General features: G+C 35.3%; 2 protein-coding genes across 2 annotated transcripts; one reads left to right on the top strand and one right to left on the bottom strand.

Annotated features, from left to right (window-relative positions):
* The first annotated feature begins 19,987 nt into the window (after positions 1 to 19,987).
* Positions 19,988 to 27,075, top strand: LOC120080462 (solute carrier family 25 member 44). The gene is made up of 6 exons (XM_039035116.1): positions 19,988 to 20,504; positions 22,408 to 22,789; positions 22,878 to 23,074; positions 23,710 to 23,854; positions 26,474 to 26,624; positions 26,718 to 27,075. Exons 1-6 carry the CDS (start codon positions 20,446 to 20,448, stop codon positions 26,747 to 26,749), a joined length of 966 nt encoding a protein of 321 aa, XP_038891044.1. The 5' UTR covers positions 19,988 to 20,445; the 3' UTR covers positions 26,750 to 27,075.
* A 6,385-nt stretch (positions 27,076 to 33,460) lies between these two features.
* LOC120079072 lies at positions 33,461 to 65,676 on the bottom strand. Its single transcript, XM_039033264.1, has 9 exons — positions 65,623 to 65,676; positions 65,237 to 65,362; positions 38,669 to 38,834; positions 38,464 to 38,590; positions 38,323 to 38,375; positions 38,115 to 38,178; positions 37,911 to 37,953; positions 37,794 to 37,841; positions 33,461 to 33,913 (listed from the first exon to the last, which is right to left on the bottom strand). Exons 1-9 carry the CDS (start codon positions 65,674 to 65,676, stop codon positions 33,701 to 33,703), a joined length of 894 nt encoding a protein of 297 aa, XP_038889192.1. The 3' UTR covers positions 33,461 to 33,700.
* Between the last annotated feature and the right edge of the window lie 6,413 nt (positions 65,677 to 72,089).

Genomic DNA, 72,089 nt, shown 5'->3' with positions numbered 1-72,089 from the left:
AGGACGAGTGCGAAGAGTTCGTGCTGTGTTGCGGCCTTGTAGATCAAGCATTCGAGGTTGCTATTGTTCGAGCATTCATGTGCAACGGAGCGTGGAGACATTTCTGCATTTATTTGTACAGTTTTTCCCTTTGTGCATTTGAGTTTTTCATGCTGTAATTTTTGTATGAATTGTAGAACCGCTTGTTTGAAGTCGACTATAAATGTATTGTTCATTCATGATTATGATTTGGAATTATCTTTCTTCCGTTGCTTATGAAAATATCGAATCTGATTTCCTTCAATTGATATCAGAGCCAGATTCTCTGATATTCCAAATTCAAGATCTGAATTGAACGCATTTTTCAGTCGCGGTGGGTTTCTGCATTTGTGGTTAACCGTTTTCCGCATTTGTGGATGAATTGGTGAACATTTCAGGTTTGAATTGCCTTTTTGTTAAAGCTTTCGGTATTACAAAGTGTTAATTGTAAGGGCCCCTATGTTTTTGGGCAAAGTTAACATCACAATCGAGTCTGTAATTCAAAAAGTTTGAGTTCATCGAGTCATTCGTGATGAACCTTTGGCGCATGGCGATGCGGTTCTCAACGAAGAAGAAGACCAAGCGTTGGTCGGATCGTGTAGCCTCAGGTAAACGATCGTTGGGATTTAACTAAGCAATCGTTTAGATTTTTTTTCTAGACGATCGTATAGTATATTCTAAACGATCGTTAAGCTAATGCTAAGCGATAAGGTAAATCGTTTACCATATCGCATGGCATTGGTTGCGCCATCACGTAGGCGCTAGAGGTAGACGATCGTAGTGGGAGCATGCGATGCTCGTCGTTTAGTAGAAGGCGCGTGCTAGACGATCGTGTAGTTAGCAAGCTTCATCGCCTAGTTACTACCTACGCGATTGCACGTATGTGATACAGAGGCACTAACTAAGAGATCGCTTAGGCCATGGTGCTTTGCGGCATCGTAGTCGCTTAGATGATCGCGAAAGGCGGGCATTGTGCGGAGCACACTAAGCGATCGTACTTCAGGCTTCATCGCTTAGTAAAGGTACACAATCGTGTAGTAATAGCTAAACGATCATTTGGATTTTTCTAGACGATTGTATAGTAAATTCTAATCGATCGTTTAGCTCTGTGAGCGTTGGTAAGCAATAGAGCAAAGAGTTTGTTTTGTCGTGTAGAACATCGCAGGGTGCTTAGTACACGAAGGTTGGTTGGAGAAACGATGCTTTCCCCAAGCGATTCAAGACCCGGTTCGCCTGTTTGAACCGGAGACTCCTTGTCTTTGTAATAGTTAGCTTTCCTTTTGTGTTTTTAAGGCAATTTCACTCGGTTCATCAACTTTTATTGCTTATACATGTGATGTATGGTACTTATATGCCAAAGTGTTTGTCATATAGTTAAAACCCACCTTAGGTTGTGCAATTATTCATGCATCATGTATTATAAATGTTATAATCGATCATGAAGAAATTACTTGAAAGCATGCACATGCATCATGAAATATAAGAGTTATATTTTGCATGCAATAAGCATTATCATGCATCATCCTTTTATTATAAATGTTATAGTTTAAGGGTGAATGGAAGCATGTTTGCTTGTTTCATTGTCGTTTTGTATAAGTTTTATATAAAAGAAGTAGCAATGAATGGATAATGCATTGAGCATGATACTTAGGTTGTTTATAAGTGTTATGATTGCCTTGCATGCGTTAGCTTTGCATTATGGTGGTTGTTCCCGTTTATAAGTGTTATAAAGGAAATTAGACCTAAAATCAATAATTCAAAGTTGCATGCGGACCTAATGTGAACTCAAGTTTTTAAAATTGGATTGAGATAGACCTAAGTTCAAGTGGTTCTAAAGAGTTTAACTAGATTAATCTTTTAAAATCGATTTAATAGGATTAAACTGGTTGAAATAAAAGATTAAATTTTTTGTAAACCTATCTATAAGAGCCTTTTGTCTAAGGCGGGTTCTGGCTAGGCTGGGGTTCTTAAGTTGACAGAAACGTAACACCCCTACCTGGGAACCTACCTGGAAAGGTGAATTAGATTCAACAAGCATGCGACGATTTGGTCAAAGATTTCATTAAGAGTTTAATGGATGATGATCGAAAGTTATTTCACTATCCAAGGTAAAAGTTACTCTTGGGCAAACCTAAAAGTCACTTAGTTAAAATCCTTAGCCATGTTTTTTCTAAGTAAGCAAAACCCTAGATTATAAAATACTCAGTGGGAGGAAGAGATGTATCAGATATGTCTATGATTCCATTCATGTTTCTCCCTATATATTCACACCGTGAGATTCATGCTTAGCCTCGTGGTGCCCAGGATGCATCCCCCTTCGGATGGTGTTTGCATGAGTCAATATCAAGGTGAACGGAGAGAATGTTTATAGTAAGTGGGTGAAGGTTGTGTGTCAACACGTCCTATGGTTTCTGTCATTGGTTCACACCGTGAGATCATTCTGTACGCCCTCGTGTCACCTTCGGAGCGTCCCTCTTCGGATGGGTTTTGTGCAGTTGATCGATATTAAGGTGAACTCCAAAATGGATAGGGTCGCTTTAGGTTTTCCCTAATAGAATTTTTTCCCTTCTAGCCTTAAAGGATTGCACCTTTCCATCTACACCTCTCTTTCGCTTAAAGATCCGCTTACACCCAATAGGTCTTACCCCATCAGGTGGATCAACAAGCTCCTAGATGTTATTGAAGTACATAGACTCTATTTACTGGTTCAGGCCTTAACCCATTCATCTCTGTCAACATTCTCTATTGCTTTCTTAAAAGACAACGGATCCTCGACCCCATCATTTGTAATGATGGTATGGGCTTCAGTCAAACCCATGTAGCGATCCGATGGGTTCATAACCCTCTCACTACGTTGAGGCAGTCTCAACTCTTGAGCTGGTTGACTAGACGTTCCGACCTCAACAACTTTTGTTGATATGTCGGCCTGTTCAACAATTCTTGTTGAACCCTCAGCAATTTCAGTCTCACTTAAGGTCTCATGTAAAACGAGCTTACTTCGTGGCTTGTGATCCCTCATGTGGTCTTCTTCCAAGAAGATAGCATTAGTGGAAACAAACACTTTGTTCTCAATTGGATCATAGAAGTATCCTCCTCTCGTTTCCTTGGTTAATTTACCTACAAAGAGGAAAACCTTCGAATGTGGTTCCAACTTCTTTAGGTTAGTCGCTAGCACATGTGCCGGACAGCCCCAAATCTTGAAATGGCGTAAACTACCTTTACGGCCTCTCCATAACTCAAAAGGTGTTTCAGAAACACTTTTCGAGGGAACGTTGTTCAGGATATAACATGCAGTCTGCATTACATAACCCCAAAACGAGACTGGAAGATGAGCATAACTCATCATAAACCGAACCATGTCCAACTAGGTTATGTTTCTCCTTTTTGATACATCATTCTGCTGAGGTGTACCCGGGGTCAAGAGTTGGGACGCAATCCCATGTTCTATCATATAATTCTGGAATTTGAGGTCCATATACTCTCCACCACGATCAGATTGTAGTGTTTTTATCTTTTTACTTAACAAATTTTCAACTTCAACCTTATACTTCTTGAACTTGTCAAGGGTTTCCGACTTACGTTGCATTAGGAAGAGATACCCAAACCTTGAATAATCATCTATAGAAGAGATGAAATATTCATACCCATCTCGAGCTCTAACTTTCATCAGACCACAGATGTTTGAATGTACAAGCTCCAAGGCTTCTTTGGCTCTACAACCTTTTCCAGTAAAAGGTCGTTTGGTCATCTTGCCTACGAGGCATGATTCACATATCGACAAAGAGTTTTCTTCTAAACTCTTTAGAAGTCTACTTTGCACCAACTTCTCAATCCTATTGAGGTTGATGTGACCTAACCTAAGATCCCAAATATGGGTGTTTTTCTTTGGAGAAACCTTTGATCTTTTAGCTGTTGTTGTCGTACTGAACATTTCAGTGTTAAACAAGGCTTTTATGACTAATGACCTTAGTACATATAAGTTATTTTTCAATGAACTATAGCCAATCTCCATTCTATTCTTGAAAATAAACACTTTATTCTCAGAAAACGAGATGGTGTAGCCTTGTTCAATGAGACAAAAACCGAGATTAAGTTCCTCTTAATATGAGGAACTACAAAAACATTATCTAGTAACAGATAATGTTTCTTGTCAACAAATAACTTCAGTCTGCCTACAACAATAACTGAAACAACCTTATCAGTATCGACTCGAAAAGTCATCTCTTCCTGTGGCAACGTTTTCCAAGAACTGAATCCTTGGTAAGAGGAACTGATATGATTGGTAGCACTTGAATTGAGGATCCAGGCAAAATCATCATTCTCTACCAGACATGTCTCCAAGACCAATAAATCATATTTACTGTCTTGTCTCCTCTTTTGGAGAGTAGTGGGATGGAGGTCGTTTGCCACTAAATTTGTTTCACACGATTCTTTCCACTGTAAGTAATCAGTCATTTTTAAAAGCTTTAAATGGAAATACTAACGAGTTACTAAAAAGAAAAACACATTGACCTACATTAGGTTTTAAGCAAATACCCGTTGTAAAACAAAACAACATCCAATAAGGTTTTAGCAAAACTAACATGAACCCCGTATGACATCTAGTTTCCTAATGAAGCTTCAAAGGTTTAAGACAAAAACCGCTTAAGGGAGGTCAGTTATCCCTCCCCTAAATTGAGAAGTTCTCAACTAGTCATTAATTCAAAATAACTCTTGCTCCTATAACGACTAGCTATCATTGATGAGGCCAAGAGATCATTAACTTACTTAACAATCTCCTGTAAGTGTGACCCGCCATTTTAAGCCCTAGAGGTCCATCCCAAAAGGCCAAGAAAACATTTTTTTCTTTTATCTCACGGTTACCATAAAACCATCAACAACCTCTCACTCAATTGGTTACTAGAGAAAAAGAGATAATTATCCAATAATTAATATTATTATAAATATATATGATAACCAACTTACCATATTATATTTATAACCTATAGTTTTAATATTTCATCTCATGAAACATATAAACCATAGCTCTTTTTCTATTTTATGCTACTTAATGTAAATCACATTTACATTAATCCTTCATTTGATGTATCTGGATATGAGTAAATGCCAAAATAAAATAATTCTTATTTTATTCATAACAATGTGTACAAATTACAAACTACGAGACTTTGGGAGAATTAGGACACTAATCCCAACACATATAGCCTATAGTTTTATATTGCATAAAATCCAACATAACGTATAGATTTTATTTTTTCTCAACAATACATGACATTTAATATAAATCACATTTATATTAAGTTCACTTATATGAATCTCATCCATATAATTTTTATTTGTATCATATCCAAATATTTAATTCCTCTCAATATAAATCATATTTATATTAAATTTAATTACATGAATCTCATTCATATAATTAGTATTGAATCATATTCAAATTTCTCTCATATTACCTTAAATTATAATGTATCAAATACATTATTTTATATCACATATATATCAAATTTAATTAATTTTATCATATATAATTAATTCCCTCAATTAATTTAAACACTTCAAATTAACCCATCTCAACCAAATCCCTGTTGAGCTACAGAAGGACCTTATGGACCTGTAGATTGAAGCTCCAATGACACTCGGATAATTAATTAAACTCTTTAGTTAAATTATCTAACATCTATTAATTATCGGTCACTCCATTAAAGACCGACAATTACATTCATGGCACTACAAATAAATTTCTATGACAATTGGATATAACCAATTTACAGCGCGATGACCCTTCACAAATTCCTCATAAGTACAGCGGAGCAAAAATACCGGTTTGCTCTTGTAGTTACATCTAACTCCTTAAGTATCACTAATTCCTCTAATGAACAATAAGTCATAGTCCAATCAGCCCTTAAGAGAGCAATTTATCTATTTGTCCTGCATCGAGGAAGGTGTGAATTCTGTCTTGTGTAGCTATGCTCCCAGCTCCCCAGTCAAACAAATCCCCAAAATGGTAGGCTTGTTGAGTTGACAATCTGGCCACTTTCACTCATACAAATCAAAGGACTGCCTTTATGGGCAGGAGTTCACAACTAACTCAGGATTCAAGTCATATTACCTATGGTCGTTCTAGTGAAATGTAAGTCTCTATTTTTAATGGCGTTATATAAAGAGTCTAGTCATTTTGTGTTCCGATCTTATACAAACTCTTTGTATAAGATATCCCTGCTCACATGTCTCCACATGAATAATCAGGATCAGATCATTTGTAGCACTTTACAACACTTGTAACACCTACAAAGCGAGCCGTATCCATATTATCATCAGGATAAGGTACCCAGCCTTATCCATCTACTACAGACCGTTTAGGTTATTATTTAAACAAGATCCACTTGTTTATCTATACATACTTGTTTAAATTAAATAACCTCGGACCTTAGTTTATTAGATTGAGTATATGTTTATAAAATAACACTTATTTTATTAACAAAAATATATTTATACAAAGCTTACAAATTACAAGATTACAAGGAGATTTAGGACACCAATTTCAACACTCATGTAATAGTCAAGGATCTTTTAGTTTATTGGATTTATTTCTAAAACAAAATAAGCAATTCATATATTCAATACAACTTTATTGAATCAAACTTCAATAACAACTTTATTGATTTACAGAATGAGTTTATTGTTTACAAACCAAGAGTTTTAGGACATAAAACCCAACACCTCCCACTTGAACTAAAACTTCAGTGGTAACGTACATATGAATATATAATGCTGAGTTTTGAGTTTTACGGAGAAATACAATTAACTAGGGCATCACATACCCATGGTTTTTCGTTTAGGTATCACATACCCAAACTTAGGTATCACATATCCATTGGTTTTTCTCCCACTTGCCCTAGGGTATACAACCCGTAGTTCTAGTCTCACTAGGTGATCATCAAATACTTTAGCCGAGAGGATCTCTGTAAACATATTAGTATACATCGGACTTCGATTCAAAACAATATAGGGAATGCATCTTATTTCCACAACTTCTTGTTTCTCCATACTGTCACCAAGACTTGATAACTTGAGTTTCCACTAAACCTAAATAATGGCTAGGTTGTCATACATTCCTCCCACTACATCGAGGTACTCTCAATTCTTTAAGTAAGATGCAATTGACCTATCCAAACAACTTTTGTTGCAGTTTCAACTTTAATCAATAACTCTTTATTGATATACATTTTGCTTTTTATGGAAACTAAATAATACATGGTGATCTCGTATACTTTTCTAGGAAAACTTTAGCATTTGTCAACACACATACTTGATTTTCTTTTACATGAAAAGTATACTACTTTTGGATTGCCTACAAATAAGCATGCCTTTTGAACGGTATTCCGATACTTGTGCCGATCTATTTAAGATTTCTTAACTATGTAAACATCTTTTACATATCATTAAAAAACTTTTATGAGCTCTCCACAACTTATATGTTGTTTAAGAAAAAGCCTTAAAACTGGAATGATGTTCAAAAAATTTAAGGCAACTAGGTGTAGAGAGTTTTTCACTGGATTTCATGTTCTATCAAAATAGCCTTAGAAATCTCAAACTCTCTATATTCTTTACTTTGATCCAATCGAAGTATTTTTGGATTCTATTTACCTAATAAGTTTTATACACCTTGAACTATTCAAGTGTTCTAAACTTATTACTTAGGTTAAATAACTATTTGCCTTTATTGATTTCTAGTCGTTTTTAAATATCTAAATATTTGCAAATGTTTTTCACTTGGTTGGTACTAATAGAAGTTGCTATAGGGTAGAACATATACAACTTTTGCTAATGAACATTTCATTTATAACAAAAGGTTTATACAATATGTTCTTTATAAAAGATAAAATAACTTTCATTTCAATTATAAAAGTAAACAAGTTTATCTTTCAATAGCAACTGTATCTCCCACTGATTGTTCTAAGAAATTCTCCTCTGTTCAAAACTTGGAGTTTATAAGGAACTAGTTCCCTTGTCTTGCTTTCTCTGCTCTTTTCTCGCAAGATACTATGGGTAGTTCTATTTCCAGTGCCCTTCTTCACCGCAGTGGAAACATTTTCTTTTATCTACAGCTTGTGCCTTGCCTTTTTGCCAGTAGGTTTCTTTTTCCATTTTCCTTTGTTTTTCTTTACTAGAATACTCTTATTCTTTGAAGAAGAAGAATTGTCAAGCCTTTTAGAGGAAAATCCTCTTTTTTTTTTTCTGCAGTAGTAACATTTACCTCTGGTTCTAGTCCTTTTGCTCTCATCATGGTTTGGTAAGCATGTAGCTCATTTAGAAGTGTAGTCATACTCTATTTTATTCATCAGTGTGTTTGTACAAAACTGCAAGAAACTCTTTCAAGAAATTCAAGAATAAAACCAACTTGACTTTTCTCATCAATGACAACACCATTTACTCCTGCCACGTTGAAATGGAACATCATCCAGGACATGTTCTCTTACAGAGGCCTCTTCTTTCATACGGCAGTTGTAAACATATTTGATTGCATCATGCCTCAGGGAGAAGGACGGTTGTCCAAACATTTCATGCAGCGATTTCATAATCTGCCTTGCAGTACTCATGCTGTCATGTTTTGGCCAATACATCAGATATGCTGGCAAGAATATAGGCACGAGCTTTCTCGTTAGCCTGATCCATCTGTCGTATGTATCCCGAACATTTCGGTTTGCATTTGAGCTAGGAATGGGAGAACATTTGATGGCGGGCAGAAATGCACGTCATTATAGGCCTTTTATTTAGAATTTTGAGGGCTGTTAAATAGAAGATGCGGCGATTATACTTATAATTCATGAGAAAATAAGCTTGCGTCTATCGATATTAAGAATCTCAGCTAACCCACTATTATGCGTTATTATTCGTTCAATTGTTTATTTTTGTAGCAACCGCAGAAAGCAATCGCATTCGCAAAAGCCAGGCTATCGCAAAGATGATCGCATGTGGGGAATCTCTCCATCGGAGAAGCAAACGCATACGTTTGACGCATGGATGTTGCAGCTATTAACTGCATGCGTCCATCGCATAAAAGTTGTGGCTGTCGAGTGAATGCGATCATCGCAGGGAGATTGCGGCTACAGATAATTACCATAATAGAAGGGTGATCGCAAGATTGATGGAATGCAAGCATGAACGCATACACTGGGATTATCAAAAAGATGATGTTGACATTTCACCTACTACGCTGTTAGTAGACGAGATTCAGAAAATGACCATAATACCGCGAGTGTCAAATTCAGAGTAGGTCCATTAATGCTATCGGCGATCAAGCTTTATAAATAGAGGCTGTTGAGCAGAACTTCAAATGATTCAGGGTTTATTACCTGAGGGCAGGTCCTCGTGATCCAGGGTTTTCCATCCAAGGTTCTCTACTTTCAGGTGGATCCTTGTGATCCAGATCAAAGTGTGAGAAGATAGTCTTGAGAGTTCTTTATCCCTTCAACCATTCTGAGTTACAATCGGAGCCTTCACCGGAGTTAGAGTTCAAGAGATTCTACTCCACCGCCCATCCATGGCACCACCGGTAGCCTTGACACACATCTGATGGAAGCAAGATATAGCTTCCATCTGGCCCCCCATATCTCTTCTATCCTTGTAATTTATTACATTTGGCTTAAGGAATTAATACATTTTGTGATCAATTTATTTCTATATTTTCCTTCGATTTCATCTCCATCTTCATTTACAAGCATCCTTTACTTTCATTGCATCACTAAGTAATACTGCTAGAGTATCGCATACTTAATCATGAGGCATAGGGATATGAAGCATATAGCAAACCACCGGGAGGTATGCGTTGCGCGAGTGTTGTAAGAAAATCTTATTTGCTTAGTGTGAAGCTGTAGCAACGCTTGTTTATAAGCAGATGCAATGCTTGTCTATGAGTAGAATCAGCAGCAACTAACTACCCGGGAGGGTAAGTAGTTGGTCGCATTAAGCAATGTAAACAAGTGTTCACTAGAGATAGGAATAATCTTATGTCAACAAGGTTTATGTGATTACCTTATCTTATATATGCGTCCATCACCCCTTTAGAGCTACTCGAGAGAGAGACTAAAGAAAGAACCTAAGACTTAAAAGAGCTAGGTTAAAAGAACTTAAGACTTGAGAGAGCTAGATTAGAATCTAGGCTTGAGAAAGCTGGATTAGAATCACATAAGCAAGAATGGAAACTTAGGGTGTATAGCATGATCGCATAGCTTGAGAGAGTCTTTGTCAAGCGTGTGTATAGCATGATCGCATAGCTTACACTTGCTGGGGTTACCCTTGCAGTCAAGGTTAGTGTTGCAGTGAAGACATCCTCGCCTTTTCATCTATTTTTCCATACATTTTACTACACGTTAATAGTTGTCGTGTCTCTACCTCTCAGTCATACTTCCATCGCTTAATCTATTAGTTAGGAGTAGCAGTAGTGCATAGCCCATAACTATTATCATTCTTTTATTTATTCACTGTAAACACGTTACCGCATACCATTTAGCAACAAGTCCCTGAGTTCGACCTTGGATCACTCAAGAAACTTGCGATCTCGTTATACTTGCCGAGAGCACAGGAAAACTTGTGACAGGAATGCATGGTCATTGCATATGAGATTAATGCATACTTTCCATTCCAACACATGACCACTGACGCATGAGAACAAACACATAACCACTGATGTCATCAACATTCCTCTGTTAAAACGAACCTCGGGTCATCTATCACTAGTATTGTATTTAAGTTTGATTTTCACGTAGCATAGTTATTCCCGATAAGTTTATCAAAAGCCAATAGTTATACTCAAGAACTTGTCGTTATGAAAATATAAACAAATTTTATTAGTGAATTACTTTTAAACCCAATAACGTTTTAGTAAAGTAATAATGTACCCAAAATTTATTATTTTTGTAACGATACTATAGTGACTCAGAATAAGTGCTACTGAGGGGCAGTCAAATACTCCTTCACTAAAGCAAGACATTCTTGACTAAATACTATCTCCAGAATAACTCATGTTCTAATAGTCATTTAGCTACCATTTTTTTGTCAGAACTTACTAACACTTTAGTAATTTTGTAAATATAACCCTCCATTATCAAACCTCAGAGGTCGACACCAACGATGCTACTGAATTGGAAAGTCAAGGTTGGAAAACGACCTAAGAAATCCTATCCATTTTTGGAGTTTGAGTTGTTCTGAATCCTATGTTACAACCCTCCAAGGGGATAGCCGTCGTTAAACGACTAGCAAGGCCGACATAAAGACGACAAACAGGCGCAACATAAGAATCTCGAGAGTTGAAATTAATATATCGTATATTTGATTTTACATTGAACAACTTCCCTTCATTCACCTTGATCTTGATCCCATTGATAACTTGTAGAAATACAAGTTATTTTTGTTCTTAAGTTGGAACAACTAAGGTTTTTAATGATAAACTCTCCTCATTTTTAGTAGAAACGCATGGATTTATTCAAACATCAGCAAACTTATGCAAAAGAAGTTTTATTATTAAATATCGCGGCACTAACGCACTGTATTGCAAGATTTAAACACAAGAATTAACATTAACGCATTAGACAAATGCTGCAGAAAAAGCTCTAACGCATGAGCCATGCGTCGGAGGGAGTTCAACGCAGAGAAGATTCATTGCTTCAGGCTGATTGTATCACATCACCACTTGCAAGTATGGGCACTTACAGCAGGCGGCGTCTGAAAAGCTTCCAAGCAGCAGGGGGCGTCTGAAAAACTTCCGAGAGTCAGGCGGTTGACCAGGGCATGGACTTTAATGGTCCCCATTCACCAAGTGGACATGACCAAAGCCTATAAATAGATGGAGTCCCTCCAAAGTTAAAGAGTTCGAAAAATCATCAAGATCCTTACTCTCTGTAAATTGTAGTTATAGTCTTTGTTCTGTAGAAGCTGTGCTGTGGTGTGAGACGATCAAAAGGGTTGAGAACCACCACCACCGTCGGTCAGGGAGCGGAGGAAGCTACTCTTGAGAAAGATACTCTGTCCACTGCCTATACAAGTGATTGTACACAACGAGATTGAGCCAAAGAACTACAAGAGATTGTATTCTTTGGCTTGACTCAGTTTCACTCTTATTTATCGCTTTCATTCCATTCAATTGAATATTGTGTTTGTAAAGACTCCTTGGTTCTTTATAAAATTCATATATTTGATCCTTCATACTTACTATTGTTTATCTCTTGTTTATGTTGAACACATTAATACTTTATGCATAATTTTATTCTAACGCTTAAGCCAACTTGACAACTTGGTAAAAGCATCTTTCACGTAGATTGTTCGAAAGAATAACTAAGCTGCATCAAATAGAACGCCTAGTACAGCTAGAGATAGACTTACTGGTGTTTTTTGCATTCTGTGGCAAAGGGTTATTCCCAAGTTGAAAGAGTTGACTATGAGGAAACTTTATCATTTGTTGTTATGCTGAAGTCTATCAGGATTCTCCTATCCATAGCCACATTTTATGATTATGAAATATGGTAAATGGACGTCAAGACTGCCTTTCTTAATGGTAATCTTAAGGTGACCATCTATGTGACTCAACCAGAAGGGTTCATAGTTCTAGATCAAGAGCAAAGAGTTTGTAAGCTTAATAGGTCCATTTATGGGCTAAAACAAGCATCTAGATCTTGGAACATCAGATTTGACACTGCTATCAAGTCTTTTGGCTTTGACCAGAATGTTGATGAGCCTTGTGTTTACAAGAAGATCATCAACAACTCAGTAGCTTTCCTGGTACTGTATGTGGATTATATCCTACTCATTGGGAATGATGTAGGGTAACTGACTGACATTAAGGAGTGGCTAGTTGCCCAATTCCAAATGAAAGATTTGGGTGAGGCACAGTATGTTCTAGGGATCCAGATTATTCGGGATTGCAAGAACAAACGGTTAGCTCTGTCTTAGGCATCGTACATTGATCAAATGTTGATCAGGTACAGGATGCAGGATTCCAAGAGGGGTTTGTTATCCTTCAGGCATGGAATCATTCTGTCTGAGGATCAATGTCCTAAGACACCTCAAGAAGTTGAGGAGATGAGACGGATTCCCTATGCTTCTGCTGTAGGAAGCTTGATGTATTCAATGTTGTGTACCAGACCTGACATTTTTGCTATGCAGTAGAGATTGTCAGTCGGTATCAGTCCAATCCAGGATTTGATCATTGGACGGCGGTCAAGATGATCCTTAAGGATCTTCGGAGAACGAAGGACTACATGATTGTGTATGGAGATAAGGATTTGATCCTTACAGGATACACGAACTCTGACTTTCAGACCAATAGAGATTCTCGAAATTGACATCGGGGTCAGTGTTTACTCTGAATGGAGGGGCTATAGTCTAGCGAAGCATCAAACAAGGATGCATCGCGGACTCCACTATAGAAGCCGAATACGTAGTGACTTGTGAAGCAGCTAAGAAGGCTGTTTAGCTGAGGAAGTTCCTTTCAGATTTGGAAGTTGTTCCAAATATCGATTTGTCAATCACACGGTATTATGATAATAGCGGGGCTGTGACAATTCGAAGGAGCCTCGGAGTCATCGTCGGGGTAAGCACATAGAACAGAAATATCACCTAATCAGGGAGATTATACATCACGGTGATGTGATAGTTACGAAGATCGTATTGGAGTACAACATTGTTGATCCCTTTACAAAGGCCCTCACGGCTAAAGTGTTCGAGGGTCATCTGAAGAGTTTGGGTCTGCGGGATAGCCGGTATCTTGTCTAGGGCAAGTGGGAGATGATACTGGGGTATGCCCTAGTTTATTGTATATTGTACATTTTTATATTCTATTGTACATTATTCTCCCGCGTCATTAGGACAAATGGGAGATTGTTGGGATTGATGTCCTAATTCTCCCAGAGTCTCGTTGTTTTGTAAAGATACACATTGTTCAATGAATAAGTGTTATTTAATTCTGACATTTACTCATATCCAATAAACAAAGCTTCTTTGTTATCTTATGTGAAAGCATGTATATGTGATATACAAGTGGATCATGACTTAAGTGATAACCTAAATAGGTCTGTAATATAAGGATTAAGGTGGGATACCTGATCCTGGTGACATTAAGAATACGGCCCGCTTTGTAGACGTTTGCAAGTGTTGTAAACTCCTACAGATGTAGATCCTGACCATTCATGTGGAGACGTGCCAGCGGGGGTGTCCTATACAAAAAGTTTGTATAAGACCTGGACCACGAGATGACTAGACTCTGTATATAACTACGTTGATACTAGAGACTTGCATCTCATCTAAATGACCATATGTGATACGACCTCAATCCTGAGTGTTTTGGAAACTCCTGCCTTTGAGGGCGGTCTTTTAATTAGTATGGGTGAGAGTGGCCAGATTGCCAACTCAACATGCCTACCTTTTTGGGGACTTGTCTGATCTGGGAGTTGGGAATTCAATCCACAAGATGGAATCCACTCCTTTCTCGAAGCAGGGATAAATAGAGAGATTGCTCTCTTAAGGGCTGATTTCGGGGCTTGAACATAGTGGCCACAACTTCTCTTTGGAAGAGAAGACTCAGTCATAGTAGGACTATGACTTATGTTCATTAGAGGGATCAGTGATACTTAAGAAGATAGATGTAACTACAGGGGCATAACGGTTATTGGCCCAACTGTACTTAAGAGCGATCTGCGAAGGGTTGCCGCACTGCTGATTGGTTAAGATGGACACATAATATATCTGTGGTAAGGAGAGTTTAGCCGTTGATCTTTAGTGGAGTGTCTGGAAGTTAACGAATGATGGATCCCGTGACTAAAGAGTTTAGTCAGTTATTCACGTACCATTGGAGCTTTGAGCTACAGGTTCATGAGGTCTCCTTGATAGCTCAATGGATTCAGTTAAGGATCAGTTCTTGGTGTTGATTTGAAATGTTCAAATTGACAAGAGGTACTTTGATTATATATGATATAATCGGTATGATGTATAAGATATATCTAGTGGAGAATTGATGTAAATGAGATTTACATTAAGTACCATAGAATAGAAAAAAAACTATGGTTTATATGTTTCATGAGATGAAATATTGAAACTATAGGTTATAAATATAGTATGATAAGTTAGTTATCATTTATATTTATAATAATATTAATTATTGGATAATTAATTCTTTTTCTCTAATAACCAAGTGAGTGGGTGATTATTGAATTCATGGTAACTGTGAGTTTAAAAGAAAAATGCTTTTCCTATTTTCAAAAAGATGATTTACAAACGCTGAAAAGTTTTCATAAAAAGTTTTTTGAGCTTTCTCTCTCGCGTAAAGAAACTCACGGTAGTCGTCAAGTAAATACGGATTTACTAAATGATGGTTGGACGAGCTAAACGATAGTGCAGTGACGAGTTAAATGATCGTGCAATATTTACCAAACGATCGCATAGTTTTGCTAGACGATCGTTTGCCCTAAGTAAACAATTGTGTAGTGTTTGTAGGCGAGACCGAGCTAAACGATGAATTAAACGATCAAATAGCTTTTGCTAGATGATGACTTAGCTTTATCTAAATGATTGGGCATCAACCTATACGATAGGTCTCAGCCATCTCCCACTTGCCCAGTCTTGTACACGATCAGTGTTTCCTCCTTTTTCTGCCTCATACCAAGTCCGAACAGAGTCCACCCTCTGGATTCTCACACCAAGAATACAAAGGTAGCCTTGTTGGTGGTGTCATACTCAACTAGACACCATCGAGGTTTTCTGGAGGTCGTTCGTGTTGTTGTTGAGGAGTTCGTAGTCAAGGCGATCATAGGATGAGTGCGAAGAGTTCGTGATGTGCTACGGTCGTGTAGATCGAGCATTCGAGGTTGCTATTGTTCGAGCGTTCGTGTGCAACGGAACGTGGAGACACTTCTGCATTTATTCGTATAGTTTTTCCCTTTGTGCATTTGAGTTTTTCATGCTGTAATTTTTGTATGAATTGTAGAACCGCTTGTTTGAAGTCGACTGTAAATGTATTGTTCATTCATGATTGTGATTTGGAATTATCTTTCTTCTACTGCTCATGGAAATCTCGAATCTGATTTCCTTCAACCGATGCTGATTGGGCCTCTAACATCGATGATAGAATATCAGTTATTGGTTATAATATTTTTCTCGGTACTAATTTAGTCTCATAGTCCTCCAAGAAATAAACCGTCGTTGCACGATCCAGTACCAAGTCTGAATATCGTGCCTTAGCACATACTTCTACTAAGATAAAGTAGGTTCAACAACTATTAGTAACAGTTGGTGTCATTTCATTTGTCAAACCCGTCGTTTAATGTGATAACACTAATGTTAGTGCACTAGCTACAACCCTATCTTCCATGCTCGCACGAAACACATCGAAATTGATGCACATTTTGTACGTGATTAAGTTCTCCAAGGGGCTCTTGAAGTTCAATACATTCCCTCAACTGATCAACTTGTTAACTGCCTTACTAAGCTCTTGTCTCACTCTCAATTTATCTATCTAAGGTCCTAACTCAGGGTGTCTATTCTACCCTCTCGCTTGAGGGGGGATGTAAAGGAATTATCCAACGTGGATAAGTTAGCAGCTGAAGTAGTGTCAATAAGGAAATAATTTCATTTACAAATATTCACTTGAGGTATTATTTCTTGGTTGGCCCAGTTACCTATTTGCTTTGGGCCTTGTATATCGTACCTACCATTCCTTTATTATTCTTTGTTCTTTACCTTCATTGGGTTTAAAGCTGATATTATATATATATATTATATATATATATATATATATATATATATATATTATTATATATATATATTATTATATATATAATATATAATATATATTGTAATAGAAACTACAAAAGGTAATGAGAAAGTATGAATGATATTAAATATAGCTAATGACAAGTTTTTTCCCCTCCTTTAGTAATTGTCTTGTCTTATCATCAGTGGCACCTTTCTTTTTCTGTGATTTTCTGCAATCTTTCTAGGGATAGCTGAAAATCACATTCTAAACATCTCCCAAGAAATCTCGACGTTAAAAACGACTTTGGACTAAAAAGGAAGATCCCTGAATGACTGGGCATGATTTGGTAAATTAAGATTTTTTTATGAGATTGCATCATCCAAATTAATGTGAGCGCATCAAGACAAATTTTTATAAGACAGTAAAAAGACCTTAGTAAAAACCTATAAAATCAATTAAAAATAGGAAAATCTAACTTTAGAGAGTTCAAAGACATGTGCTTGCTCATTTTACCCAATTTAGGTTATCTTGGGTCAAAATATCACAAAAAGTGTCTGTTTATTAGAGAAAATTAATAAAATAAAAGGTAAAAACATGCACTTTTTGACATCTATCAATAGGGATAAGTAGAAAAATAACCATGAAATTAAAATAAAGCAATAAAACTAGAAACACAAGAATTAACTAAGAAAAACTCCAAACTGAAGAAAAATACCACGAACTAGAAAAATTCCACTATATGAAAATTATTACAATCACACATAAATCACTCCCCAATACCAATTGCAAAATCACTCTCTCTAAGTTTTTGACTACTCGCATCCTTTTCTCAACTCTCAAACTAGAGTATAGGAAAGAAAATTTAAATAGAGTAAGCACATTTAAGCTTAAAGTTTTTCTAATTAGGACAAATTGAAATCAAAGACATAGGCTCCTATTATAGTGTCCAGAGTCAATGACTTTCTTAAACTTTTCCAATGTGAGACAACTACACTTCTAATATTTTGCCAAAACCCAACACCTAAAATCATAAGGATGTGGGTTCTCATCTGTTCCCCCATATAATCCAACCACCTCAATAATGTCGCAACTAGACCTCCTTCCTTCCACCTCCAGTCATGCCCACCCTCACCTATATCCTCACCTTTTTCCTCTTCCGCCTTCCCTTTGCAAGATACAACCCTTTCTCCTGCCCTATAGTTTTCAACTTTGAATTGGTTGTTCTGTGGGTGCTATTGAGAGCAATAACCCCCTTTAGTTGCCGCTTCTTCGGACATCCTTTACATTTTTTTTTCAATCATCTTTGATGTTGGGGTTTCTCTGAAATTTATGTTCTGTGATTGTTTTCTATTTGACTAAATATGGAGCTAGGGAGCGATTAGAGCAATGAAGTAGAAAATTGAGAGATAATCAAGGAAAAATAGATGGAGAGAGTACTAATGAGCTCAAGACTCATAGGAACATCTTAAAAAATATAATGTTATTTTTTAGAGAGAACCTTGCACACTCTTCAAGACTCAGAGGAACATCCTAAAAAACATAAAGTTATTTCTAGGAGAGGACCTTGAACACTTTTCATTTTAGCATTTCTTTTTTTTTCTTTCTATTGTATTTTATAAGAAAGGCTATCGATGCAATTAAAAATTATATTTGTTGTAATGGCACAATCGATAGCACAACATGGTGTGCAGTCGCGACTGATGGAAGACACGATAGGATGTATGAACACGAGTGGGCCTGAGCAACGAAAGGCAGACAAGGGTGGAAGTCATGGGGTGCATGTAGGTATAGGTGCACACCTAGTTGAGTGTGACAACTGTAGGGTGTGAGCGCGAAAGAGCCAACGAGCTCAGATCGAACACATAATGATTTATACATTGAACGATGACCAATGGGTGATAACTAGGGCCTGTTTGGTAGACATTTGATTTTTTTGGTAATTTGTTTTTGTAAATTAAGCTTATAAACATCACTTTCCTAGCATCGCCCTACCCTATTACCTTCCCTAATAATGGATGTTAACTAAAATTGTGTGTGCACGCGCATGTTAATTATTAATTTTCAAGGGCTTCTATTGCTGCCGCTTTTTTCATCACTCTCTGTCCCTCGTCATCCTCTTTCAACTTTCAAATCTCAAGACCAGTCATGGCAACATCAGATGTCTCGCTCTGACTCGTCTTCCTTTATTCCATGTTTCTCTTTCTCTCAGCTCTCAGACCTCACTACCAACCACCTTAGCTATGATCTGCCTCCCCGACTCATCTCTTTGATTAGTTTTGATCTCTCTCTCTAACTCATCTCCCTCGTTTTTGTCTATTTAATCAATTCTGATCTCCCCCTCTTATTCTCTTCTCATGACCTCTCACTTCCCCTCTCTCGGATCTTAGACAACTAAACTGATATTCGAACTAAATATATTCAATTTGGTTTCATATACACAATTTTTAAAATTTTGGTTCAATTTGGTGACCCTAAATTAAATCAAACCTGAACACCTCTACTTAGTATTGATAGTACTTTAGTTTGTTCTATTGTAAGTGTCAACTAATCCACCAATTTATCGCTATACCATAAAAAAAATTATTTGATTTCTATTCTTGTTACCACAACGACTATTAAGTATCTAGTAATTTATGCCATTGTCCCTTATAAAGTGTTGAGATTTAGCCAAATGATTATTCAAAAGGTAAGTTTGAATTTCTACCTTTCTTTTTTTCGAAAGATATATACTTTTATGCTAATAAAAATATCCTCACGTTAGGAATATGAATTTCCAATCTTCAAACAAGAATAAACTACTAGGGGCGTTTGGGGGCAAGAAGTTGGTTATTATAGTCATAGATTATTATAATTGAGTTATAATAGTTTGTGTTTGGGATGTAGATTATTTTAGTTTGTGTTATAATAGTATGTGTTTAAAGTGTAAACTATTTTAGTTCGAGGAGGAAATAGTAAATACTATAGCAAAGAATAAAAAAATGATGAATATTGAATAGTAAAAACTGTAGCAAATTGAGGGTCTTGAAATTGTGTTGATTGTAATTAATTGGAAAATACAAAATAGTATTTACTGTAGCAAAATGTGGTTATTATAGTGTTTTTACAAACTATTATAACTTAGAATTATAATAACTCCATGCTCAAAAGGCTCCCATAATGTTTCAAGGGGAAGTACATGTATATGTATGGATATATATGTGTATATGTATGTATATGTGAGATGAAGTAAGAACGTGAAGAGAAAGACAAAGCGCCGCGTGATTTGGGAGCAGCCAACTGCAACTGCAACCAAAGGCCGAATTTGTATACAAAAGGCCGCCTTTCTTCAGTGCCAACCGGGGGCAGGCGCTTTCTATTTGACGAACAAAGAGGAACAACGAAGAATTTCGATTAAGAGAGAGAAAACCCAAAACAGCCCCTTCCCCACCAAATTGTTTTCTCTCCAAGCAATCAATTTGAAAGAAAACCAACAACAGCTCTGCGAATCCTGAAGAACTCGCTGACCCACTTCCGTTTTCAAATCGTTTTTCGCTTTTCTCGACAAGATTCACCTCGTCGGAACGCCACCCATCGTTCTCGGCGACATCAATTGGTTTCCCCACTTATTGGAAGTTGGAATCATCAATGCGTTCTTGATTTGCTTTGCCCACCTTGTTTGTTCGATTCATATAAGGGAGGCCATGAATGCGAATAGTTCGCGATTTCAATCGTTTGGTCAAACTGAGATTAACTGGGACAAGTATTTTCATCTTCCCTTTTCTTTCCTCTGCTTTTCTGGGAAATTTTCCACTTCTTTCGATTCGTTTCATTTCATGTCTCTTTTGTATTTGCCTATCATATCTGCACTTTGATTTGTTGAATGATAAATATTGCTGACTCTCTCTAGTATTAATTGACCGTTCTGGCTATGTTGTTTGTTCTCTCCCTATGCATGACTTTGATGCATGCGTAGATCGGGGAGTTATTGGGCGCTCTATTTTGGTTATTGATGATATACAAGAGAAGAAATATCGAGGGAAGATAGAAGTTTGTAACTGTGTTGTATTTAATGTGTGTGTGTGAGAGAGAGAGAGAGATCCACCATTAGGACTTGGGGGAAAAAAATCTCTGAAATACTTGAAGAATTAACCTGGGGTTTAAAATAGGACTTGAAATTTGGGATGGTTCTGGCTTTGACATACTCATGGCAGTTTGATGCTTTACCCTGGTTTGTGAAAATGATGGAGAATAGGTTTGGGTAATTGTTAGAAACAGCACAGGAAGTTTTTTACCTTTCACAAATAAGACTCTATTTGGCCAAGTTTTAATTGGTCGTCCGGGCGCCATCTCGAAACCAAAACAATTTCTTGAACTTCTTTTTATGGCACATTTAACCATGCTTTCTTGGTGGCAATCATGACCAGGATGAAGAGCAGAAAGAACAAAAAAACTTGAATGAGTGCGAGCAAGTGTGATGTTTTTTTTTTCTCCTCGTTTACTTTTTCGGTGCTCACTTTCTTTTGGTGGAGAGTTGGACCTGGTACTCATTAGATGAATGTTTCATGAGAACAGAGATCACAATATTCTCCAGGTAATTCCTGATGGTTTCCACTAAGCTGATGGGGAAATATGAAATTGCCTTCACTTTTCTTTGGAGGATGACAAAAATGCAGTATTTGTTTGTCCAAAATACATGCCATCAGTGCAGTACTTGGAAGCCTAAAAGGCACTATTCTCTTCCTCCGAAGTGGAAGAGGGAGGGTGATCGAAAACCTAATAAATGGCAGCCCTTGCAAGTGAGTGAGCCAAATTGTTACAAGTTCTTTAGCATTTGACAAAGGAGACAGCCCCCACGAGGAAAGGAAATGGTGGTTTAATCATGACAAGTTAAAAATTTTGTTTTGGTCTCGCTGTCAATTCCTAGCCAAGATAGCACCAGGATTACCCATTAAAACAATTGGCACAAAGAGTGTCATCTGTGAAAAACTTTATGTGCTATTTCTGACAATTACCCATGCATAGGTTTCACTCATATTCTCTGTAGTCATTACTAATCTACTAGATGATATTTTAAAGCCTCTGGTGGTCGCTCATGCTTTTGAAACTAGGTCCTTTTCTTTTAAAGTATACACTGACTTGTTATCGAAAATTGAGATTTTTAGTATTCTAGTTGCAATATTTGTGCCTTTCTTTCTCAACATTCGGTGCATTATAATTTACATATATTCTTTGACCTAAATTCTCTATGGAATTGGCTGGATACTTGTGTTTATGCATTAGCACATAATTGTAAGGTTTTGCAAATAAGTATATTACTTATGAGCTAAGAAGCATAGACACTTTAGTTTGGCTAGTGTGTCTGTGTCGGACGCTTAAACACTTGTTAGACACATATCGGATACTTTTTGATGCAATAGATGTGTTTGACACTAGTTGTACACAGTCAAAGTAGGGCAAACATTTGTTGGACATGCATCAAACACTTGTTAAGTATTCTAATTAGACACATAGAGGGAAAAAAAATATAAATTTTGAGTGCAAAATACATCAAACTCTGTCTCGCATACCCGTAGCTGTGCTTTTTAGTTTTTGAGCTTGTCCAAACTAGAAGTTGAAATATCTAGTATGATACTTTTATTTATCAGTCCTGCCACATCCTGCAGGCTCGATAAAGCAAAATTTTATGGCATAGGAGCTGGTCTCTTTACTGGGATTACAGTTGCACTGTACCCTGTTTCTGTTGTAAAAACGAGGATGCAAGTTGCTGTTAAGGATTCGACCGAGAAAAATGCCATGTCTGTTATTAAAGGCTTACTGAAGAATGATGGGGTTCCTGGTCTTTACAGAGGGTTTGGTACAGTAATCACTGGTGCAATTCCTGCAAGGATCATCTTTCTTACTGCTTTGGAGACGACCAAAGTGGGAGCCTATAAACTGGTTGAGCCATTTAAATTTTCTGAACCTACACAGGCTGCTTTGGCAAATGGGTTAGCTGGCATGACTGCATCACTTTTTTCTCAAGCTGTGTTCGTTCCAATTGATGTGGTATGTAGGCTTGGTTTAGTTTTTGATAAAATTTTGTTTTTGTTTATCTATTGTTCACTTAAAAGCTTGAATATTTCATGTCACACAGATTAGTCAAAAGCTAATGGTTCAAGGATACTCGGGAAATACAAGATATAATGGGGGTTTAGATGTTGCTCGTAAACTGATAAAGTCTAATGGGATCCGGGGATTGTATAAAGGTTTTGGGTTATCTGTTATGACCTACTCTCCATCTAGTGCTGTATGGTGGGCAAGTTATGGTGCAAGTCAACGCGTCATCTGGAGGTGAGACATGGTAATTTCCCTTCATTTGTGTTTAAGCGTTGAGTTTGGGTCATTGCATAACATGCACTTCAACTAGTAAACGTTAGAATTTTCATCTTCACTTTCTTTGGTCCTGAATGAAAGATTTTTTTTCTTCTCTTTTGGACAAGAAACAATGAATGAAAGAAATTATTTATCTCTTGATGGTAAATAGTAATATTTCTGTCACTGAAGTACATTCCGGATAGATACTGCGATATTATTTTTGTCTCACGTTAATTTACATTGTCCTTTACTATATACCTTGGTTGTAGTTTGCTTCTTGATTACTGTGTTTTGAACTATTCTCCTTCCGGTAGTTTAGGCACTGTAAAGTGCATCCCTGTATGGATTTGTTCAGCTTTATATATAAGTGCACAAGCACGGCTATACTGGCAAAAGGATGCAATATGGAAATGCTACTCGTATGATAGGAATTTATCGGATAAGGTTTTTTTGTTTCCATTTATATCTTAGAGGTATTAATATTTAGATTGCAGAGGGTCCAACTGGACAATTGTTATTTGAACAAATACATAATGTGGCGGTTTTTTCTGTTTAAATTGGTTTCTCTTTTTTGATGTTGGAATTATTATATTTGTGTTGTGGTATTGAAGGTTCTTAGGTCAAAACTCTGCTTCTGAGAAATTTGCTCCTAGCCATACCCAACTTATTTCAGTTCAAGCTGCGGGTGGAATAATTGCAGGTGCAACAGCTTCCTGCATTACCACACCATTGGACACCATAAAGACTCGCTTACAGGTACTTACTGGTCAGCTCAATCGATGTCAAACCATTCTTCTCATTGACTCACTATACATTTGTCATTAGCTTTTATTTGATACTATTGAAATAGAAGAAAAGAAGACGACACAAGGAGTTTACGTGGAAAACCCTAATTCAGGGAAGAAAAACCACGGTAGAAAAGGACTTATTATTTAATGTCATATTTACAATAGACCCAACCTCAAATATAAATAGAATGAGGTGAAATCCTAATTTAGCAAATATAGCAAAAATTACAAAAATGCCCTCAGGGCTAATTCAACGTATTTCAACAGATACCGAATATTATATTCTGTTTCTACTGTCAGCTCAGTTGTGCTATCAAACCATAATTGAAAATTCTGCAGATGCTCTTTGTTACATTATTTAAAATTCTCTGTTGTCCTTTTTTTTTATTGCGTCGAGAATGCTGCTCCAAAGGCAGGACCTTATGAGAGAGAGCCTCTATTTCCTGTCTGAAATTTTGACATCTTGAAATTTTGTTGAAACCTTGAGCTTTAACACTGCCATGTTGGCTGGTTTTTGATCTGCCGAACAAAATGTTAGAAACCTATCTTGAACACATCCTAGAAGAGTGGAGAAGGTCCTTTTACACTTTCCGTTTCGTGATAAATGAGAAATCCTTTGATAGACCATTGTTTCTTACCCTTGGAGTACTTGGAACTTGGAAGGTTCTTAAAATAGTGTAGGAAGGTCTTCGGATTGACATGTGGAGTTCGAACATATTTTATTACCTTCCTTTTGGGCGTTTATGACTGAGCTTTTTTGTAATTAATCAATGTTTTTTATGCTTAACAACCCGAGGTCCCCAAAAATTTCGGGGGTTTCTTGTGGCACATATTGTTCTACCCTTTTTATTATTATTATTATTATTATTATTATTTATTAATGGAAACAAGCCTCTTCTTTGAATTAACACATATTCTACTTTCATTCACTTATTCAAAATCGTTTCAAAGTTGTTTGGATTATTGCCTCCTCTTGGTTTTCTAAGCTCATTGCTGCCTTCTCCATTTAAGTTTTATGTTTAATTAGGAATGCTTTTGTTTTTCCAGCCTAGTTATTATGTCTTTTGTCTTGCTTTTGAATTTTTCTCCGCTTTGTTTGTTTCTTTGTATTTTTTAGCATTTATTTCAATGAAAAACATATTTTCCTTTAAAAAAAAACAGTTAAAGAAAAAAAAATCACCTGTACCAAATCAAAGCTGCTCTTAGTTTGGGTATTCAGGACAAGCAGTGCTACAACTACCAAACGTACTCTTGTTTGAAAACCACCTTTTCTTTCCACTACAAATTTTTTTTTGCCACAACTCCCCAGTTTCATGTGAAAAACCTCTATACCCATTCAGCCAAAGAGCTTCATTATTCCCTTCTGATGTTCCTAATCCCAAGTGAACCAAGAGTCCTGAGGATAAGGGTTAGAATAATCTTTCTCAAAGAGTTCCAAGTTTGATGATCCAGGGATAAAAGTTTCTTTTTTCACCAATGTAACTAACTTCTCTTCTCATTTCTCGAAAGTAGCTGTCTTTTAACACTTTGATCATTTGACACTGCCACTGAAACTACTTGTCCAACTTAAAACTCTTTGCCCTATTGGCTAAACCATTCCTTAAAAATTATGAAATAGCCATTTCTGTATTTTGTAAACTTTCCTCAATTCATTAGTCTAGGAAAGTCAAGTCCCCATTATTATTTGACTATCTCAAAAGCAAATTGTACATGGCACCCACCTGATTGTTAGTTCAGTCTAATAGTCTCATGGGAGCAGTGATATTTAAAATAGGATATTGTAAAATTTTATTACTTTATATAGGTAAGGTGTTTTAGGTATTTGATGAAGATCCATCATTAAGTAAACTTTTATAGTTTTATATATATCTTAGAATGGGAGGATTGGTGGGTTTGTTGATGATTAGCCATGGTCGTGTATTTCTTTCACTATATGAAAGAAGCTGTACTCAAGTTTGGCAAACTGTTGCATACCTTTTTCGTGTTGTACATGTAGATCGGCCTATGGAGAAACTTGAAATTATCCTGCAAAGGTCTGAATGTCAGCATTTAGCTTTGGCCTTGCCTTCAATCCAAAACCATTTGGCTTTGACAAAGGCAAAGTCCCCTTGGGGCTAGGGAATTATAGATGCAAAAACTTCCCTAATTGTCAAAGACAATACCTTTTATATATGATTTTGTGAAGGCTGATAGAGTAATGATTATTCTAAAGTCTCTAAAATCTCAAGGTAAGCACCTATTTAAGTTATTTGAGTATCTTGACCACAAAATATTATAAAAATTGGCCGTTATGTAAGATTAGTCGAAATACACATAAGTTAGCATGATGAGATGACCGCATATATATTTTATTAATAAAACATCAAATAGCCATAAATTTAGAACTTAAGTTCTGAAACCTTTTGTTTTATAAAATAAAATAAAAGATTCTAAGTAAATATCGGAAGGTCTTATCTGGTCTTAGTACTGCCTTAACTTCATCCATGTCATGACTTTCTGACTCAGACTCTGTCACTTGTGTCTGACCCTAGTTGTTGCTGGTACTACATTAGAGTTCTATATTTTGATGAGTTGTGGTTGTTCATAGGTGATGGGTGATAAAGGGAAGACGGCAAGACAAATTGTCGAAAGCTTAATTGCTGAGGATGGATGGAAAGGTTTTTATAGGGGGCTGGGTCCTCGGTTCTTCAGCATGTCGGCCTGGGGAACCTCGATGATATTGGCTTACGAGTACTTGAGTATGGACTTCTCACAATACTATCCTGCATTCTATTCGTATTTTGTGAATATTTTTCCCTTCTCATTTGATGTTGTTGTTGTTCAAAATTTAGAGCGCTTGTGTGCAAAAGATGAACAGACTTGAGCTCATCAAAGATTTTAGAACCAAAGCAGCTTAGTCAACTTTTTTTTTGCCCACACAACAAGGCCAGATTCGGTTGCAGATAGATATTGGTGTTGAAGCATTTGTGTATTGACTACAGAGCAGAATTTCATTCATCCTAAAACCACATTCATTTTTTGGGAGAATTCGAATAGCTCCTTAATTTTTGAGACAGACATGTTTAGTATTTCATCACAATAAACTCAGATCATCAAAATAGAGAATGTAAGCTTAGTATTCTCACGTTGTATTTAAACTAACATATATTATTCTTGATGAATCATTTCAGTACACAACATTGAGTCTAATTTTTTTTACTAGCCTTTTAAGATTTATTAATTTTTGTAGACTTCCAAAACTTGTTCTCTAACCACAGTTGTCTTAAATCAGGCTACTTAAATCTCCCAGCTTAATTTTCCAAGCTTAACATTCTAGGTTTAAGATTCTAAACCTACCTACCAAACGTCCTCTTAATTATTATATGTGATTTAATATTTAAACCCAATTGAAAGACTATCAAACTGCTAAAATGAAATCAGATATAAGAATCAAAATAATAACCTAAAACACTCAACAACATAAGAACTATGTGTTAAAAATCCAAGTTTGCAATCCTTTTTTCTTCCAAAAAAAATCTGAAAGGTAGAAGCTCATAAAGGAATAAGTAACTGTGCATTTAAAATCCGTCTTTCCGATCCTAATCCCTTTCTAGCCAACATTAACTCATGAGAGAATAAATTGAAACTATTTCATTGATTGAATGGAATTATCAAATAGGTACAAAAAAGACCCATTAAAGGATTACAAAAGATGTTTTCAATTTACAACAAAGGAAACCAAAACTATAGGCTCGTTTGGATTAACTAGAGAAAAAAGTGTTTTTCAAATAATATAGTATCATTTAAACTATTTTGAGAAAAGTTATTGAAAATACAATTTAAAAGTGTTTCAAAAACTATTTTGATGGGTTGTCAAACACTTCAATTCTTTCTAAAATGGCTTATTTTCATAATTAAACACTTGAAAAGTTAAACCGAACATACCTTGTAAACTATTAGTATACATTTTGACACCAACATAAGAGCATGAAAATTGAGATCTCTAAGACTTCTTTGAAGGATCTATCTTTGCTATGAAAAGTCTCTGCATTTCTTTCTTCTCAAATCTTCTACAAAACCACAAGCATCTTAGTAGATTTGAAGGAGTGGTGAATCAATAACATTCTAATCCAGTCCCAAGTCCCTTGGAGGAGCTCTAGACCAACCCAGGTAGAAAACAAAGCATAATCTTCTCATCTTCAAAACAAAGAAAAACGACTCTAGTTGATTCCGGCTAAAATGTTGTAGCTGGTTTCTCCTTTGAATTCAATTCTTCCTCCCATCTGCATCCAAATAAAGTAACTCACCACAAATCAGAAATGATATCTCTCCATCTTCAAAGGTTTTAATGAGGCGAAATGATAGATTCATTCAACCAACTGGTGCGTCATCAATACTATATTCTATAATCCATGAATTTTCCATGACAAGATAGCATACCCGTGAAGAAAATAGTTGAATAAATCTCCCTCAGGTAAGGGCAAAAGATTAATGTTCATAATCCTCTTATTTTCTAGCTTCTCCAGTTATTTTTTGGGATGGGAGCGAACCTCCCATCTTTAAGATGGAAGGATATGCCAATTATTATTGAGCTAAACTCACGTTAGCTAACCATTTTGAATAGAATTTCAGTTAAGGAAAATTCAAATTTATATTTTAAATTTTGGAGATTGTATCGGTTTAGATCACTAATAATTGTATCGATTTAAACCTAACTTACACCATCTATTATATTCCGTTTGAAAAAAATCTTGTGTCAAACTTATGATTATATTTTATTAAACCTCTAAATTTTCATAAATAAATTAATTTAGATTCTTAGACAACATTATTTTCAAAATAATGTTATTTTCAAATATAGTAAGATGAACCAAAATATTTACAAACATAACAAAATATTAAAGTCTATCAGTATAAATACAAATTTTTCCTTATTTTTGTAATTACATTTAATTACAGGTTTAGTTATATCACATTTAATTAAGTTTTAGTTATATCTAAAACTTGATTCTGAGTAGAACTTTTAGTTATATCTCAAACTCAAAAAATTATATAATTTTCCTATATTAATTTATTGAAAATATATGACGAATTTAGGAATATCCCAATATACTATTTACTTAAAATCCTCTAAAACTCATTTTTTATTGGGCTAGTTTTCGTTTTGTGAAATTAATTGACCATGATCTAACTATATTTGGCTCAACAGATCCCAAAATGAAAATGTCATCAACAAAATAATATATGAAAAAGATTTTTAGAGGGTGTTTGGAGCGCTAAATTGAATTAATGAATATGTTCGAGTTGGAAAATCTATATTTAAGGTGTAGAGTTGTGAAGATAAAGTTTCTCGATAAATATGCAAAAGAAAGACAATAGAAAGATAAAATTTATTGATGAACTTACAAACTCTTCAAGAGTAAACATTATTGAAGTTAGTGGAGTTCGAATTATTTAATACCGTATGAGATTCCTATCCAATGAATTATAGAGGTGCCCAAATCACTTAAAATCCAATTCCTGCATTGAAATGCAACACAAACTGTAGTATGATCTGATGCCATAGAGCTTGACAATTCAAGGGAAACTATCAATAAAAGAATTGTCTACTTCTAAATTTAACCTTATTTTACATGGACTCCTCACATCTACTTGAAAGAATGTAAGGTGTAGGTAAGGTCGTTGAAAAAAGACTTCCCCAAATGAATAACAATCAAGGCTAGAAAGATACTAGACACAAGTACTAAAACTTCCAACATTCTATTTTATGCACCAAATATCATTCATGTTTTCATTAAATAGGCAAACAAACAACATAAAAAGACTTTTATAGGGTGTAATGAAAGAGTTTAAAGGTCCCTTTCTCGAGCATATATCACAATCTCATTTTCTTTCCAATCTAGTATATTACTCCATTCAAGTAAGAACCATGATCGAATACCATAAAAAGCAAACACTCAAAATATCATCATTGGTTACCATTGATTCCACTTCTACCAAACGAGAAAATCTCCATTATGTAACTACATGTGTTCGTTCGTGAGGGTCTTCAAGGCAACTCTGAATAATTTGTATTGTTTTGTCTTAGGACTGAAACTAAATCTGAAGTCGTGAATAACTTCGAAGAACTCATTAGTCATTGGATTAGACATGTCTTCTCATACAGAGTTAAAAGTGGATTTGTAAAGAAACACGCCATTGCACGAATTGAGAATTGAGATAAACAACCAATCATCATCAGATCAAGTGTGACAATACGACAGAAGTCATTGGATAGACTGGATCTTAGGATTGCATAGATCAATTGATTCAGAACGAATGCAATTGGAAGTTTATTAGACGTAGAGAGAGAAAACGTTTGGAATAAACAAGGAAAAGAAAAGAAGAGGTAATCTAAAAGTAGATATTCCAAATTTGACAAACAAGCTTGCAGGTGGGGAAATGTGACATGGGAAGTTTGGAGAAGACTATATCAACAATAAACAAATTTTAAATTTGAACTAAATACTTAAAAACAACAGTTAACTACAAGAATACATACCAATTCTGAAAAAGATGTACATACAGGCAAAATAAAAGGATTGTTGATGAACACAATGATGCTAACAATGTGATCAACATAGAGATAAGTAGAGAAAGAAATAACACACAATATGTTAATCTGGTTCGGTATAACTTTACCTACATCTAGGAGGCTCAGGACCTAACTGAAAAGGAGATAATAATATTAAAAGGTTTACAAAAATGTCCACTTGTCTGATAAAACTACTAAACTTGATATCACCTATCTCAAGATCTTCTAACAACTCAGGCTCCCCCTGAGTCAGAAGCTTTTAGCTTATTTGATCTTGTACGTTTAGGCTCCCCCAAATTTAATGCTTCTTTTCAAGAATCATACACAATCTATTAAAAATGGACAGTGTTTCTTTCTTCTTCTTTCTACAACAGCCGCACACAAAGTTACAATATCTATCGACCAAAAACCTACCTTCAATCTATTTTTAAAACTTCTTTTATAACAACATCTAAAAGGATGAGATAGACAAGGTAACCAACATCAATACAAAAAAGGTAAGCATACGAAACATTCCAAAAGCAAAACCAAACAGTCTAACCTAAAGTTGATCGGAAGAGATCTATCATTCAAATAAAAGAAAATTTACGTGCCAATAAAATAATAACAAATTTATTACAAAAGTTTTATAAACAAAATAATAAAATAAAATAAATACAAATACAAGTTCAATAAAATTTAATAATATTTCATTAAGAAAATCTAAAATATGCATATATACATTTTTAAATGATTAAATTATCAATATTCAATGGGCCGACCCAAACCCAATCTAAGCTTGACCCAAACTTTGATCCAAAGAGTAAGTACAAGGGTTGGGTCATGGGCTTGGCTATTAAACATTGGGTCGATTTGATCCAAGCCCAAACAATGTATTAGACCCTTGGTCTTGGATCAAGGTCGAACTTGGGTCTTCACTTTTTAAGGTTGGGCCAACTCAATGACGAAGGTGACACAAGACAAACTTTCGACTCCGAGCTAATGCAATTCGATTTAGTTTCAAGAAATCGAGATGGTGAGGATTTACCGGTTATTAGGGATTTCAAAAACCGAAAGAAATTACAATTTTATAACAATTACTTTTATTTAATTTTTATCAAATAATTTAGATGGAACAAAATTAGTTGAAATTCAAATTATATAAAATTATAAATCAACATATATATATATATATATATATATACACCCTAATAAATTATAAATTAATTATCAATGTTAAAATAATTAAAATAATAAGCTCACTTTGGTTCATATAATTGAATTACACCAATTGAGTACTAACTTATCTAACACCATGATTAGTTTTTCAATTTAAAATTAAAATTTTACCAACACTACTTTACTTATTTTCAACGCTAATTTCCATAAAGCAAAGCTGACAACAATTGGGTCGTTTGTTTTCTGGACATCTTAGATTCTCATGGAGTGACCATCTAGGTTACCATATTTGTTTTGCGATATTGTAAGATGCTATATACACTAAAAAAAATTATAATTAATTCTCAAAGTGAAAATAATTAAAATAATAAACCCACTTTTGTTCATATAATTGAATTACACCAATTCAGTATTAATTTATCTAACACCATAATTAGTTTTTCAAATTTAAAATTAAAATTTTACCAAACACTATTTTACTTATTTTCATCGCTGATTTTCATAAAGCATAGTTGACAACAATCAAGGGTAGTTTGTTTCACGGGCATCATAGATTCCCATGGAGTGGACATCTGGCTTACCGTGTTTGTTTTGCGGTATTGTATGATGTCCTAGCATCTGAAGCTTCCTGAGTATCTTAGGATGCTTGGATGGAAGGCATTTACAGAGTTTTGGATGCCCTCCTAAAAAATGGGCTTTCTAGATTCCCGAGTTGAAGACATCCCCATTTTCCATTTTTGTCCTTCCTTTTTATTATATATATATGTATATTCATTTGCGTTATATAATTAAAATAAATATTGTCAACCACATATATCATATAATTTTAGCTATATCTTAATTTTTATTATTTTTTGGCAATATATTTATTTTTAAATTTAAATGAATATTTATTTTATAAAAAATCTTAAATTATGATATATTAATTTGTTGAGAAAAATAACATACAAAAATAATAGAAATTGTATTAATTTTAAAAGAAATTCAAACCGATAAAAACAAATATGTTATATAAGTTCAAATCATATCAAATTAATTACAAATTAATAAATAGTCATAAGGGCATTTTTGGAACATTATATAAATTTAAAACATTTCCAAGTAAAATATTTCCAAGTATCTATAAAAATATTCCTATAAAATAAACATGGTAATCTAAAGGTGTCGGGCATCTATAATCTCTAACGATTTAGTTCATATATTTTCAAATTTGAAACAACTTAGTCTCCAAACTTTAATAAATAACGACTTAACTCATTTATTTTACGATCCGTAACGAAAATTGATCCAAGATTAAAAAAAAAATTATACGCTATATATGGATACTTAATCTCGATGAGAAGTTTTTATAAAATGAGCTAAATTGTTACAAATTTCAAAGTATAGAAATTAAATTGTTAATTATTAAAGTTTAATGACTGAATCGTTGCAAATTTGATAATAAAGAGACTAAATCGTCACCAACTAAATTGTTAATTTAAGAACCAAAATGTTTTTTAACCTAAAATAAAATTTGGAAAAAGAGAGAAAATTATTACCCATTGTACTATTTTATATATTGTCATGATTTCATTTCACTTTTATTTTCCCTAATTTGAACCTTACAGGTTCATTTGCTTATAGGTATTGCCGATGAAGCATTTTATATATTGACTACAAAACACAATTTTATTGATCCTAAAACTAAAACTAAATATTAATCTTAGTGAATCATTTCCATACATGAGGCTTTATGTTTTACACAAAGCTTTTGAGATTTAATACTCTGTCTTCTTGCCATGAGATGCCTCAAGTTATTGGTGTGATGGTGTGATTTAACAATAAAATCTTAGTCTAAATACCTAAAAAATATAGGGATTAAAATGTAAGAACCAAAATGATATTTTAACTAAATTAACTAAATTTCTATTACACAGTAATTGAAGCACCCCTTAAGAACTAAACAAATGAACTCATCAAAATTTAACCTCTCGAGAAGAAAATAGTGTTACAACTTCTATGGTCAATTGGTCATCCTCATACGACTCGTGCAGATCAACTTGTGAAAAACATAATCAACTTGTGAAAAACATGCCCCTAACGAGGATTAATTTACTATTCTTTCTAATCTTCATCTTCATCATTTTCTTCATTTTCAAATTCCTCTTCGTCTTCGTAATTATCGTCATCTGTGCCATCGGTAATTTCGTTGTCATCCTCATTTTTACCTGATTCAGCTTGCTCTTCTGTTGATGAAGGAATTGAATCCCCAACCTTGGTTTCTTCTTTAACTGATGATTTGTTTTCATTTGAACTCTTACTTTTCCCTTTCTCCATCTGTTTCAATCAAAGAAATTAATATTGAATCGGGCAGACAGTCATTTCATTAGGCAGCTGGTGTAGAAATTTCATAAGCATTGTCATGTAAATACACAAGAAGTGGGAACTAATCCCAGGGAAAATTAAGAGAGGAAAAAAAACCAATTTTTTCTAAGATCGGTGAAAACATGTGAAAAATCACACACCAAAAAAGTCCACGATCTAACCATATTGGTGTACTGAGAGTTTGTGAGTGAGCTAAGAGTGAGCAATTCTACAAGTTTGTAATCATTTCATCTATAAATAAAGCATCTCCCCTCATTTTGAGGAAGAGAATTACATTCATTCAAATTCAGTCCTTTGTTATTACATCAAATTGGTATCAAAGCACTCCAGGAATCTGAACTGATGATAGGAAGAAGGGCTGCCCACCCGAGAGGAGGAGGAGACAACTTGTGGCAAGATCAAAAGGTGGAAGAAACCCCCACCCTCTCTCCAAGAACTACAACATGACGCTTGTTGTCCGCTGAGAACTCTCTAGAGGGAATTCATGGAACGGTGACTAGCATTCAAGAAAGTATGGGAACCCTCACTCATAGGGTTGAGAGATTGACAGCAGCACCTCAAAATTGAGAGATCGCTCAATCATTCGTGCAAGAATGGGGAAGAGGTAAGAGTGGTGTCGGACAGCCAAGAAATTTCCAATTTCAGCAAGAAATTCATCAAGAAAGAGCTCCAAGATTGCATAGGCAGCTCCAAGAAGATCCAAGAAGACGTTTGAATAGGCAAGAATGGCAGCAAGAATTCCAAGATTGGGATTCTTCGAGTGAGTATGATCAAGAAGAAGAGTTATATGCTCCAAGGAGGCGACGAGAAGAGAGGTATGGAGAAAAAGGTGACTCGTATGATTACAAAATGAAGATTGACTTGCCGACTTTCAATGGGAAGCATGACATCGATACATTCCTCAATTAGATCAAGAACAAACAATTTTTTTTATTATATGAATACACAGGATCACAAAAAGATATGTTTTGTAGCCTTCAAGTTGAAAGGGGGAGCTTCCACTTGGTGGGATCAATTAGAGATCAATCGACAATGGCAAGGCAAGAGGTCAATTCGAACATGGGAAAAAATGAAGCGGTTGATGAAACAGAGGTTCTTTCCCGTCAATCATGAGCAAACCCTTTACAATCAATACCAAACCTGTAGACAAGGGCCTCGACAAGTGGCAGATTATGTGGAAGAATTCCACCAATTGGCAGTAAAAACAAATTTAGTGGAGAATGAACATCTAATTACAAGATTCATTGACGGCTTACGAGTGGACATCAAAGAGAAGGTAAAATTACAACACTTTCATTTTTTGGATGGTGCAATTTGTTATGTTGAAACGATAGAGGAGTTGAATGATTTACACTCCAAGAAAACTTCAAGAAAAGCTCCTTGGGATGCTTCTGTAAGTATAATAGCAAACAGTACCTTGTACCATCCTACTCCACCAATTTCATCCAAAGAAAAGTATAAAGAAAAGCAAGAAAAGATTGGTGAGAAGGAAACAAAGGTTGTTTACAACCAGAAAGTTCAAAATCCTTATAACTTGCCTACATTGGAAAAATGTTTTAGGCGTGGCCAAGAGGGACACTTATCTAATGAGTGTCCCCAACAAAAAACAGCAGCATATGTGGATGAAGATGAGGGTTCATTGGTTGGATGCAATGAAGATAATGAGGAAGAAGCCAATTATATTGACATGGATGAAGGTGATAGAGTGTCTTGTGTTCTCCAAACAGTGTCGATTGCTCCTAAAGGAGATTTCAATCCTCAAATACATTGCAAAATGTTTGTTAAAGAGAGAGAGACTGATATATTGTGTCTTGTAGTTGTTAAAAAAGCAAAAAATACAAAAAAGAACGAAGACATTCAGCACCATATTGACTTGGTTCCGGGTGCTACAACCCCTCATCTTCCTAACCATAGGATGAGTCATAAGGAGTATGAGATCCTCCACCAACATATTGAAGAATAAAGGGGGCACATTCAACCAAGCCTTAGCACATGTGTAGTGCTAACTCTACTAACCCCTAAAAAAGATGGTAGTTGGAGGATGTACGTTGATAAACTAGATGTATAGCTTCCCAATCCCCAGAATAGATCAACTTGGAGGAGCCTTGATTTTTTTCAAAAGAGGATTTGAAGAGTGAATACCACCAGATTCAAATGAGGTCGAGGGATGAGTGGAAGACTGCATTTAAGCCCTACTCATTCGCAGACTGATGGCCAAACCAAGTTACCGCATTGAGTTACCTGACCTACATATTAATCCAATATTTAATATTGTCGATCTCAAACTTTATTTTCCCCCCAATGACTACCAGTTGGCATCCTAATTGTCATCCTCGAGGTCGAGTCTGATTTTGGGGGTAGAATATGGTGTACTGGGAGTTTGTAAGTGAGCTAAGAGTGAGCTAGTTAAAATAGGTAGTTAGTTTGTTTGTTATTCTACAAGCTTGTAATCATTTCATCTATAAATAAAGCATCTCCTCTCATTTTGAGGAAGAGAATTACATTCATTCAAATGCAATTCTTTGGTAATACATCACATATTGAAAACGGTTCAACATATCCCAAAATGACGAGAAATGGCCCATCAACAAAATAAGAAAAGATTCTTTGTGAGAACAAATAATACTAACTTAAGATTAACAATGGGATAGAACTATCAAAAGCCAAGGATCCTTCCAGCCACCACTGAGAGAATACATAACAAACAAGAAGTGCGAAAACATTTTGAGATTTCTTTCCAAAGAATCTAGAGGTCCCTGAATCACTATAAATTCAATTCCTACAGTTGGAATGCAACACAAACTTACTATGACCTGATGTCATAAAGAAAACAAAAACATCGTAAGGGTCGGGGTAGAGAAAACCCTCCCCAGAGGAAAACTACACCATAAAATTCTTCCAATTGGCTTCAATATTCAAGATTTTTGTTCCTCCCCAAAGGGACGACATGCTGGTCTGGAAGGTGGATAGTTATGGATTGTTTTCTATTAAATCAGATATGGAAGTTGTTCTTCAGAAAAGAAGAGTGACCAGTGAAGACCTTTGCGGATTTTGGTTGGCCTTGTCCCTAAGAGTGAAATTCTTTTTGTGGACCATGGCGTTAAATAGTATCAATACAATGGGTTTGGTTCAAAGAGGATTCCCTACCTAAAGTTGCTCCTCTAATATGTGTGTTATGTGCTGCAAAAGTAGTGAATCTATCAACCATTTGCTCCAACATTGTGAATTTACTGCTCAAGTTTGGAGTTGCTTTAGGAAGATTTTTGGTCTTCAAGATCAAGGGTGCATGTCGGTCTCGATGCGCTTGCGGATGGATGAAGCTCTCATGAGTTAGCCTTTGAAGGAGAAGCCTAGAGTTTTATGGAGAAACGTCATTTAGAGTCATTCCACGGCTCCTTTGGAAAGAAAGAAACTTGAGGATTTTCGTTGATAAGTCCTCTTCTCTTTATTCTTTGGTGAACTTGCACAGCTTACAACCTCTAGTTGGAGTGCTCAACGTGGAGCTTTTTGTAATTACTCCTTAGCTTATTTACAAATTACAACCAACACAACTCACCCAACTTCTAAGGTTAACTTTATTTATGAATACGACTAACTCTTGGAATGGAAAATATTTGTTAGGCAATGTTGAAAAAAGATTCCCTAAACAGAAAACAATTGAGGCAAAAGAGTGAACATAATGCTCTCAATTCTCAAGTACTAGACAAACGCTCTATAACTTCCAAAATTCTATTTTATTCGCCAAATATATTTCATCGTTTCATTCAATATGCAAATAAACAAAATAATAAATAATAAATAAAATAAACAAAAACAAAAAACAGAAGCTTACAGCACGTAATAGAGTCCTGCGATCCCTTTCTCGAGCATTCTTTATGGCCTGCAGCAATCACCAAACCTGTAAGCTACATTTGAAAATTTATCACTCTGACATGCGGGTGAATCATACCTCTTGAAGCGTCTTTTGCTCAGCCTCCACTTCAGACAAATCCCTAGAAAGGGTAGATGGAAAAGCCTTAGAATTTCAAAAACTTATCGCCCAAAGGCATCTTGGGTATCGCAACTTTTGCATTTTTTTTAGAATTTCATTCTTTAGAAAATCCTAGTCCACAATAATCACACATGAATCTTCAGCAATGAATATAAAACAAACCTTCCAACAGTTTGATCTACCCGACACCGACACTTTGCACATACACCTTGCTCCTTGGCACAACCTATATGAACATTAAAGTTACTCTTAGCTCTTACGGCTGAACTCATTGTTCTTAATGACATATTTTCCCCTAGAAATTTATTTCTTCAGAACAAGGTGGAGTATCCACAGAAATTGAATTGAGATACTGATAATTTAAACTAACCGGGACAGAGATTATGATAGGCTTGACGAACATTCCGCTTCGAACACAGTTGACTGCAATACATTCAACACAAATTTACCAATCCAAACTCAGAAAGAGAGAAACAAATTTAAAATGGAAGAAAAAGCAAAAGGAGTATACCATTTGGCAGGTTCAGAAAGGGGTTTATACTTGCCGTAACGGCGTTTCCAATCAATTTGGTCCTTGCAGCGGAGACAAACTCCGGTGATATCAGAATAGGGGCGGAACCTACCTCCAACCTCCTGTACTAAAATTTTCAAAGTAAAAAGGAGGTAAACACTTAGATTACAGAAAAGAAAAAAGAAAAATGATGAAATCAGAGTACCGTTTCGTTGATTTTCTGGCCGGCGTTGGGTTTCCAAGCGTATCTGTTTTGGTGCTTGGGAGGGCCCTGCTTTCTGCTCATTCTGAGCGTCGCGAGCTTTGCCGTGCTGCTCTGCAACTCCGATAAACCAATTCTTCGCTCGTCTCCTTCGATTGTTTGCAAAAAACTACACTTCAAAGGGCTGCACCGGAGTTGGAAGGGAGAAGAAAAGAAGAAGGTGGGGAATTATCTAGGGTTTTATTTGTTTATCTTTAAATCTATAATCTACAAAAATAAATAAATAAACAAACCATTATTACCCTTCTACTCCCAAAATATTTTACTCTTAGTTTTTAATTAGGTATTTAGTAGGGATGAGCATGATAGATTAAAAAATTGATCGCTTGATCGATCGGATAAGGAGGGAGTCAGTTGGTGCGATTTGAAACTAATGTCAAAAAGAAAAAATTATAGAACAAAACATACCAAAATCAACCAATCAACTTTTACTCCTCCATAGTGTTTGAACATTTACTAAACCGACCATAGTTGGTTCGATGGGGATTTGGTCAAAAAATCGACTTCGATTGACCGATGTTCACCCCTAGTATTTAAACCGTCATGAAACTAAGACTTAGTTTGATATTATTGTAGCTTTTAAAATAATTGTTACGCTTTTATAAAAATCAATTGTGAGAATAACAGTTTGGTAAAGTTTAATGCTAAATTCGTGTAATGTAGCTATATAAACAAAAGTAGATCATCATTAAATTATTTTTATATTCATATTTAATTTATAATTTACTATAATATAATTATTTGAAAATATATATTATTTGAATTTCAATTAATTTTGTTTGATCTAATTTTTTATAAAAGAATTTTTTAAAAAATAATTGTTATAAGAAATTGAACATTTCTTTAGAAGAAACTAAACCGATTAAAATTTGGAATAAAATGTGAGACAATAAATTAATGAAATGATAAATTTGAGACAAGATACCAAATTTTTAGGAAAGCTAAAATTTAGAAACTCCATTGAATATAGCATGTTAGAATAAATTTAAAAGTGATTCAAGTAGATTAATAAACAAGTTGTTTTACCAAATAATCTAGACCGTTAAGATTCTCATATAATAGCTTTTACCATTGGAAAAGTAATCCCAAGGCTCGAAATTAGGATATCTGGTGCATTTTTTTTATAATATAAAAAAGTATAATTTTCTTTGTAGTTATATTTGTTTTAACTTTTTGTTTAACCCTTAAATTGCACATATATCTTTTCAGTTTTTTTAACACTCAATTGAAATCTTCACATTATATTTTATAATTTTTTTTATGTTTAACTATTTGTACTATAGGTGGATAAAATACTACTTCATGGCAACAACAAAATTATAATATGTTTCACATTCGTGAGATGTATGAGTGAAATGTGTACCAAAAAGTAGTTTATCAAGTGGTTTTTGGGCCTTTTATGGCATCTTATATCGAATTGTAAGTTATAGTTTATTATGCATATATGTTGGTGCTAATAATGCAATCAAAGTCTCACATTAGCTAGATAAAGTAATGATCATGAGTATATAAGAAAGAACAACTATCACCAATCATACGAGGACTTTTAGGTGAAACCAAAAGTAAAGTCACAGAGATATGAATTACCATATAAGATGATTATTAAATACTATGTACTAATAATTTCAATATTGTATTTAAAAACACTTTCACTGACCAAGTTTTTTGTTTTTTTTTCTCGAGTATATGACCGGTTGAGTTGGTTGTTAGAGTTTGTTGTTGGAGATGATTGTGGAGTTAATGGTCAAAGTTGGTAACCAAAGATGATAATCAAAGTTGGTCGGTGGAGGTGGTAGTCACATGGAGTTGGATGTCGAAGGTGGTCACTGGAGATTATTGCCGAAAGTCATTGCTAGAGGTAGTTGCATAAAAGCGATTGTTGGCTGAGGTAGTTGTCGTAGGTTGGCCACAGGTGGTGGTTGTCGAAGTTGAAGGAACTTGTGAAGATCTTGAACGAAAAACGTGGAGATCGTCCCAATTTTTGGTTTTTCACAGAACACAAATTCCATAAACAATTATACAATTCAATTAAAATTTACAACTTGTCAAAAAATTGAGAAAAAGATTAGAGAATGAGACTTATCTTTGAAGAACTTTTTCTTCGCGTATTTCCTTTTCTTCAAAATGGCCACATATTGCAACGAACACGAAACCTTAATGACCACCACCACGAAAAGAACCTTTTGTATTCTCTATTGGGATGAGAATCACTAAGGAGTTTGTAGGCTCTTAGATATTTGGAATATAGAGGGAGATTGAGAGGAGAAGAATATATTGAGAGGAAAAATTACAAAGATTTCATTCAAAGAACTTTTTTTTTTAATTTTCTGTACAACCAAGAAGAAGAAGAAATTTTGTATCCCCTCATCCTTCTTGGCCAAGACTTTAGAAAAGCTTGCCAAGATATACGCTCGATCCTTTTCATTTGCTCATACTCAACGCTCATACGCCTCTCAAACGTTTTGAGTGGCATTTTAAGCTGGTACAGGAGGACTATTCGCCATAAGGACAAATCTAAAGTCATCAATGATTAAAATTGTATTGATTTTGTTTTTCCACGTTGTATAATTTTCGCTAGTAAGTTTGTCGGTAGCGAGTAAATTCAATATAGCGGAAGGCATAATGAAATTTGCTGAAACCATACAATTTATTTATATTAGTACTCTATGCATTAACTCGTTTGCAAAAACCAATCCAATTTAGCAAAACAATCTAATGCACCCTAAGTGACATCTATTTTGCAAGGATGTTTCAATGAGATAGGACAAAAGCCACCGTAGGGTGATCGAGTGCCCCTTTCACTGAAATGAGACTGTCTCAACTAATAGACAGAACAACTCATTGTTATTGTAACTATCAGTCACCATTGTTCGGTCCAAAAAATTATTAAACTCACTTAACATTTTCTTGTAAATGTAACCCCTCATTTTGGATTCTAGAGTTCCACCCCAATGAGCCAACCGTAGGAAAAATCGATTAGGGCAAAAACCAAAACAACCCTATCCATTTCTGGAGTTTGAAGTAAAGAATCATGCAAATGTCATCCGTAGGTGGACACAAGCAAAAGTGCCTGAAGACCAAGCATGAAACTTTACTACAAACTAATGAGAGAGACCGTGAGCTGTGTTGGCACACGTCCTACTCCCACTTACTATAAACACTCTCTCCATTCACCTTGATATTGACCTATACAAACACCATCCGTAGGGAGACACAAGCAAATTAGGTGTCTCGAGGTCGAGTGTAGATCTCACTATGTGAACTCTTAGGGAGAAACGTGAAAAGGAAAAATGAAGTATCATACACCCCCATTTTCCTCCCACTAAACGTTTTACTTTTAGTTATTAAACTTAGGAAGATCTGGTTACTGATTTTAACTAAGTGATTATTTAAATTTACCCAAAAGTAACATTTACTTTGGATGGTTAAACAACTTTAATTAGTGTTTATTAAATACTTTAATAAACCTCAATCAATCATTTCATGCTTGTACCAAATCTATCTAATTCACCTTTCCAGGTAAGTTCCCAGGTAGGGGTGTTACGTTTCCGTTAGCTTAAATACCCTAACCTAGACAGAACTAGCCTTGACAAAAGGTCCCTTATAGATACATTTGCTACAAATTTAATCTTTTAATTAAGAACCAATTTAATCTTTTAATTAAGATCCAATTTAATCTTATTAAACTGATTAAAAGATTAAACTTAATTTTTAATCTTACTAGAAATGTGATCTTAGGTCTATGTGAATCATATTTTAAAACTATTTTAAAAGATGATTTTAACCTAAGGTTTACATGCAATTCTGAATTACTTATTTTAATTTCTAATTTCATTTAATTATAACTTTTATAAAATAAATTAAATAAATTAAAACCATACTATTGCATTCATTGACACACTTAGTAACAATATAACAATTATAAAATTACCTAAAATAGTGTCATGGCTCATGCAATTCTATTTCATTACTAAACATACATAATACTTATATATTAAAGTAATGAAATAATTAATAACATATAACCATCCATACATACATACTATACATTATAACTCTTACAATATAAATGATACATGGATATATTATTAATGCATACATTGTTGGGGATAATGCCCTAAACTCTCGTTGGGTCCTGTAGTTTGTAAACACAGTTTTTAACAAACGCTTGTGATGTAATAATATATGATATTTTTCTTCACTATTGTCTATGGAACATTTGATGTTTTAATTACTTTACCACAAACCAGTAAACTAAGATCCCTGGTTGTCATTGTAACTTAAGTATGTATGTGGAGACATACATGTGGATTATACCTTAAATGATAACCAAAATGTCTGTAGTATATGGATATAGGAGGGAAACCTTATCCTGATAACGCTACGAATGCGGCCCACTTTGTAAAATAGTTACAAGTGTTGTGACTTGCTACAGATGGTCTGATTTTGATCATTCATGTGGAAACATGCGAGTGGAGGTATCCTATATAAAGGAGTTTGTATAAGATCGGACCACAAAGTGTTATAGTCTTGTTATATAACGTCGTTCATGACAGAGACTTCATTTCACTAGGATGACCATAGGTAACATGACCTCAATCTTGAGTAAGTTAGGAACTTCTGCCTTTGAGGGAAGTCCTTTGATTTGCACGGGTGCGAGTGGCCAGATCGGCGACTCAAACCTACCACTTTGAGGATTCGTCTAATTTTGGAGCTGGGAACTCAACTAGATAAGATGGAATTCACTCCTTCTCCGAAGCAGGGGTAAATAGATAGATTGCTCCCTTGAGGGCTGATTCCGGGACTTGAATGATGTGACACCACACATCTTCTCATGTCCCGAGAGGTGTCCACACATAGTAGGACTATGTTGTATTGTTCATTAGAGGGATCAGTGGTACTTAAGGAGTTAGATGTAACTATAGGGGCAAAACGGTAAATTGGCCTAGTTGTACTTACGAGCATTTGTGAAGGGTTATCGTAGTGTTGATTGGTTATATTCGATGGACACAGAATTACATCTGTGGTGAGAATAGTACAACTGTCAGTCTTTAGTAGAATGTCTGACAATTAACGGATGGTGGGTCTTATGGCTAAAGAGTTTAGGCAGCTATTCACGTACCGTTGGAGCTTCGAGCCATAGGTCTATAAGGTCCCCTTGGTAGCTCAATGGATTCAAGTTGAGAATCAGTTTTTTGGTTAGTTTGAAGTGTTCAAATTGACAAGAGGGAGTTCGATTATATATGATATGATTGAACGGGTCAATTATATATGATATAGTTGACATGATGTATGAGACACATTAATTGGAGAAAAATAATATAAATATTATTTATATCTAGTAGAGGAGAAAAAGATTATGGTTCATATATTGCATTTGATGTGATATTAAACCATAGGTTATAAATATAATGAGATTATATTTATTTTTTAATTTAACAATTATGGGATAATTGTGCTGGTTTTTTCTCCGTAACCGAATGAGATAGTGGGAGGTTGCATTCAGTTTTCATAACTGAAGGATAAAATGAATTTTTTTTTTCATTTTACAAGTGATCAAACATTCGTTCACTGAGTTGTGTATATTGCCTATCGCATAGCAAGCGAAAGCATACACGACAGCTCAAAGTTTCTAAACGAACGTAGCAGTTTACTAAACGATCGTCTAGCTCTTTCCAAACGATCGTGCACCTGAGCATTTTACTAAATGATCGTCTATATGATCTCGCCTCTTTTACTACACGATCGTCTACCTTTATCTAAACGATCAAGCATCGTCTATATGATAGATACCCGATATCTCCCACTTGCTTGGTCGTGGTAAACGATCGTCTCTTCCTCATTCTCTCTACCAAATCCAACAGAGCCCACCCCTCCTAGATTCTCACTTCGAGAATATCGAGGGTTCCAATTGGTGGTGTCTTCCTTGCTACCTTGTTCGTGGGAGTCCGTTCGTGGGTAGACGACGGTGATTTAGTGGACGACTGGTTTGGACAATCTCAGCGAGAAAGAGAGGTGCAATTTGTGTGAAGAGAGCGAGATTTCGGTGGAGAAAGGTTCTTCAATTGGTATATCTTGTTCTCTTGTTGTTGTTAAAGTTCAAAGCATGCCCGTAATGTGTTGTTAATGCATAACTAGTTTGTTTGATTGTGAATGCGGTAATTTTGTCACAATGAGTTTGGAACAATCTTACTTCTGCTCCAAGATACTCTTTGATAAGAGTTTTTTCATGCATATACTATAACATTTATATTATATGATGCATGAGCATGCTATAAAAATAAAATCATGCAATTATATATTATAGCATTTATAATATAAATGATGCATGAATTATACATAATCTAAGGTGGGATTTTTACTATATGGCATACATTATGATATATAATAATAAAATAAATCATACATCAAATACATAATTTTAAATAACAATTATTGGATCGGGATTAGACTCATAAACAATTAATTAAATTAATATAACACTTATGTTAAATTAATTAATTAAAATGTTAACTATTAAGTTAATAGCCAAACTAGTTCGAAACAAGTGAACCAAGTCTTGAACCGCACGAATCGAATCGTCCAGCACCCGAACGCTTGAACCAAGCAAACCGGACGTGAACTAGTCGAGCCACGAACCGAACCGTGCATGAACCAGTTCATCCTTTCCATCTCGAAGCATTACAATGTTGTGACCTAGTATTGCAATGCTATAGAAAAGATAATCTGTCTGCCCTTCGTATCGTTGTAACGCTAGGACACAATATTGCAACGCTGTTGTACAGTCGCCTACTGTACAGACACGATCTTGATCAAATTTTCTTCAATTTGGGCCTCGTTTTCTCCATAAAATCACCAGGAATAATCATTAGCGATTCAATACATTCAAATACAGACTATATCGTAAATTATGCCAAAAAAACAAAGGGCCCTTACAAACCAATTTGTAAAATAAATAATAAATCTATAAAGTCCAATCCTACAGACATCCAAAATTGCAAATTATCATTCAACAAAACATTCATCCCATGAATAAATTTTACATAATGAACATCCACCAAAACTAATTCAATTCTGGAAAATTTAAAAAAAAAAAATGGGACCAAAACCACGCTCTGGTGTCAATTGAAGAAACATATGAAGGTCCTGAGCGAAAAACGTGGAGATCGTCCCAATTTTTGGCTTTTCATAGAACACAAATTACATAAATAATTATGCAATTCAATTAAAATTTACAACATGCCAAAAATTTGAGAAAATGATTAGAGAAGGAGACTACCTCTTGTATCCTCTATTGGGATGAGAATTACTAAAGAGTTTCTGGGCTCTTGGATATATGGAAGAAAGGGAGGGATTAAGAGGAGAAGAATTTACTGAGAGGAAAAATTACAGAGAGTTCACTCAGAGAACTTTTTTTCTATTTTCCGTAAAACCAAGAAGAAGAAGAAGAACCGTATCCCTCTCAACCCCCACCTTGATCGTGAGATTAAATTGTGAATTAAGGGGAGGGAACTTATTTCCCTTCCTTTAATATTCAAACTAAAAATAAATTAATTTTAATATACATACATACATACATACATACACATATACATACATACATACATACATACATACATATATATATATATATATATAATATTATATAAAATATATCATTATTAACCTTATGGTTTAATATTGTATCATATATAATATAACCTTAGAAATTCTAGAATCAAAATAATAAAAAAATGTGTCACTATATAATTTCTAATTTTGAGTTAAAGTTTTAATTCTCCCATTGATGGTATTTAATATAAATCCCATTTATATTAAATTCAATTATATGAATCCAATTCACATAATTAATATTTGAATCATATTCAAATATTTATTTCCTCTCAAATAAACTTTATATTATAATGTATCAAATACATTATATTAATTATATCATATATAATTAAATTAAGTTAATTATATCATATATAATTAATTCCCTCATTTAATTTGAACAATTCAAAAAATTGGTTTTCATAAATCCTTGTTGAACTACAGAAGAGACTCATGGACCTGTAGCTTAAAACTCCAATTGTACTTGAATAATTAATTAAACTCCTTTAATTAAATTATTCAACATCCATTAACTACTGGGCATTCAACTAAAGACCAACAGTTGCACTTTTTGCACTACAGATATATTTTTGTGTCTATCGAATATAATCAGTCAACAGTATGATGACCCTTTCGCAAATTGCTCGTAAGTACAACTAGGCCAAAATTACCGTTTTGCTCCTGTAGTTATATCTAACTTCTTAAGTACCACTAATCCCTCTAATGAACAATAAGTTATAGTCCAACTATGACCAAACCCCTCTTAGGCCAGGAGAGGGTGTGGCGTCACATTGTTCAAGCCCCGGAATCAGTTCTTAAGAGAGCAATTTATCTACTTAGCCCGATATTGGGGAATGAGTGAATTTTGTCTTGTGTAACTGTGTTCCTAGCTCCCCAATTAGACAAATTCCTAAAATGGTAGGCTTATTGAGTAGGTGATCTGGCCACTCTTACCCATACAAATCAAATGACTGCCTTCATAGACAAGAGTTTACAACTCTCTCAGGATTCAAGTCATATCACCTATGGTCATCTTGGTGAAATGTAAGTCTCTATTATGGACGACGTTATATAAGGAGACTAGTCATTTCGTGGTCCAGTCTTATACAAATTCCTTTGTATAGAATACCTTCACTCACATGTCTCCACATGAATGATCAGGATCAGATCATTTGTAGCACTTTATAACAATTATAATATCTACACAGTGGTTTGTACTTGTAGTGTCACTAGGATAAGGTATCCAGCTTTATCCATCTACTACAGACCATTTAGGTTATCACTTAAACATGATCCACCTGTATGTCTCTACATACATGTTCAAGTTGCAGATGATAACCTTGAATGTTAGTTTATGTTAGGAATGGCCTAAACTCGCAGTTCGTAAATGTTGTTAACATGTTCTATTTATCAATAAAAATGTTGTTGAGTTTTTATTCAATAAATTACTATTGATATTGCATCCTTCAACGAAAATCCAATAAACGAATCCATGACTATAACATGAATACTTTAACTATTATGTGGTGACATAAAAATGGATCAAATTTTAGTATGTAGCCAAAATTGTTTATAAGTATACGGATGAGAATGGGTACCTCATCCTGATGACACTATTGGATGCGACCCATTTTATATACTAATACAAATGATGTGATCTAAAACTCATTCACGTAGAGACATGTGAGTGGTGGCATCTTATGCAATGAGTTTGCATAAGACCGGACCTCGAAATAATCACTTTTCTTTATAACAACCGTTTACTGTTAAAACTGACTATCTCAAACTGAATGACCTAAGGTAACTCAATCTTAATTCTGAGCTAACTATGAACTCCTGTTTATTTGGGAGTATCCTTTGATCTGCATAGGTTAGAGTAGTCCAACAACATTGCTCAATAAGCCTCCTGTTTTGGGGATAAGACCGAATAGATAGTTGAGGACATAGCCTTGCAATATGGAATTCACTTCTACCCAATTTAGGGTTAGCAGATGGGTTGTTCTCTTAAGCGTTGATGTCTTGTCTTGAACAAAGGGGCCCCGCCCTCTCTTGGAAAAGAGGGTTATGATTTATAAGTTGGACTATAAATCAATTGTTCAATGGAGGATCAGTGGGAGCTTAGAGAGCAAGATGTATTTACGTGGGTAAAACGGTAATCTTTGACCCATCTGTAAATACGAACAACCTGTGAAGGATTGACTTACCGATTATGGTTAAAATGGATAGAAATATATCTACAGTGAGGAGAGTGAAACTATCGAGCTATAGTAGAATGTCTTGATAGTTAACGAATAGTGATTAATTCAGTTAAAAAGATTAACAAATTAATTACAAGTCGTTGGAGCTCATGATCTGTAGATCCATACGGTCCCTCTACTAGCTCGTAATTTGGATTAGTAAATTGAGTAATCTTGATAAGATATGAAATCAGGGTTTAGAATTTGATATGTTCAAATTCAATTAGGATTTCTATTTATTGTATTCGATACAATTAAAAGTCTAATTTTATCGAAATTAAAAGAAATTGGAGAAATGATTAATGTTTAAATATGATTTAAACACTAATTAAATTAATTTCATTTTGATGAAATTGGTTTTTATTAATTTAATATTATATATTAAATTATTTTTTAATTAAAAGGTTTAATTAATTAATTAATTAATTATATTTAAAAATTAATTAATTGAATTAATTTTATAAAACTAATGAATAAAATTAAATAAGTTTAATTTACAAAATTTGTTTTTGGAAAACATTTTATGAAAATCAATTTGAAATTGGTTTTCAAAGTGCACTATGCAATTAATTACCTTATTCATTTCTCCATTTTCTCAATCAAGTAGGAGTCGCCCCTCGTGCAAACTATGCATTTGCATGGTCTAAGCTCTATAAATTGAAGTGCTGAAATGAATTAAGATTCATGCTCACTAAGAACTTCAATTGAAACTCTGCAGAAATCACCAATCCTCTTCATATCTTATATACTTCCAGTTCAGTTTAGTATTTCCACCACACAGTCCTTGCAAGAGAATAGGATACTTCAAAGGTATTGTGTTCAGCAAACTCTCTTCTATAAAGGTTACTTTGAAGCATGTTTAAACTCAAATTAAATATGATTAGAGTGCTTATTGATTATGGTTTTCCTCCGTTGCACATTAATATACTCTTACAGTTTATTGGTTTGTATGTTTAATGCTACTAAATATCAAATAAAATATCTCATATTTTATTCAATAAATAAAATGTTTGTACAATACAATTACAAATTACAGGACCCTACAAGACTTAGGGCATCAACCCCAACAGAAGCATGATGGGCACGGTGGTTTGTTGATGAAGTTGGGCGTCAGAGGTGGTCGTTGGAGATGCTAATGGCATGGAGTTGATCGTCGAAGATGCTGATGATCGCGAGGAGTTGGTCATTGGATGTGGTTGTCGGAGCATATCATCGATAATGATTGTCATAGAGTTGGTTGTCGATAGTGGGCAGTGGGTGGAGTTATTGAAAACAATGCATGAAAGGAAAGAGAAAGAAGAGGAAAAGATTGAGTTTCTCGATTAATGTGTAAACTTCAATATTGATGGTAGGGGTGGAACCACCAAACCAAACCGAACAAAATTTTTTGAAATGTGAAACTGAACCGAACCGATTTATTGGTCATGCGATTCGGTTTGATTTCAAATTCAGTTTTGGCATTTTTTTTATAAAAAAAACCATGTTATATATTTTTTTTAATTCAAAACGGTTCGATTCGGTTTTAAATTCGGTTTTACTCTTCTTTTTAGTATATATATATATACGTTAAAAGCCGTTTGGTTCAGTTTCAAATTCGATTTTCGAAAGTGAAACCGAACCGAACCGAATTAATTCAGTTTCAAAATTTCTTCAAACCGGATAGAACCACATTTTTCAGTTTCACTAAGTTTTCGATTCGATTCAGTTCGCTTTTTGCGATTTGAATGACCACCCCTAGTTGATGGACTAAACGTTGAGTTGAGTTACAAATCCAACTCAACTCGACTTAAATCAATGCCTCAAACACCCCATAAGTTTTAAAATGTGACACTTTTATTCTTGCATTTAGAGTCCAATTTTGTATAAATATGGCATGTTCTTAAATTAAATTTTTTTACATTTAAATATTTTGATTAAAAAAAACCATGTAAAAAAAGTAGACAATTTACTTTATGTTGGAATGACTTTTGAGCTTAGGCCCATAGGAAAAGTTAAGAAGGGAGGGAAGTTCTGTCCCACATAGATAGATTTAGAATTGCCTAAAGGTTTAGGCTCAAGGCATTATAGTTGAGAATCCAAACTGTGTTGATAGTGGAAGTATAACTCTTTCACCACACGTATATCGTCGTTCGTCTAGTCAGACAGTCAGGTTTGGATAGCTGCACTTGCACGAAAAAGAACTAATTTTTTATTAATTATCTTTTTATTTTTTTAATAAAATTATTATTAACTCTGTTTATTATTATTTTGTTGGTTGTTTATTTTTTATCATTGATGGACCATTCGAATTGCAATCGTTGGGTTTGTGACTGTTGATTTTTGCCCATTAATAGATCGTTTGTTTCTGTCCGTTGGTGTCCTTCTCTCCTCTGCTATTTAACTCAGATCAGACCTAAGAGAGAGGGGATACAACAAACTCGATTTTCATTTTCTATTTACCTAAATTCTTCTTTTGTTCTAAGTATTCTTCTCACTGGTCCTGGTCCATTTTTCTGATGGGTGCATGTCTGAATTTGGAGTCTGCGTTAATCTTAGGGAGTAACTGACATAAGTGATTAGCACCAAAGTCGGCTCGTAATGGCTTTTAGGGTAGTAGTTTCTCCACGGCGCAACAACACTTCGTGACATCTGTTCTAGGCATTTGTTCTAACAATCTGAAACCAATTATCCAGATGTCGATCAAGAATGGTAAAGTTCTCCCCGATTTGTCCAAACTCGAACCACTAGACAGAGCAAATTATCGTCATTGGTCTCAAAAGTTATTAATATTCTTCGAGCAGCTGAAGATTGATTACATCTTCACCACAAAAGTGCCTACTGATATCGAGAATGTGACCATTATCTCTGATCCAGAATCCTCCAAATAACCTCTTTATGTTTTTTATCAATCAAAATAGTCATCCGTGATTGATCCTGATAAGTGCGAGAAAGACAATAAAACAGTCTGTGCCCATTTGCTGAGTCATATGACATATTCAATATTCGATCTATTCGTGGTCCAAAAGTCAGAAAAGGTAATTTGAAGTACGTTGGAGTCCCGATATGAAAGAGATGATGCTAGTCGCAAAAAGTATGTTGTTTGTAAATGGCTACAATTCTAGATGACGAATGAGAAACCAGTAGTGGAGCAGATAATGAATATAAAAATTTGGTGGCCAACGTTCTGGTCAAGGGCATGAAAATGTGTGAGATTCTCTAAGCAAATGTGCTGATTGATAAATTTTCCCCATCTTGGAGCGACTACAGAAATCATCTGAAGCATAAAAAGAAGGATCTAACACTCTAGGTAATAATCAATTACATGCGCACGGAAGAAGCCAACAGGCTAAAAGATAAGCTGATTTCTGTTAATCTAAATTCAATTAATGCTAACTTTGTTGAATCTTCTATTGCTAACAAAGACAGGTTTAAAAATCATAAGAAGCAATCTGGAAAGGATAATTTTTCTTAGAAGAATGGACGTCACAAAACTGCTAGTGGGAAGACTGAAAAGAAAATTTGATTTGCTATGTCTGTGGGAAAATGGGCACAAATCCTATCAATGTAGTCAAAGGAAAGAAATACCAAATCAGCAACCCACACCACAAGCTAATTTTTTTTAACAAGATGACGTAATCATTACTGTTGTGGAAGCAAACCTGGTGGAAAACATTATTGACTGGATACTTGACACTGGAGCTTCAAGACGTTCAAATTGAGAGCTCTTTCATGACTACGAGGACACTGCTGACGGAGAATGTGTATTCATGGGTAACTTGGCCACAACAATAGTGCTTGGAAAAGGGAAGGTTCTTTTAAAATTAACCTCAGAAAAAACTCTATCCTTAAGTAATGTATTGTATGTACCTTCCTTATGTAGAAACTTGGTATCTAGGAGTCTGTTGAATTGGGTTGGGCTTAAGGTTGTCCTAGAAGTTGACAAGGTTGTCCTCACCAAAAATGGATACTTTGTTGGTAAGGGATTTCTTGCTAATGGTCTTTTTTTTTTACAGAATATTGTCCCTGTTACAAATATGATGAATGCAAGTGCTTCTAATTCAGCTTACATAGTCGAGTCTCTTGATATGTGGTATGGTAGACGAGGTCATTTGAAGCATATGAAACTAATGTCCTGTTTGTGTAGAAACAAAGTTTATCAAGAAACCTTTTGAACTTGTCACATCTAGAAGTACATAATTGTTAGAACTTATTCACTTCAATTTAGCTTATTTAAAAAACACCACAAGTAGAGGTGGAAAAAATTACTACATTTCTTTTGTTGATGATTTTTCTAGATATTTTAAAATCTATCTTTTAAAGACAAAAGATGAAGTTGGTAATATGTTTTTGAAATATAAAGCAGAAGTAAAGAATCAATTAGATAAGAAGATTAAAAAGTTAAGAACGGATAAAGGTGGTGAATACAGTGATAATACGCGTAAAGAATTTTGTGAATCAAATAATATTATTCATGAATTTGTTGTACCTTATTCACCACAACAAAATGGTATAGAAGAACGTAAAAATAGAACTCTTAAGGAAATGATGAATGCTATGTTGTTAAGCTCTGATTGTCTGATAACATGTGGGGGGGAGCTGTGCTTTCTGCCTGTTTTATTCTTAACAGAGTACCACACAAGAAACTAGATAAGATACCTTTCGAACTCTAGCAAGCACATATTCTCTCTTATCTAAGGGTGTAGGGATGTTTGGCTAAGGTACCATATCCTGCATTCGAGAAACCTATGGTAGGATCTAAAAATTTTGATTGTGTGTTTATTGGTTATGCACAAGATAATGCTGCATACAAATTTATATGCTTGAATGATAGATCCATATATGAATATAGGGATGCAAAAATTTTTGAGCATGTTTTTCCATTGAAAAACTGAAACAATGAATCAGTTAGAACGACTAATTGTGAGAATATGCCTTCCTTGTCTAATAGTATGCATGATATAGCTTTTAGTAGTATGTCTGACATTGTAGATGTTAGCACCACAGATAGAATGCATTATATGGAACCTAAAAGAAGTAAGAGATACAGAACTGAGAAAAAATTTGTTCTTGATTTTTTAACTACTTTTTTAGTTGAGAGGCTGAATGATATTGATTATCAGTTTGCATATATGTATCTAATAGATAAGGATCCTAAAACTTACCAAGAAGCCTTAAGTTTTGTAGACTTTAGCTTATGGAAGGAAACTATTAATAGTGAACTAGATTCTCTAATCATAATCAAACTTGGAACTTAGTAGATCTTCCAAAAGAAAGTAAACCTATTAAGTGTAAGTGGATTTTCAAAAGAAAATGAGGCCAAATGGTTCAATTGAAAGATATAAGGCTAGATTGGTAGTAGTAGGGTATACAAAAAAACAAGGTATTGACTACTTTGACATGTATTCCCCTGTAACAAAAATAGCTACTATATTGATTGCTATCCATGGACTTCTAATTCACCAAATGGATGTAAAAACAACATTCCTCAATGGTGATCTAGAAGAAGAAATCTATATGATATAGCCTGGAGGCTTTTACAGTTGCTGGTCAGGAAAACAAAGTATGTAAACTAAAAAATATCTCTTTATGATCTTAAACACGCTCCTAAACAATGGTATGAAAAAATCAATGATACTTTGATAAATAATGAGCTTAAGGCAAAATCCTTAGATACATGTGTTTATTAAGAGTTGTTTGGAGCTGAGTGTGTGATTATATGTTTGTATGTTGATGATATGCTCTGTTGGGGTTGATGCCCTAAATCTCGTAGGATCCTGTAGTTTGTAAACACCTGTATGAAGAAACGCTTGTGATGTAATAATATGAGATATTTTATTCATTGTTGTTTATGAAATATGAGATATTTTACTTGCATTTACCACAAATCAATAAACTAAGATCTTTAGTTATCGTTGTAACTCAAGCATATATGTGAAGACATACAAGTGGACCATGCCTTAAGTGATAGCCTAAATAGTCTGTAGTATATGAATAAATAAGGGAAACCTTATCCTGGTGACACTACGGATACGACCTGCTTTGTAGCTATTACAAGTGTTGTAAAGTGCTACAGATGGTCCGATCTTGATCATTCATGTGGAGACATGCGAGCGAGGGTGTCCTGTACAAAGGAGTTTGTATAAGACCAGACCATAAAATATTAGTCTCGTTATATAATGTCATTCATGACAGAGACTTTTATTTCACTAGGATGACTATAGATAACATGACCTTAATCCTGAGTGAGTTAGGAGCTTCTGCCTATGAGGACGGTCCTTTGATTTGCATGGGTGAGAGTGGTCAAATTGTTAACTCAAACCTACCACTTTGGGGATTCGTCTGATTAGGAAGTTGAGAACTCAGCTACACAAGATGGAATTCACTCTTTCTCCAAAGCAAGGGTAAGTAGATAGATTGCTCCCTTAAGGGCTAATTTCATTTGAATAATATGGCGCCACACACTTTCTCATGGCTCGTGAGGTGTTCACTCATAGTTAGGACTATGGTGTATTGTTCATTAGAGAAATCAGTGATACTTAAGGAGTTAGATATAACTACAAGGGCAAAATGGTAAATTGGCCCAGCTGTACTTACGAGCGCTATGTGAAGGGTTATCGTACTGTTGATTGGTTATATCCAATAGACACAGAAATATATCTTTAGTGAGAAGAGTGCAGTTTTCGCTCTTTAATGGAGTGCCTGATAGTTAACGGATGGTGGATTTCATGAGTAAAGAGTTTAGTCAGTTATTCACGTACCGTTGGAGCTTCAAGCTACAAGTCCATAAGGTCCCCTTGGTAGCTCAAGATTCGAGTTGAGAATCAGTTTTTGGGTTAGTTTGAGGTGCTCGAAGTGTTCAAATTAACAAGAGGGAATTTGATTATATATGATATAATTAAATTGGTCAATTATATGTGATATAATTGATATGATGTATGAGATACATTAATTGGAGGAATTTGATATAAATATGATTTATATTAAATAAAGGAGAAAAAAACTATGATTTAAATGTTACATATGATGTGATATTAAAACTATAGGTTATAAATATAATATGATAAGTTGGTTATTATATTTATTTATAACTAAACAATTATATAATAATTGTGGTTGGTTATTTTCTCCATTAACCGTGAAGGTGGGAGGTTATTTTTCAGTTTTGGATAACTGAAGAATAAAATGAAAAATGTTTTCATTTTGTTAATCGATCGCTTCATTAGTAGAATTACTAATCGTTTACTCATGAGAGACTACACGATAGGCCTCACGAGAGACTAAGCAATAGAGCAACATTTACTAAACAATCGTGTAAATGATCTAAACTGATTTACTAAACGATCGTGTGCTAGCGAAATTTATTAAATGATCAAGCATTCTCAGTCTATGCAATAGACAAAACATTCCCCCACTTACTTGATTGTGTAGTTCGATCGTTTCCTTACTTAATCTCTCTACCAAATTCACACAGAGCCCACATCTTCTGGATTCTCACTCCGAGAATACCAAGGTTTCCAAGTGGTTGTGTCAAAGGGTTGCTGTGCGTGGATCAGACAGTTCGTGATTACTAGACGATCTAAACGATAGCGAGAGGTTGTTATCCAATTCTTCACGAGGGCGAGAGATTTACAGAAGAAGTGTTCTTATTTGATTAAGAAAGCATGTTGTAATTTGTTCTAAGATGCATAACTATTCTTGTATGTTTGTGAATACGTCTAATTCTTTCACAATGAACTTGAAAAGATCTTACTTCCGCTCATTGGTTCTCTTGAATAAAAGTTACTTCAATTGGTATCAGAGTCAGGTTTCTGATATTCCAAATCCATTGCTATATAGAATTGCATTTACATTCTTGATGGGTGTAAATCATGTCTACATTCTATTAAGTATTAAATGTGTTTTTGGATGTGGATTAATGGAGTTTCTGGGGTGATTGCCTCTGGTTAGTACTTTCTTTTACATATTCAAAGTTAATTGTAAGTGTCCCTGTATTTTTTAGCATGCTAACTTGCTATCGAGTCTGTAATTCAAAAAGTTTTGAGTCTGTTCAAGTCGCTTGTGATGAAGCTTCAAGGCATGGTGATGCGCATTACTTTGAGGAAGAAGAAGACCAAGGGTTGGTCACATCGTGTAAACGATGGGGGTAAACGATCGTTGAGTATGAGATACTCATTGCAAGGTAGACGAGTGCGCACTAAACGATCGTGTAGGCCAACATGCTTCATTGCATAGTAACTAGCTACACGATCGCTCGGTAAATGTTACTCAGTGCTTGTTCTTCAATCGTCATCTTGATCATGCTTCATAACATAGTAGTCGTCTACACGATCGTTTAAACTTATATTTTAAACTTGGTGCGTTGCACGATCTAGTGGCCTTCATGTTTCATCCCATAGTCAAAGGTACTCGATCGTTGCTACACGATCGTGGTTACTCGACCATTTGCTAGACGATCACAAGGAGACTTCGTCTGGGCGGTTCAAGACCTGGTTCTCTTGTTGAACCAGTTTACTCAGATGGTTTAATGTAATAGATAGATTTAATTTCTGGTTTTTTTAGGCTAATCATCCTGGTCCATTAATTTTGGTGAATGTACATGAGATGTATGCATTTATTATATGTCATATAGCATGCCATATAGTTTTAAATCCCACCATAGGTTATGCATTGGTCATGCATCATCTTTATATTGTAAGAGTTATGATATAGTAGTTTGCATGATTAAATTACTTAAGAGCATGCTCATGCATCATATAATATAAGAGTTATATTTATGCATGAATTAAGCATATTCATGCATCATCTTTATATTATCAGTATTATAATATAAGGGTGTATAGAAGCATGTATGCTTAGTTCATTACTTCTTTATATAAGAGATATATATAGTAATGAATGGACATTGCATGAAGCATGACACATAGGTTAAATTTATAAGAGTTATAAATACCTAGTCTAGCTTACCAATGTGGATGATTTTGGTTGTTTCTTTTAGAGTTATAATGGAAATATGAACTAAAATCAATAAGAAAGACATGCATGCAAACTTAGGCTTGAATAAGGTTTTAAAAGTGTTTTAAAATTTGATGGAGATAGACCTAAGATCACGGTTCTAATGAGATAAAAAATCTAAGGTTTAATCTTTTAGTCAGTTTAATAGGATTAAATTGACTAATAAAAGATTAAATATGTACAAAATCTATCTATAAGGGATCTTTTGTCTAAGGTGAGTTCTATCTAGACTGGGGTACTTAAGCTGACGGAAACGGAACACCCCTATCTGGAAACCTACCTGGAAAGGTGAATTAGATAGATTTGATGCATACATGCAAAATTGATGATAGCCTGTTAAAGTGTTTAATGGGACTTGATTCGAACTTGTTTAATTATCAAAGACAATAGTGGGTTTTTAGCAAATTAAACTCATACAGTGGGAGGTAATTGGGGTATAGGATAAAATCAGTGCCAGATTGTCTAAGTTAATGAATCCCTAGGTATAACATTCAGTGGGAGGTAATTGGGGTATATGATACTTCACTGAAACCTCTTCACATTTCTCCCTGATGTTCACATCGTGAGATATATCCTCGGCCTCGAGGCACCTTGGGAGTGTCCCTTTAAAGGATGGTATTTGGGTAGGTCAATACCAAGGTGAATGGAGAGAATGTTCATAGTAAATGGGAGCGAGATGTGTGACAACATATCCCACTGTCTCTCTTATTAGGTTGGATAACGTTTTGTGCATCGCCTTGAGGCACTCTGGGAGTGTCCCCCTAAAGAATGATAGTTTTTCACAACTCTTCATCTGATCTCTTGTATAGGATAAGGTCGCCTTAGTCTCTTGTCCTAATTTGTTTTTTTCCCTACGGTAGGTGCATTAGGGCAGGACTCTAGGGCCTAAAATGAGGGGTTACACTTACGCGAAATTGTTAAAGGTTGACAGTTATGGACCAAAAAATGGTGACTGCTAGAGTTAGTTACAAGAGTTGTTTTTGTCTAATAGTTAAGAATGTCTCATCCCAGTGAAGGGCCACTTGTTCACCCCATTGATGACTTTTGTCCTACCTCGCTGGGGCATCATTGCAAAATAGATGTCTTTTCACTTAGGGCATAAGAAATATTTTGCTAAAACTAAAATTGGTATTAAAAGTGGTAATGCATAGACTCATTAAGTTTGTTCATGTTTTTAAACAACATTAAAATGGCTACAGCCATGTTAGCTCTATTAAGTGCCGATAAATTGACTAGCGAAAACTACGCTAGTTGGAAAAACACAATAAATACCATTATGATCATTGATGACCTTAGGTTCGTCCTTACAGAGGAGTGTCCTCCTATTCCGACTCAGACTGCCACTTAAAATGTTCGGAGGCATATGAGAAATGGACACCGACGAACAAGAAGGCCCGAGCTTACATCTTGGCCAGTCTGAATGACGTTTTGGCCAAGAAGCATGAGCCTATTGGTACGCAGAATTTGATGTTGTTAAAACAAGCATGTGGACAAATATGGATAATGATGAATGTGAATCATGCAAACTCATGTTGCCATAAACTTGTTGACTTGGGATGGAAATAGAATGTGGATGCTGTGAGATGCTTATTCATACTTTATGCGATACTACTTGTAGATGTATGCGTTATTAATGGAATGCTTGTAGTATGCTATGCGTTGTCACAAGTTTCCTTGCACTAAAACCAAGTATAATTCCACCGCAAGTTTCTCGGAGTAATTCGAGGTCGAACACAGAGATTGCTTAGTTAATGCATTATGTTCGTGATATATGCGATCAGAGGTTTTTCAATTAATAAAAGTTGTGCTTATACAGGTATTTAAAGTTTCAGTAAAGTAAAATTGTGCAGTAAAGTAAAGTTGCGATAATAAGATAAAAGTGCCTAAAAGTAAACCTAAGTTATTATGATACAAGATACATGATACTAATACATGATACTAAGTTTGAGACTGACTGTGAAGATTATACAAAGGGTCGTGGTATGCGGTGGCAAGTCTTTATGTATGAAACAGAAATAGAAAAGATAACTAATATAAACATCGCAAGTTGTGAATTGCATTGAAGACATAACTACGGTTTCACTTTCCCTTGGCGTACACCTCTCGGTGATCGGCCGTGTTCCCACACTCTGTGTTGAAACATGGATGAACGTAATGAACACAAGGTTGCTTCCATCTCTGAAATTATTTCTCGCTTTAGTTAACGCATTCTTCCAACCTTCTATCGACAGGAGGAATGGCATCTTCACTTCAGCTCTCACAAGTGAAGATGTCGTCTAGCATGCTTTAGCTAAACATATTTATTTCCTTAACCCAATTTATTTACTTGCTCAATTTGTACTAATTACCAGGGGATTAAGAAACATCATGAAGAAAGCAATTTACGGATGAACGGAAATAGACAGAAAGATGGGATGGAAATGATCATGACATTCAATATTAAAATTTAGCATCTGATACATGGTGTGAATGATAGAGATTAAGAAGATGAGTACAAATGATTATAAAAAGATAGAAACAAATACAGAAGAGTGCCAACGTCTTGACACAGATCTGGACGGTGGTTTGCTTGTCGGCGTATGGAATGGATGAAGAGAAGAGCTTCCCTCTCGGGCTTGCTCGTCTAGTAGAAGTGATCTTAGTATAGAGTTCAACGGTGAGGATTGAAAGGATTTGTCTTGAGACTCACCTCTCGGCCTTGTCTCTTAAATCTTCTCGGATCTTCTCCGATCAGTATCTTCAGACCAGTCTCTCTCTCAAAATACAAATATCAAAATATGCCTGTATCAAGTATATCTTCCAATAGAATTTCAGAGGTTATTTATAGGCTTAGCTTTGACTCTCTGTAGTGTGGACCCCACTTTATTGTTATGGCAATTCTGGAAATGATGGAGTGAATATTCCTTCTGTTACGCGATCAATCCCGTCAGAAATGCACAACGGTCAGTTGTACACGTGTCAGAATCCTCTGCAATTGCGTTGCTCTTTTGCATCTTCGATCGTGTGCCCGCATGCGGTGTTATTTTTTATTATCGTATGTCGTTGAGATTGTGGTAATCGCTTAGCTCTTGATTGATTGTTGCATGCGCCGTCATTGCATTGATCATCTATTCATTTCTGAATGATTGGCGCAATGCGACGTAGATGTGTTGTTCTTTTTATCTTGAGCCATGAACGCATGCGGTGACTTGATTTCCTATAAAACAGACTTGAAATATTCTCTTCTACCATCGCAATGGCGTCAGTGGGTGTATTGACGACAATTTATAATTCTTGCATTTCTTAGCTAATTTATCTACAATTGACGCAACTTTCCTTTCTTTTGGCCGCAATATCTAAATAAAGCAGTATAAATAACTTGTATTTCTACAAGTTATCACCTATGGTCTCTGCGCGTGAGATCATGGAGTCTCTGCGGGGAATGTTCGGACAACTGTTCGGACAGCTCAAGCACGAAGCTTTAAAATGCATCTTCAATTCCAAAATGGAGGAGGGTATATATGTTCGAAAACACGTTTTGAACATGATGGTCCCTTTCAATGTGGCAGAGATTAATGGGTCATACATTGATGAGGGTAGCCAGGTTACATCATTCTGCACTTGTTGCCAGATAGCTTCCTGCACTTTGTCAGCAATGTTGTGCTTAACAAGTAACACTCTTACAACTCTCCTCAATAAGTTGCAAACATTTCAATCCTTATTGAAACGTAAGGAGAAGAAGGTTGGTGAGGTAAATGTTGTTCCATCATCAAAGAAGTTCCTTCGAGGTTCGACCTTAGCAACTAAGTTTGCACCTTTTACTTCTAACACTTCTAAGTGGAAGAAGAAGAAGGGTGGTAATGGGAAGGGGAAGACACCTGCTAACCTACGACCTGTCGCACAGTGGGATAGACGACTAGCACCGGTGAAAAAGGAAAATGTTTTCATTGCAACCAGAATAGGCACTGGAAGCAAAATTGACCTCGTTGGTTGAAGGAGAAGAATAAGGCTAAGGCCAAGGCAAAACAAGGTAAATATGATTTACAGTTTTGGAAACTTGTTTAGTGGAGAATGATGATTCTGAAGGAAATCGATCACGAGGATTTACATGAGAAATTGAAGGATCATTCCAAATTACAATCGTATATGAACTTTACAATTACAATCACAAACGAGAACATACAATTATGCATAAAATATAAATTATAGCATGTTATACAAAAGATCAAGGACAAAAGTAACACACTTTTGCAGACCCATCTTCAAGCTCCTTGATCACGAACACTCGATCACAGTAACACAGTTATACACGAACGCTCGTCCAACACAACCGCTACATTGTACGAACACCGCACACTTGAACTAAGCAATCGCCAAGGTCACGAACACCGAACACCATGAACGGCCTTCATAGAACTTTGACAGTGTTAAGTTGAGTATGACACCACCAAGAAGGTTACCTTGGTATTCTCGGTGTGAGAATCCAGAGGGTGGGCTTTGTGTGGACTTGGCTTAAGGTAGAAAACAGAGGAAACACAATCGTGTAAATGATTGAGCAAAAGGGAGATGGAAGAATCTATCGTATAGATCGATGCCCATTCATTTAGGAAAAGCTAAGCGATCGTCTAGCAAAAGTTATGCGATTGTTTAGCTCATCCCTTAGCTGGGTGTCTATCGCCTAAGAACATTCCACAATCGTTTAGCTCATTCAATTTGTCGCTTAGTAAATCTAATTTACTTGACAACTCTCCGTGAGTATTTTCCAAGATTGGAAATCTCAAATCTTTTCTTCTTTTCTTTTCACTTACTAAAGTTAGAAAAACATTTTTCCTTTTAACTCACGGTTACCATGAAACCACCAACAACCTCCCACTCAATTGGTTATTAGAGAAAAAGAAATAATTATCCAACAATTAATATTATTATAAATATAAATGATAACTAACTTACCATAATATATTTATATCATATAGTTTTAATATTTCATCTCATGAAACATATAAACCATAACTCTTTTTCTATTCCATGACACTTAATGTTAATCTCATTTACATTGATCCTCCATTTGATGTATCTCATACACCATACGAATTATATCATATATAATCGAATTACCTCTTGTTAATTTGAAAATTTCAAATCAACCCCAAGAACTGATCCTCAACTTGAATCCATTGAGCTACCGAAAGGACCTTATGGACCTGTAGCTCGAAGCTCCAACGGTACGTGAATACTAAATAAACTCTTTAGTCATGGGATCCACCATCCGTTAACTGTCAGGCACTCTACTAAAGACCGACAGCTGATCTTTCCTTACCATAGATATATTATGTGTCCATCTTAGCCAATCAGCAGTGCGACAACCCTTTACGGATCACTCGTAAGTACAGCTCTGCCAATAACCGTCATGCCCCTGTAGTTACATCGAACTCCTTAAGTACCACTGAATCCTCTAATGAACATAAGTCATAGTCCTACTATGACTGAGTCCTCTCTTCCAAAGAGAAGTTGTGGCTACTATGTTCAAGCCCCAGAATCAGCCCTTAAGGGAGCAATCTCTCTACTTACCCCTGCTTCGGTGAAGGAGTGAATTTCATCTTATGTATTGAGTTCCCAGCTCCCAAATCAGACAAGTCCCCAAAAAGGTAGGCATGTGTAGTTGGCAATCTGGCCACTCTCACCCATACTAATCAAAGGACCGCCCTCAAAGACAGGAGTTCTCAAAACACTCAGGATTGAGGTCGTGTCACCTATGGTCGTTTAGGTGAGATGTAAGTCTTCAGTATCAACGGTGTTATATACAGAGTCTAGTCATCTCGTGGTCTGGTCTTATACAAACTCTTTGTATAGGACACCTCCGCTCGCATGTCTCCACATGAATGGTCAGGATCTACCATCTGTAGTAGTTTAGAACACTTGCAAACCTCTACAAAGCGAGTCATATCCGTAGTATCATCAGATCAGGTATCCCACCTTAATTCTTATACTACATACCTATCTAGGTTATGACTTAAAGCATGATCCACTTGTATATCACATATACATGCTTGAGTTTACATAAGATAACCATGGAGCTTTGTTTATACGATATGAGTAAATGCCAGAATGAAATAACAATTATTTTATTCATAAAACAATGTGTATAATTACAAACAACGAGACTCGATGATGAGTTACGCTTCCTTATCAGACTCGTTTTGGGGTTTTGTAATGGAGACTGCAGCTTATATCCTTAACTGTGTTCCTTCCAAGAGTGTTTGCTACATACCTCAACTCGTTATACTCGTGCAACACACACCTCTCGATTGTTTGCTACATGTGTCATATCTCTAGGCTGCATGATTGAGTATATGATTCTTGAAATTAAAATTTAACTCAGCGATGAAGGTAAATGATGATAAAGAAGAAGAAGATGAAGATGGTGCTGAAGGAACTAAAGAGATGCATTGATTACAAAATGTATTAATGTCTTAAGCCAAAGTGTAATACAATACAAAGATAAAATGAGAGATGAAGGGCTAGATATAAGCAATCTCTTGTTTTTCATCCGAAGTGCATCAAAGCTGCGCTGGTGCCATGGATGAGTGGTGAAGACGTCTCTCTCGAGCTCTATCTCCGACGAAGCTCCGATCGTCACTCGGAAAGGTTTATGGGAGTGAATTCTCAAAGAATCTCTTGCTCATGCTCTTATCTGTAATCACAAGAATCTACCTAAGGCAGAAACTCGGATGTTTTGAAGTTAGGCCCCAAGGCTCTATTTATAGAGCTCAAACGTCGACAACATTGATAACCTCATTCTGGCTCACTGCCATTTTTGTCACAGTATGGGAAATGTCAGCATCACCTTATCTTGTTGACACTCTCAAGGTATGTGTTCATGCTTATTTCTCCTAAAATGTCAATGAATTCCACCCACCTTGCGATCAACCTTCTATCATGATTATCACTCGGTGGATGCAACATTCCATGCGATGAACTAGTCTTCATGAAGATCAATGCATAAGGTCAACCTTGCGGCGGTCTAAGATCAACGCATGCGATCAATTCCTGCAATAGCTGTAAAAATAGACACTTTGATGTAGAATAACGCATGATACAGGGTTAGTGAGGATTTTCGGTGCTGGTCGACGTAAGCTCACATTTCCACATGAATTCTTAGTAATATTAACGCATATTCTGCTTATTAGCCCTAATAATTCTAAGTAAAAGGCTACAATAGCTTGTATTTCTACAAGCTATCAGAACCGCATCTTCATGCTTCGAAACTTCATCATGAATGATTCGACTAACTCAAACATTTTGAATTACAGACTCGATTGCCTGTTAATTATGCCAAAAAACACAAGGGCCCTTACAAATTAACACTATGTAATTTAAAGAAAGCTTTAATCAGAGACAATTAACCCGTAAACATTCATCAACACCATCCACAAATGCATTTAACAATTAAACGCAATGCAGAAAACCCACCACGATTGTAAAAGAAGTTCAAAACAGAAGTAAAATTTGGAATATCAGAACAACATGGCTCTAATATCAATTGAAGGAAATCAGACGTGAGGATTTCCATGAGCAGCGGAATGATCGTTCCAAATTTCAATCATATTTGAACATAAGCAATTACATTTAAGAAACGAAAACATACAAGCTATGCATAAAATGAAATTACAGCATGCTTACACGAGAGATCAAGGGATAAAACTATACATACCTTTGCAGACTCATCATCAACACCCTTGATCATGAACGCTCGAACAATCAGCAAGACTGCAATTAAGAATGCTCGAACAATTCGACCGCAACACAACACGATCATAACGACCACGAACTCAGAGATCTTCAAGAACACGAACACAGCAAACGACCTCCCAAAACCTCGAACAATGTCAAGTTGAGTACGACACCACCACAATGGCTACCTTGGTATTCTCGGTGTGAGAATCTAGAAGTATGGGCTCTGTGTGAACTTGGTTAAAGGACGAGAAAGGAGGAACAATCGTGTAAACAATTGAGCAAGTGGGAGATGACAAGATCTATCGTATAGACGATGCCCAATCATTTAGAAGAAGCTCCACGATCGTTTAGCAATCGGCCAACTGAGTGACTATCATGTAGTATCACTCCACAATCGTCTAGTCTCTCTTTAGCCATCGTTTATTAAATCTCATTCACTTGACAACCAACCGTGAGTAATTCCCAAGAGTGGTAATTCTCACTCATCAACTACTAAAATTAGGAAAACATTTTTTCTTTTATCTCATGGTTACCATGAAACTACCAATAACCTCCCACTCAATTGGTTATTAGAGAAAAAGAGATAATTATCCAATAATTAATATTACTATAAATATATATGATAACCAACTTACCATAGTATATCTATAACCTATAATTTTAATATTTCATCTCATGAAAAATATAAACCATGGCTCTTTTTCTATTTCATGGTACTTAATGTAAATTTCATTTACATTAATCCTCCACTTGATGTATCTAATACATCACACTATCATATGATATATAATTGAATTACCTCTTGTCAATTTGAATATTTCAAATCAACACCAAGAACTGATTCTCAACTTGAATCGATTGAGCTATCAAGGGGACCTTATGGTCTTGTAGCTCGAAACTCCAATGGTACGTGAATAACTAACTAAACTTTTTAGTCAGGGATCCACCATTCGTTAATTGGCAGGCACTCTACTAAAGACCGACATTTGAACTCTCCTTACCACATATATATTATGTGTCCATATCAACCAATCAACAGTGCGATAACCCTTCACAGATCGCTTGTAAGTACAGTTGGACCAATAACCCTTATGCCCTTGTAGTTACATCTAACTCCTTAAGTACCATTGATTCCTCTAATGAACATAAGTCATAGTCCTACTATGACCGAGGTCATGTCACCTATAGTCGTTTAGGTGAGATGTAAGTCTCCAGTATCAACGACGTTATATACAGAGACTAGTCATCTCGTGGTCCGGTCTTATACAAACTTTTTGTATAGGACACCCACACTCATATGTCTCCACATGAATGGTCAAGACCAACCATCTGTAGTAGTTCACAACACTTGTAAATCTCTACAAAGCGGGTCGTATCCGTAGTGTCACCAGAATCAGGTATCCCTCCTTAATCCTTAGATTCATATTAAAACTATATGTTAGATTTGATATGAATGAGATTCATATTACAACTATAGGTTAGAGTTAATGTGAATGAGATTCATATTAAAACTATAGTATATGAGAGGAAAATAAATTTGAATATGGTTCAAATATAATATTAATTAAATATATGATATTTTTTAATTAATATTAATTAATATTTATTAAATAAATTTAACTCCAATATTGAGTGAGCAGGAGAGAGTTACTCCAACTCCCCTCGAGAGATATGTATAAGTGTTATGCATTGGAAGTAAGAGGACATATAAAGAAGAATATTGCTCTCTGAAATTCATTCAAGAGAATACTCTCAATTCCCACCATCTCCTATCTATCAAAACACAAAGGAAAAGTTCCCCTGAAAAATCCTCTTCCTATTCTTCCAAAAATTGGCTCCTACAAGCCATTTTCTTGCTGGAGAATAGGGGGAAGGCATATTGGTGGGGTTCTGGTCGTGATTGGGAAGATTGTGACCACATTGAAGAAAGTCTTCAAAGATATCTCCTTATCCTTGAAAATATCCATTGTAAAAATATGCTTAATTAGATATATGTATTTGTTCTCTGTGTTTTTTTATATGTTCCAAATTTAAATTAAAAGCACATGCATTCACGCACTTCAGCACGAGATTCGATCCCTTCAAATACATAACAAATATCTGTTGGGTTTTATAACTTGTGATTTGTAACAATAAAACTTATTCTGAAAATTCAATAAGTTGTTATTGATTATATGTATTGCTTATTAGAAATCCAATAAACCTAAAAGTCCTTTGACTATTACATGAGTACTTGAACTTTATGTAGAGTCATAAAAGTGGATCAGGTTCAAGTAAATAGTCAAAATGATTTATAGTATATGAATAAGGTTGGGTGCCTTATTCTGGTAACACTATTGGATGCGGCCTACTCTGTAGTTGTTACAAAGAGTTGTAAAGTGCTACAAACGAAGTGATCCGAATTCGTACATGTTATGACATGAGAAGTGGGGGCGTCCTGTGCAAATGAGTTTTGTACAAGATCGGGTCACGAAATTAGTCACTCTTACTTTATAATATTGTTTACTATTTAAGACTAACTATTTCAAAGCGATGACCTAGGTAACTTGACCTTAATCCTTAGCTAACCATGAATTCCTGTTTGTTTGGAATTATCCTTTGATTTGCATGAGGGAGAGTAGTCCAACAGCACTACTCAATAAGCCTCCCATTTTGGGGATAAGACCGAATGAATAGCTGGGGACATAACCCTGCAAGATAGAATTCACTCCTACCCGATTAGGGTTAGCAGAAAGGTTGTTCCCTTAAGTGTTGATTCTGGGTCTTGAACAAGGGGCTCCACCTTCTCATTGGCCCGAGAGGGACTCGATTTGTTGATTAGATCACAAATCAATTGTTCATTAGAGGATCAGTGGGAATTAAGAAACAAGAGGTAATTTTGGGGGGTAAAACAGAGATTTAACCCAACCATTATTACGAACAATTTGTGAAGGGTTAAATTACTAATCATAGTTATATCGAGTGGACATAATAGATCTACAGTGAGGGGAGTTCAACTATGGGTTTTAGTGGAGTGACCCATTAGTTAACAAATGAGGGTTAATTCGGTCTAATGAGTTTAGCCAATTAATTTCGGATCGTTGGAGCCCATGATCTATAGGTTCGTGAGGTCTCCCTACTAGCTCGTAAATGGATTGGCTTTAGAGTAACATGATAAGTTAATTTGAAACGTTCAAATTAGAATTAAAGGAATTGGTAATTATATGAGATATAATTACACTTTTAATTTTAAGAATTAAACAGAATCGAAGAATTAATATTTAAATATGATTTAAATATATGAAGGTGGAATTGTGTAAAATTAATTTAATATTTGATATTAAATTAATTATAATTGTTTAAATTGTTTAAATAATTATTTGTTAAATTTATTAAGAAAATTAATTTATGAAATTAATTTTGTCAAATTAATAATATTTTCAATTTTAGAAAACAAATTGATTTTTGAAATCAATTGAAAATTGAAAAAGATTTAAGAAAAACACAAAAATGGAAAGTTGGATTTTTCCATTACATCTTCAAATTGCTCACACAAAACCCATTACTTTGGGCTTCAATTACTCCAAGCATGAGCTGCATTTCATGCAGTCATCTTCTCTGCATGATTGTTTGCAATATATTGAGAAGATTGGAGTGAATTTGAGCGTGCAATCTGGTGAAGAAAGCGTTCTTCAAGTGGGTTGTTGCTGTGAGCTCTTCTCTAAATTCCCTTCATTCAAGCTTATTTTGAGTCCCACAACTCAATCTAAAGCTCCAAGAGAATAGTAGGGAAGATCTTGAGGTGGTTTACAACATGATTTGGAGAAATCTGCAGCTGGAAATTGAGATTACAAGAGTTCTACAAAGGTATGACTTGAAACCCATTTATTTTTGCAATAGCATGCCTTAGTTTCTGCCAAAATTAATGAATTAGAGTACTTATTGATCCTTGTTACTTCTGCTGCTTGCTGATACAATCTAACAAAATCCACTACCCTGTATCGATGACTTGTTATATCAGCTCAGGAATGCTTTATTATTCTTTAATATCGATTCAGGATCGAGATATCATCAGCTAAAGCTTAAAGAGTCAGATATTCTAAAGACGGCTTTCAGAATAACGTATAGACACTATGAGTTCTTAATAAAGTCATTTTGGCTAACCAATGCCCCAACAGATTTCACGGATTTCATGAATCGAGTATTCCATCCATACATTGACCAGTTCGTGATTGTATTCATCAGTGATATATTGGTGTATTCTGAGTGTAAGGAAAAACTTGTTGAACTTCTCAGAGTTGTATTCTTATGCAGGAAGAAAATGTGGTTGCATATGCATTGAGATAGTTGAAGAAGCATGAATGCAACTACCCAACCCATGGCCTGGAGCTAGCAGCGGTGGTCTTAGCCTTGAAGAGTTGGAGACACTATTTGTTTGGCAAGAAGTTTCACATTTACACTAATCACAAGAGTTTGAGGTATATCTTTGATAAAAAAAAAAAAAAGTTGAATTTGAGATAGAGGAGGTGGTTAGAGTTGATTAGAGACTATGACTGCATAACAGAGTACCATTCAGGAAAGCCAATGTTGTAGTTTATGCATTAAATAAAAAGTTTAAACATCAGCTTCACTTAATGCAATTAGCTCGTCTCTATTGAGGGAGTTGAAGGATGCTAAGGTAGTCCTATCAGTAGGTAGAATGGGAGGTCTATTTGTTCACTTTCAGATAAGGCCTACTTTGATTGATGATATTATCAAAGGCCAACCAAGAGATCCAGTACTCAGGAAGATAACATAAGAAGTGAACCTGAAGCAAAGGATAAAGTACAAGTTGAGATATGATGAAGCTTTGATGAAACATGATAAGTTATGTGTTCCAAGTGATTCAACTTTAAAGAGTGCAATCCTGGAGGAGGCTCATAGTACAGCATATGCTATGCATCCCGGAAGCACAAAGGTGTATAGGACTCTGAAGAGGCATTACTGGTGGGCAGGAATAAACCATGAGATTGATGATATGTGACTAAGTGTTTGATCTATCAACAAGTTAAACTTGAGCAGTATAATCCAATAGGACTCTTAAATTCACTTCATGTACCCGAGTGGAAGTGGGAGCATGTCACTATGAATTTCTTATTTAGGCTTCCTCGAACTCAGAATGGTTATTACGGGATACAAGTGATCGTTGACAGGCCTACCGAAACAACACGCTTTTTGCCAGTTACGGTAATTTTTACTCTGGATAAGTTAGCCAAGTTTTATGTTGATAAAATAGTAAGCCAGTATGGAGCTCCATTATCTATTGTATCTGATAGAGATTCAAGATTTACTTCCAAGTTTTGGCCTAGCTTATATCAAGCACTTGGTACTAAATTACATTTTAGTACAACTTTCCATCCTCAAATCGATGGCCAATTAGAGAGAACTATTCAGACCTTGCAGGACATGCAATGTGCTTGTGTACTGCAGTTCAAAGGAAGTTGGGATTCACATCTACTGTTGATGGAATTTTCCTATAATAAAAGTCACCATTCCAACATCAGAATGGCACCGCATGAGGTATTATATAGTAGCAATGCAGAACACCTATATGTTGGGATGAAATAGAAGAAAGGAAGTTATTAGGGTTAAAGTTGGTTCAAGCTATTATAGAGAATGTGAAGTTAATCGAGGAGAAACTAAAAATAGCTTGGGTAGACAGAGTAGAGAAGCCACTTGGGAAAGTGAAGACTAGATGAAAACCAAGTACCCTTATTTATTCTCCTTATGACGTTCACTAAATTGTGAGGGCGAAATTCTTATAAGGGGGTAGTAAATTGTAAGCCCCAATTCTTTACTATTTTTTCCTAATTTTAAGTTAGTGTTAAATAGTGCATTGTGGGGATTAAATGCTTTATGTAAGAATGTATTTAAGTTAAGGATTTAGATTGGGAAGATGGGCATTTTGGACAGTACTATTATAAAGAAATGAAAAATGAAAAATGAACTACTTTAACTTTGTGTGGACTTGAGTCACTAAGGAAAAAAGAGGGAGTTATTACTTAAGTGTTGAGTTAGGAGTAAAAGAAAATTTAAATTTTGTTGGGAATGGGAGGGAGACCTGAGAGAGAGAGTTATGAAGATTCTAAAGATATTTTGAGGGAATTTGTGGGGGATTGAAGGAAGCTTAGTGATTAATGTTTATTTGTAGTTAAAAAGGTGGCTAAAAAAGAGAATAGATAAACATTATTAGGTTGAAAAGGTTGAAGGAAGAGCTGGCAAGAATTGAAGGTGAATAGAGAAAGGTGTTGTCAGTGCATATATATAAGGTGAAGAAGAGAAGGTCAGTGCTTCCAATTCACTTATGCAAACCATTAATTTCTTCGGCCAAAACTCAGAGAGATCGAGGAAGAAGATGATGGAGGGCTGGCATGGTGAATTTTGATCGAAAAGTTGATGAATTTGAAGGAAAACAAAAGGTTGTTTAAAGATTCGAGCAAGATTGAGCAAGATGAAGTGTGGAGCTAATTTCAGGTTGTTGAAGAGAATTTAGGAACTCAAAATCAAAGGTTAGTTTGTTTAAAGGTTGTTTAAGAGTTTTATATAAGAAACTTGTGTTAAATTTGGCTAAAAATGGTGAATTACGTATTGAAATTGCAATCGGGAAATACGGAAGTCAAATAGAGGGCTATCAGTTGGAGGTTGAAGAAACCGGTTGGTGGGAGCTTGTAGGCACATTGTGTGACATTTGACGCATTGTACACGCCCTGTGCATTGTCGTGCGCACGCGCTAGCCGCTTAAACTCTACACCCACAGTGCGTTCAGCAACGTCCATCTACGCCCAGTATTGTACTTGTTCACATGCCCAATG

The sequence above is a fragment of the Benincasa hispida genome, chromosome 6 (genome assembly GCF_009727055.1).
Source record: "Benincasa hispida cultivar B227 chromosome 6, ASM972705v1, whole genome shotgun sequence".
Lineage (NCBI taxonomy): Eukaryota > Viridiplantae > Streptophyta > Magnoliopsida > Cucurbitales > Cucurbitaceae > Benincasa > Benincasa hispida.
The sequence above is the reverse complement of the archived record's forward strand: the minus strand, read 5'-3'. Positions and strand labels throughout refer to the sequence as shown.

Coding starts and splice junctions, on each gene's coding strand:
- LOC120080462 (XM_039035116.1), top strand. CDS start 20,446: ATGAATGCGAATAGTTCGCGATTTCAATCGTTTGGTCAAACTGAGATT. Junction 20,505..22,407: donor ACTGAGATTAACTGGGACAA/GTATTTTCATCT, acceptor CACATCCTGCAG/GCTCGATAAAGCAAAATTTT. Junction 22,790..22,877: donor TGTTCGTTCCAATTGATGTG/GTATGTAGGCTT, acceptor CATGTCACACAG/ATTAGTCAAAAGCTAATGGT.
- LOC120079072 (XM_039033264.1), bottom strand. CDS start 65,676: ATGGCTAAAGAGAGACTAGACGATTGTGGAGTGATACTACATGATAGT. Junction 37,842..37,910: donor AGCAAAAGACGCTTCAAGAG/GTATGATTCACC, acceptor TGATTGCTGCAG/GCCATAAAGAATGCTCGAGA. Junction 33,914..37,793: donor GCAGGACTCTATTACGTGCT/GTAAGCTTCTGT, acceptor TGATTGAAACAG/ATGGAGAAAGGGAAAAGTAA.